General features: G+C 39.7%; 2 protein-coding genes across 2 annotated transcripts; one reads left to right on the top strand and one right to left on the bottom strand.

Annotated features, from left to right (window-relative positions):
- Positions 1 to 16522: 16522 nt before the first annotated feature.
- On the top strand, positions 16523 to 33100 carry nr5a1a (nuclear receptor subfamily 5, group A, member 1a; the record flags this gene model as incomplete). Its single annotated transcript, XM_084550849.1, has 7 exons — positions 16523 to 16544; positions 18404 to 18522; positions 18859 to 19000; positions 19706 to 20361; positions 28750 to 28869; positions 30244 to 30391; positions 31915 to 33100. The coding sequence occupies 7 exons, from the start codon at positions 16523 to 16525 to the stop codon at positions 32166 to 32168; spliced, it is 1461 nt and encodes a 486-aa protein (XP_084406975.1). The 3' UTR covers positions 32169 to 33100.
- A 6351-nt stretch (positions 33101 to 39451) lies between these two features.
- adgrd2 (adhesion G protein-coupled receptor D2) lies at positions 39452 to 69475 on the bottom strand. Its single transcript, XM_084551931.1, has 21 exons — positions 69103 to 69475; positions 68372 to 69001; positions 66318 to 66440; positions 65265 to 65359; positions 64562 to 64852; positions 62073 to 62184; positions 58733 to 58867; positions 58312 to 58420; positions 57540 to 57645; positions 57380 to 57435; positions 57061 to 57187; positions 56845 to 56948; positions 56542 to 56644; positions 54278 to 54431; positions 49787 to 49920; positions 48637 to 48752; positions 45875 to 45995; positions 41619 to 41660; positions 41438 to 41491; positions 41182 to 41329; positions 39452 to 39866 (listed from the first exon to the last, which is right to left on the bottom strand). The coding sequence occupies exons 1-21, from the start codon at positions 69356 to 69358 to the stop codon at positions 39748 to 39750; spliced, it is 3135 nt and encodes a 1044-aa protein (XP_084408057.1). The 5' UTR covers positions 69359 to 69475; the 3' UTR covers positions 39452 to 39747.
- Positions 69476 to 72089: the final 2614 nt, after the last annotated feature.

Below are 72089 nucleotides of genomic sequence, written 5' to 3'. Positions count from 1 at the left end.
TTTAGAATTGAGCATTAAATTATTGAATACATATGGGTTACCCTCCCCTGCACTGATGTTTGTGACTAACTCAGGTGCTCCTACCATATGTCTTCCAACACACACATCATGTGTTCAAATTGATTTCCTTGTCAGTGTCTGTGCATTCAGTTCGTTTCACTCCACTATGAAAATTAGAGCGTGCGTCACATTCGACGGCTAATCCATCACGTCCAACATTTGTTTTCAAAGCCCAATATTGTCTGTAACAGTGCAGGTGGGACAAAAGAATTCTGCTGAAAACTGACTGCATGCTCCTCTGAGAAGCTGGCCTTTTGTCAGCTCTCTCTAAACCGTATGGCTGTAAAGAAACGTGGCAGGTAGTTCGTACGCGACAGCGTAGTCGTTCAAAAAAAGGCTGACTGCGTGGGTGCACTTGGAGTTGTACAGACTAGTCAGCTAGTCAGTTGGTAGACATGACACTTGACACAGCATCATGTCAACTAGTCACTGATCACGTGACAATAACAGCATAAAATTGAATGCACAGCGGTCAATTAACAACATCACCAAATGTCCCGTGGGAACAGAGAGAAGGAGGCTGCAAATCAACAATTTGATGGCGAATTTCATTGGGAAAGTTATTAGACCTTTAGCAGAAATACTGCATCTATCTCATCTAACAACACGCTGTGGAGTACTATTAAATGCTACTGATGGTGCTGAGGTGCTGCCTGTTTTTATACAGGCAATACATATGTGCAGGACACAGTATGTAGCGCAGGAGCTGTCTCTTCTCAGTGTATGTATTCAGGTCAAGAATATACATTTTATTGTTTTTATTATACTGAGTTTTTATTACTGATGTCATCAGCAACTAATTGGTGTCAACTTGACTTTAATGGCATAATCATCGACTTAGCATTCACCGCAATGTTTTTCATGTAATATATTGCGTCACTTGTGTGTCACTAATGGAGCTGCTCTGACCTCGGATCTGAAAACTGTTCGCAAACATAGAGAGCTGATTCAGTCAGTTGATTTGTTTGAAGAATACCACGTACTGCGTGACGAAAACACACTCGCACAAAGATGCACTGCCTCTCTGTTTGATTAAACTGATTTGTGATGTTGAAGGACAGTGCCGGGCTATAAATAATATGCCATTTTAAAATGTTTGTGTTGTAACAGTCATGACAGACAGCTTCACATAGACCACACATAAGCAGTAATGTAAGTACAAGTGTATTATAATTCTCCATGGTCATTACACTGTGTTTAGCTGAAAAGATATGGATACATCCTCTCAGGTCAGCTCATGTCACACAGTTTTTGTTGGTTGGACTCTAGGCTTCAGCTCGCTGAATTTGACATAAAATAACTGATATGTTGGAATAGTAATAAAATATACTGTAGATAAATGTGGTATACTATTGTGGTATTATAGATTTAATATCCTCATGGATAAAGTAAGAACACTTTTGGCCTCTTTAGATTTTCAATGCCAAAGTCCCTCAAGCGCAAAATGTTTAAATGTTGTTTGTACTCAACGCTTTTCCATGTGACTGGTGAAATTATGAAAAGAACAACAAATGTTCATTTCAATTACTTCTAAGGCGTTACTTCTTTGATCATCACCTTTTTCTTTAGGCATTGTTCCAAAGATGATCCTTTTTGAGTTTGCTCATTCAGACATGTTAGGACATACCATTTTTTCCACAGCTTAACTTTAGATGTTTGTAAAGTTTCAGAAGGAACTGTACCCTTGGCTACTAAAGGTTTCTGTGTGTCATTTCAACGTTCCTGCACAAAAAAAGCAACACAATGTAAAAACAGTGGCGTTTACGGATAATTTCACAGCTGACAGAAGCAAGAGGATAAATGCAAGAGCATTCTGTTTGCTCACATTGGCCCACATTTCATCACAGACAAAAGCAGTTCTAAGTATACGGCCAAGGCAGCTAAAGAGCTTTTCAAGGTGAACGGATGGAATATCCTCAGTTGGCCGAATCAGTCTCAAAGGCGGAGATGCAGTCCACATGCTCACGACCGGACTAAAGGGAACGCTTAACCTTTGAGCTCTGTGCGTTCCAAATGCATCATCTTTCAGTTCTCTATAGTCCTTTCTGATGGACATGTGTGAATATGCATGACTGTCTAAATGCCTACACTGCACATTAGCACATAGAGTCCGTAGCCCCAGATTTTTCCAATCGATAATAATATTTTGTAGAAAGCAAAACTGACTGCTTTGCTGTAATAATAGGCAAAAAAGATAATACTGAGAAACTAAGCAAAAGTCAATTTAACAGTTTTGAATGGTGTGAATAACTGAATATCAAAGTCCTTCATATTTTCCACCACTCACCAAAATCAATAGGGCCTCAATAGGGCCAATAAATCAATAAAATTTAGAATATTAAGAAGTTTCAAAGCGTCATCTCACCACGTTCCTCTCTGCAGATCCTCACACATCCGTTTGGTTTTGGCCTACTATATTTACGTCAGTCGGGACACATGTCAAGGCTAGAACTGGCTGTGCAGCTCTGCCTAGACTCTCCCTCTTTTGGCTTTTCCTGCCTCGTGTTTTAGCGGAGCGCACACTCCACCACGCTCCTGAAGTGTGCCTTCACCAGGTGTGGTCCTCCTCCGCCCGTCCCACCTCCCCCTCTCCCTCTCATCTCATTCCCCTTGGCCCTGACATGCTGCGACCTAGACGCCGATAACAGGACAACAGCCCGGCCATTCCTCATCCCTCGCCAACTGACACACTTCCAAAGCGGGGATAACCTTGTTCCCTCATATTTCTCCAGTGCCTCTGCTGCCATTTGCTCTGTGTTCGTGAAAGTGCTCTTTCAGGATTTCACCTCTTTATGTCCTCCTTTTGCTCATTTTTAATGATCAGTTCAGGACATAACCATGCAAACTGATGATACAACGCACATGTGACTTTTGACCAGTGATGTCTTTTGTAGAAATTATTATTTGTTCATGGCAAATGTGGCAGCAATGCACAACTGCGATTCCAGCTAGTCCTTACCGCAGATGTAGTGGATAATTATCCAGAGATGTTGAGCTGAGCATATGTCTTTGAAGGTTCATGGTATAGCCAAAGATAAAGGTAAATGTTTCACCTTGAGCCTGGAGTCTCTGGCCAGTAAAGGGTCATCTTCAAGAAACCTTACAAATCCAGTTGCCCTTGTTACAGCTTGTTTTTTTGTTTGTTTGTTTTTTTTGGATAAGCTGAGCATACAGAAAGAACAAGACTATAGTGCCTCAAAGAATGCCTACCTATGTTGTACTCCGGATTAACTGACATACCACATAATATGTATTTACAGTATCCACAGTATCTGCATGATACATTTATGAATTATATGCTAACTGGGATGTCGTTAACAGTTGTAATTTGTGTATTAGACAAGGTATACAAACTCCTTTTGTCCACTGCAAAATAACCTTTAATTCTGGCATGCTAAAGCCTCACCTCTCGGACTAATTCAAGTTGGTGGTTGATCTGAACCAAACAGGAAACTATTAATTTCTGGTGCCCATGTGATTGTATCACCGTCACACATGCCCCACACGTGCTGATAATGCATCCAGTAGACCTCAGTTCTACACGTGTCTCTTGTATGAAAGGGAGCAGGCATTTACTATTCTATCACTGAGTTATAGGTATACACAGAAACAGTGTGTGCGCCTTTGAATGTACTCACTAATAGCATAATTAGTCAGGGGCATCCGGACCAAGACATGCCCCCTGACTGCACTGGATTTATTTGCATAGACTGAAATCTTGATAGGAATAGACATGAAAAGAGACTCATTTGATTTTAATTGAGTTCACATTTTGTCACTGTGTTTTGTGAGTAAATGCATTCAGTTCTGCCTTTTTCTCTCCAGTGTTTTGCTCGTTCTCCGGTATGATGTCCGTGATTTTCTAAAGGCCTCTTTTATGAGAGCTAATTGCCAACCAGCTTGCTGCAGCCTTGAAAATGAATGTGATTCTGGCATAAATCTACACTTGAACATCTGGTGTCCAGATAATAACATTTCTCAGCACCGCACTCATAATGTGATAAAAATAAATAAATAAATAAATTAAAAAAAATGTTCAACAGAAGATAGTGACAAGACTGGTCATTATCTGGTGGGGAGAAGAGATTTTAAAAACCCAGATGGTCGCCCGTTATATTTCCAATTTTCAGTTGTTATGAAATACATGCAAAAACATGTAAGATCTGCCGCGAAATGAACAAAGGGGAGTGTGGGTCAAGGATTATTTGAGGAGGGTTTGGATAATGTTTGGCATGGTTTACAGCAAAATCTGCACTCGTAGATTTTCTTTTATTTTAGTGTAGCTTTACAGTTTTCTTAAAGGAGAGGTGCTGAAAGATAAGTTGAGGATTTTTCTTATTGTCTACAAATCCCACATACATCGTGTCTTCTCCCTCTGTGCCTTATAGCTCCATTGCTCCACTAAAACGCGCCATTAAGACACTCTATTGCTCTGGGGACATGCTGTTCCATTACCATGAACACACACTGTAGTTTATTTCTCACACGCAACATCCTGATGCCACAAATACTCACCGGAACACCACATGATGAGTAATTCGTAGCTAAAAAATAGTCTCTAATTTCTATGAGTCCAGCTTTATCACAGTTTTTTTATTTAATTCTCTGCATAATCACAGGTTTTTCTTATTAAAAATGTCCTGACACCGCTGATGCAGCTTAAGCTTACGCTTCATCCAAAGAATTGTTTATTGTTTATTGTTTATTTGGATCCCCATTAGCTGCAGCAGAACTGCAGCTATTCTTCCTGGGGTCCGACACAAAGAAGCTTTATTACAAGCACTTCCACCCTGTAAACCTGGAATCCGTGTGTAGAAAAAGTACAGAGCATATACTGTAATGCTGCATTTAATAATCTTTAGCGCCCCTTGTTATTACAGAGCTACTGTGATTCTACATTCGGTCAGTTGATCAAATCGAAAATTATTATTCTGAATTTCTGGAATGCAAAAACTTAAAAAGTGCATGCTGGAACACAGGGATAGGAAATGAGAAATGTTATACCACATTGTTTGCAACTTTATTTGCATTCCTGGGAAGAAAAATAGTACATGTCCATGTGTCTGCATGGTCTAGTTTAGACTGGTCTAGACCGTGTTGGCTAGACTAATGGTAAGTGGTTTAACATATTTACACAGTTGCAGTACAAGGGATTGTTTTACCCATAAAAGAAATGTACAGCCAATCTGATGTATTTTGCCGCATTGTCAAACATGTTAGCTTCATAATCAATCAATACAGTATAGCTCATAATCAATACAGTATACACTCTACTGCCGAAAGTATTCGCTCATCTGCCTTTACACGTATATGAATTTAAGTGACATCCCATTCTTAATCCATAGGCTTCAACATGACGTCGGTCCACCTTTTGCAGCTATAACAGCTTCAACTCTTCTGGGAAGGCTTTCCACAAGGTTTAGTGTGTTTATGGGAATGTTTCACTATTCTTCCAGAAGCACATCTATGAGGTCAGACACTGATTTTGGACGAGAAGCCCTGGCTCACAGTCTTCTCTCTAATTCATCCCAAAGGTGTTCTGTCGGGTTGAGGTCAGGACTCTGTGCATGCCAGTCAAGTTCTTCCACAACAAACTCTCCCATCGATGTCTTTATAGATCTTGCTTTGTGCACTGGTGCGCAGTCATGTTGAAACAGGAAGGGGCCAACCTCAAACTGTTGGCACAAAGTTGGGAGCATGGAATTGTCCAAAATCTCTTGGTATGCTGAATATCTGTAGGTCACATGAAGTTTGGAGGTCTGTAGCAGACTATGAGCCTCAGCATCCACTGACCCCACTCTTTCATTTTACGTGGCCTGCCACTTTGTGGCTGAGTTGCTGTCGTTCCCAATTGCTTCCCCTTTGTATAATACCACTGACAGTTGACTGTGGAATATTTAGTAGCAAGGAAATTTCACGACTGGACTTGTTGCACAGGTGGCATCCTATCACAGTATGTTGGAATTCACTGAGCTCCTGAGAGCGACCCATTCTTTCACAAATGTTTGTAGAAGCAGTCTGCATGACTAGGTGCTTGATTTTATACACCTGTGACCATGGAAGTGATTGGAACACCTGAATTCAATTATTTGGATGGATGAGTGAATACTTTTGGCAATATAGTGCATTAATAAGCACTGAGCTGGCTCTTTCACATGGGAATTCATGCAGACCAAGTGGCTCATTCAGGAGCCGCTGCCCAGTGTGATGGATTACTATGCAGGAGATATATTTAAGTGCGATCAAGGTTGCAATTGAGTTCAGCCTTAACTAACAGTATTTTCCTATTGTTAACTGAACACAAAAGCCAAGTTCTTAAAGTAGAACTGTCAAGAATAGGGACTGTTCAAAATCAGGAACCTTGTCAAGGGCAAGAAGTGGTGGTAATTTATTATTTGCCCCCCCCCCCCCCCCCCCTTTCAAACACACACACTCCTACACCCCCACCCCTTTGCATTCATTGTTGCACAGCTCACGCAAGTACCCCATTACATACACTTCTAACATGATGTTGTTATTCAGTGGCAATGTCCTGATCATGACTTGCCTCACAGCATGTTGAAAAATATTTTGGCTGCCCATTTAGAAAAGAAGGGCTATGTTAGGTTGATTACAAAAACGTCACTGTATAACTCCGCTCATTGAAATCTAAATTGTAACTCGAAACATTTCTTTCATTTTCTTCCCCATGTATTTATAGCCGCAAAGCCACCCACAGCCATGTACACCTATCAGGCGTAACATTATGACCATTGACAGGAAAGGTGAATAATGTTGACCATCTTATAACAATCCAATGTTCTGCTGGGAAACTTCTGGAACTGGCATTCATGTGGATGTTACTTAGACATGTAGCACCCACCTAGACCAGACCAGGCACCCCCACCTCATAGCAATGACACTCCTTGATGGCAGCAGCCATCCCCAGGAGGATGCAGCCTGACACAGGAACACACACAAAAACAGTTTAGGAACAACTCAAAAAAACATGAAGAACAGTACAAGGTGTTGACCTGGCCTCCAAATTCACTAGATCCCAAACTGATCAAGTATCTGTGGGATGATCCACAGAGGCCCTTCCCTTCATTCGATAGGACCCAAAGGCCCCCACTAACAACATTCTGTTGCCAGACACCACAGAACACCCTCAGAAGGACCATGAACATTCTCTGATGAGGCACAATATTAGGCAGGGGGTCATAATGTTATGCCTGACTGGTGTATTTGTGGAAGTAGAAATACGATATCTCTTTCTTTAATCTACCATATGTAACTAACACTCATCAGCAGATGTCATCTTGAGCAATTCTGCCGTAGGACTTTTTAATCAGGCAAAGTGATATTTAGCACACGATGAATGACAGGAGCCTGATCATGCATATGAACATTAGTTTCATTAACTTATTTTGTTATTTTACTGTACTTTTGGAGGAGGAACTGATTGTTCATGAGTTGGTAGAATTTGTAGGAGATGGTGGCGGTAGTGTGTTTGGAGGGAGGTTTTCTAGATTTTGCACACAGACGTTCAGACCGTCAGTGAGTGTCTAAATCGAACCTGACTGAAACTCGGGCTGCTGCAGAGAAGGAACAACAACAGCCAGACACAAGCACAACACATCCTGCCACCACATTGTCTAAAACCACACTGTTGTACAGGACCAGCTGCAACGGTGTGCCACTGGACTGAGTTGTCATGAGGTCTTCTTTATTTATTAGCTATGGCCTCCTCATCCTGCAGGGACACTCATATTGCCTTGATATATTGAAAGAGGTGGACCTGGTCCTGACAGAGTCACCGATGGAATAAGTTTGCTTCGACAGCAAGTCTTGGACAAATTGACAATTGTTTGAGATCTGTACCACTTGTAGGTGATCTCTCACCAATGTGGAAAGCTTTATAAATGCCAGCCTCAGAGGTATACCCACATCTTGCATTTATTATCATTCTGGGATTTAAGGAAAAAAATTCAGTCTGGTTTGTATTTCTTTGGACAAATTCCAACTGTCTTAGATGGCACTAAGCCAAGGATGCCGCATGTGTGTCCTTGCAAAATTATGCAAACTTGTTTGATGAAACATTCGCACATGGGGAGGCTTGCCGAATGTGTGATATAACTTAGTGATAAAATAATAATAATAATAATAAATACATATACAGTATATTATTATACATTATACAATGTAGCTCTTACAGAAATGTATAAAACCAACATAAAAGTGGCTTGGGTGCAGTGGTACAGAACAATACAGTGATCAAGACTGTACAATAAAGGCTGTCTGTTGCTGCATACTGCTACAAGAGTAAAAACGATGTGGCAGATAAAGTCAGACTGACATGTCAGAGAATGGACCATGCAAGAAAGCCCAAGTCAGACAACAAATATTATCAACGTATTTGTAGATCTCCTTCATAGAATGAAGCAGGCATGATTAAAATGTGTCCTTCAGAACTATTTTCAGCTGTAGATTGTTAGCTTGGAGGTTGTTGTTGTTGAAGTTTAATTTACAGAACCAAATGACGTGTAGAAAGTGGTTGCAATCTATTTTATATAAGTCTTTGATACACCTTTACAGGTTTGAAGCTCTTAATAAAAGATTATTTGTGGGACTGTTCTGGTCACATTGCACTATACTGTCTTGAACCGTCTTCTGTTGGACACATTACAGGTGTCTTAGTTCTGTCATTGCTGTGTGTGGTGTTTCGTAGCACCATGGTCCTTGAATAACATTGTTTCTTTGTACGTGGTGTGTGTTTTATGTGGTTGAAATTAGAATAAAAACCTCTTGATTGTGGTCCTCATGTCAGTCACTTTGACTTTATTTGTGAACAGAGCCACTGAGATGGTGGGGAGTCACTGGCATCATATCGATTTGTCTTAAGTGTAGGACATCATCACTGGGTGTTATGTATGTTGATATGATGTGTGATGTGCATGGGATGTTTTTTTTCTTACCCAATGTACTGCAATCAATTACAGCTCCGAGCTTTAACTTAACCAGAATATGATGAGTTGGTGGTCACATCCACATTACTCCAGCCACACGTGGTTTACTGGAAACACCAACTGGTCCAGTGCATGCTACATTACAGACATTTTGCTGATAGGGCAAGTATCAGGTTAATACAAACATCAAGCTTTAATGAAATGTTCCAGATGTGATGGCCTTGCACCACCCCTGAACCATAAACATAGATGTAAACTCCACAAGTCAGAGACAGAACAAGTTCAGTCACATCTGTCACATTCATTTACAAAATGATCCTCACTTATTAGAAGAGCCAAACTGAGGGCACAAAGATGCACTAAAAAGGTCTAATAGTTATTGGCTATTTCTGGATGAAAGAAACATCACTTTGAATGGGAGGTATTTTGAACCATGGATCTAGGGCTCATCTGTTAAACTCCAGTGTCATGTTTTCCCAAATTGACTTCAGTTTGCTTACATCCCCTTTACCATTTATCTGTTTTCATGGTTTGAAGTGTTTCCATTCAGACTTTAAGAAATCACAAAACCCTATAATAGCACTTTCAGTGAAATGAAAGCCAACTTTATCGTCACAGGAGAAATTAAAAGCCATCAGATGGCAAGATACAATACATTGGCCCACACAAGGCCAAAGTATAGGTATTACAAAATAGAAAAGAGAGAAAAAAGGTAGTGAATTGCAAAGTCGACAACCATAGTTGAAAATCACTGGCAAACTTAATTCTGTTCTCAAACTTTAGTCACATTTGTGCAGCAAGGCGAAGCTTTCCATCTGTAAGATCTGTGGAAATAACCGAATAGTGTTTGCATGGATCATCTAATATAAGATTAGAGATATTAAAATGACTAAAACACTAAAATATGATTTGCTTAGAGGAACCAAATAAACAAATGCATGATCACACCATCTATTAGAAATGTCTGGTTTTGTAGTTACACTGTGTACCTGACTCTAGATTGTGTGGCATCTGTGTTCATTGTGTGACATTTGGGTTTCTTTGAGGAAAATTATATTAAAATCTTTCCTTTTGAAAATATTCAGTCGTTAGATGGTGTGCAAACATGTATGTTTACTGATTTTGTTCACACCTCATGTTTCAATTATTAGCAGCACTGTGTTAGGCAATGGTTGACATATACCAGCAGGGGGCAAGAGTTAATCAGACAAGTTAATAGCAATGATTTATTATGCTCCACAATAAATCCACCATTCAGTGCAATGCTAATGAAGGTCAGGCTTCAGTGAGTTTTAAGAAGCAGCGTGATCTAGGGATCAGCAGATAGATTCAAGTTTTTTGTTCTGACCTTGTAGGACGACACTAAGGAAAAACCCTGCCAAGTTTGCTTTCTCTCCATGCTATTGTAATCATTCTATTTAATTTCCCTTTTCTAAGTGGTTTGTTGTGGTTGTGCCCCGGCTTGGTCAAGGACAAACATGAGGACACTGAATGTGGGTTGTTTTAACATAAAATCTTGCCATCCTCCTTTTGTTATTGTGTATTTGAAAGCCCTGAAACACTCACCTGTTCACACAGTCCTCCTCTCTGGTACAGATTAACCAATTAGTACAATGTACAGGTTGTGACTGCGCATCATGAAACACAGGGCCTTTTTTGATGATTTTAAAATCATTAAAACCAATGATCAGATCACTGGTAGTTGGCAATATCCTCAATAATATGATTTATATGAAATTCTTTTTAAATGATTGAGTAATATAAGTGAAATAAAGTAAAAAGTTAACCAGTCTTCAGTCAAGAATTGAAGGACAAGTTTAAAGCGCAGGCCAAATACAGGCAGGACCTAACAGGATGACACAATGAGCAACTTTGAAGCTATTGCTAAGGACATTTTCTATTAATGTAGCCGTCCTGATCCGTTTAGTTCGATAAACTTTCAGGTTTGTAGAGACTTCTGTTTGGTATACTCTATAATCCAGACAATGAGTGTAAGGGTAACGTGGTTAAGGGGTACCTCTTGTGCAATACGTCACATTCATATACAAAGGAGTACAACGCTACTCCGAAGTGAAAAACAAAACATCTTAAATGCCCCTTGGTGGCTGCTTACAGTATAGCTCATAAGCCCTGCCCCCTGTGTATTTGCAAGTGGGCCATTCCCAAATATGGTTTCCTTTATGTGAAATTCTTTTTTATCACACTGACGTTTGCTCAAGTGTTAATTTTTTTCTGGCAAGTTTGTTCTTGATTAGTTAATTTGATGCTATATAAGGTACGTATGTCATACGGAATATGTCAAGGGAGGCATGATCATCATTTGTGGTGCTGCAGGGACAGTAAGGTAATCCAAACACACAAATCCAAAAGAGACTGGTGAAGACTAAAAACCAAGGACAAACCACAAGGAAAAATCCAAAGAGGTAATTGCACAGGGGAAATATAACAGATGGCTTGACAAGGGGTAACAGAACAGGGGTATCATCTCAATCTGACAGTGAACAAAAGCAAAGACAGGGCTATATATGCATGGGCATAGGGGTTGACCAGACAGAGGTGAAACTAATGAGGGCCAAGCACACAAGGAGAAACCGATTCAACAATCAAAGGGGCAAAAACACAGGAAGTAACACAAGACAAGAAAAATAAAACAAGAACCCTAAGGAAAACCAAACGGTCACAGAAGACATTCAACATTTAAAACCATGACACAGGCTGGGTAAGAGAATTCAATACCACATGACATTCATATCAAAGTTTGAATCAAAGACCAAGGTGCATAGCAAACCATGTATTTGGTGAATAACATCTTCTACTCTCAAGTCTTTGTCCTTGCATACTTAGAACTGACAGTTTTAGCATTATTGAACTTAGATTGGGACCTCCAAATGTGCTCACCTTCTTATTTCAACAGATACAAAATGAATGGACTGCCACAGCCACAACATTATGACCACTAACAGGAAAAGTAAATAACATTGACCATCTTGTGACAATTCAATGCTCTGCTGGGAACTTTCGGACCTGGCATTCATGTAGATGTAACTTAGACATGTAGCACCCACCTAGACCAGACCAGGCAGCCCCACCCCAATGACACTCCTTGATGGCAGCATCCATCCCCAGCAGGATTCAGCCCGACACAAGCACACACTGTTGCAAAAGAATCACACAATGCGTTGAAAAACAAGAAACAATAAGACACAGCAGGAGATTAAAATGTTTAATTCATTTGTATTTTACTGTTTGTAATCACTTTAATTATTGACCAGTGGGAAATATTTTACTATAGAAGATACCGGTAGTATGTGTTCAGCTATGTTTTTGTAGTCTCAGGGTGCAGTTGTTTTCATGTGTGCCATATTTGACCACTTATGAAGCTGAACTTTACTACAATAAGTGTCTAAAACTGTGATATAAATGGTTTTACACTGAAAAAAGTCTACAGGCAACGCAGAATAAACTTAAACTCAGTAACAAGATATTCACCAGAGTTTCAGCCCTCACGTTTCTGGTATTCTTCACAACAAAAGCGTACTATCTGTGCATTGTTGTGAACTGTGTTCAGAAGGGAACCATGTTAAAGTCCTCCCCAAAAGGTCTTCGACTACATCTAAACCCTTAGTCAATTTAACCTCATAGTAACACATTTCTTTCATATGCAGTGTGTACAGGCAACACTGCTGACAGTGTTCAAGTACTGTTTATAATGCTAATCTACAAACCTTGAAGGTATATTGACATAGTGATTACAAGCCCTTAATTTACTGCATTAATAACCAGTGATGCAGGCAGACTTGAGCAGGAGAAAATCATTTCATATTTTTTTAGTTTATCCGCACAGTTTTATTGTCGTGGTTTCATTTAAAACTGCATCAACACACATTCCTGTGTGGAAACAACTGGCTACATGTCCAGCCGACACGGCGGCTCCTGGAAAAAATGATGTTTACTGCCAAATATTCTATCTTCTTCATTAGCTAGTTTCTAAGTTGCGCTGCATTCATGCGGCGGTTTTATCCAAGGTGCTTCATAATTAGCCTCTCACTCACCCATTCATATGCACCAGTGGCAGCAAGCTCACATTCAAGGCAGTGGCTCAAGGACACTTTGACAAATGGACCAACAGAGTCTGGGACTGAACCTCCGACAATTACATTGGTTGTGTGGGACAAGCAGTGAGCTAAAAGAGGCCATGAAAGCTTCTTAGAGCTACAGAACACCCATTTATTGATAATGGTTCTTCTACAGAGATCTTAATTGTCATTGATATTACTTTAAACATTTTTTAACCAAGGTCTTTGTATGATTGAGCAAATGCACATACATAAAAATACATATAAATACATACACCATACAGCAAAGTTGCATTAATAAACTCATACTATCGTTCTCAATACATCCAAGCTTTTGAGCAACTTATTTATTTTTTTGAATTGGCCTCATTTCACTTTTTAAACATTTTTTGCTAACATTAGCTACATTTCTGAGTAAGCCATATTCAGGCAGATTTCTTTCTTCATAGCTGTTTTATTTTATGTATTTTTTATTGAACGAGCACCAGTAATGCCACTGTGTTCTTCAGAAGAGAGCATGCTGCTGATCATTCAGGGAGGAACAAGCTCAAATCTGTACGTAAACACAGAACCTCATTCTCCTGCAGCTTTCACCCAGAGTGATTGCAGCACTATCTTCTTTTATCCACAAAGATCCTGCCACTCCAGCAGAAAAGGGCCGTGGGTGTGCAGGGAGGGGTGCATAAAATGAAGAAAAAATAAATTATGAAGTCAAAACACCAGCCAGGCCTTAGCCCTTCCCCTTTATTTATTGTACAAATATATCTGCGAGACAGAGACAGAGCTTGTCTGATGCTGGGGCTCCGCTGACCTGTAGCCACAGCACACTTGCAAAACAAAATAGTGCCAGAGACAAACAGCAGATAGGCCATATTTCCTGGCCCCTGTGACAGAGGGCCCAGGCTCAGTGGGGGGCCCCTCCCTCATTGAGCCTGGCTTGTTTTGAGGCCTGTGCTCCCTATTAGTGGGACGAGCAGATATAGGTTAAGCGAGGACTTTGCTGTGACTCTGGGAGGTCAGGGGTGAAACAGGTTGATGAATAGAACCTGTCCCCCTGCATGGGCCCTCTGCTGAGCAAACAGTCTAATATCAGAGTTGTGCTGTGCTCAGCTTAATGATATTTGCATTCAACTTTTATACTATCAATTACCAAGCATGATGGAAAAGTTACGAAAGTTGGAGCAATGGCACAGAACTGATTGGACGTAATTGTGTTATATTATACAAAATTTCCCAGTATCAATATCAACCACAGTAGTTTAGAGATTCAGATCTGCATCTTATTTTGATGAATGAAAACTAGAAGATTAACTGTAGTCACTGAGGGTATGTATACTGTCAATATACACTATGTGATTAACTGACTAATTAAAGATAAGATGGGGAAAAAATGACTAAACTTCCTAAACTTATACAAAACTGCGCAAAATGTTTGTGTGATTGTATGATATTTTACAGTTTTGATGTCATAACTTTAGTTTAGTTTAAAACCCAGATAACCCATTCATCTCACCAGGAGGTGGTGCCAAATCAGAAACATTCCAGTTCGCAAATGGTGGCTTTAAAATATTATCCAGTTGTGTGTTTTACTGTCGTTTTATCTTAAGCTTCAACATTGAAGTGTGACACGGGCCTGCCTGTTGCCAGGGGCCTGCTTCAAGTTATTTGCATCCTCACAGCTTTAAACATCTTCAACCTAGGAATGTGCATTTTAAAAAAAAGAATAGCTATGTGAGCCAGGATGATGGTTTCAACAGAGTTGAGAATATATGCAGTCCAAACCTTTCAAAGTCTTTCCTTGCAATATACTGAAGAAATGAAAAGGAAACTGAATTGAATTCTTGATAGATCACAGGCAATTTAATTATTTCCTCAATAACACGATAACAGCGAAACATTCAACACGACATAAAGAAGGAAGCATAGTTTAACATTTAATGCATAAGGCATTCCTGCATTATAGGTTTTACAGGGGAGTTTGGGTTAGCTGGATGAGTGCCCATAACTTCTGACTTAAGCATTAAAGTCAACATTGATGTCTTACTTATTTTTATGACAACTTTATGTACAGGCTTTAACTGCTTACACCCTCAAACTGCTTGTATTAACTATTAACCCATGGATGAACTGAAGATGTAACGTGCCAGTCTCAGATTTGCATGTCCAAGATGTGTTTTCCACACTTTAAGAAACAGTTAGGCTATTCATTTGAAAATCATTAGTCCTTTACATGTCACAGGAAATGTTACTGATCCGGGAAAATTTACCAAGAGTGGCTGTCCAGTGAGACAGAGGAGCCAGCAGCAAGCAGAGAAATCGTATACTTCACTGCAGAGGCTGAACCCATGCTGACAGGCCAGGAAGTGACAGCAGTCAAAAAACGGTGAATGGATGGGAGAGCTGTGTGCTTACTGCAGTCATCGCGGTGTTTTTCCTTTCCTAATAGTCGAGTGTCCTCATCTTTGTTCATGTTTCCACACAGTGACCCTCAGCAGCCTGACGGATCCTCAGCAACCGCCCACTTCTTCCTGTCTCGGCTAACAATAGGCAGTTTGAGGTTTCATCGCGCTTACCAAGCAAAATGCCCTGTCAGAGTCAATTATTATTAATGCAGATTCATTCTGCTGAAACATGCTGTATGTGCCGGGACTACTGTGTATACACTGAGCGAGTGCAGATAAATATAGAAAACTACATAATGAAACCGTGTACATTGTTTCAGCAGCCTGTGTAAACATAAGCTGATTCTGTATGGACAGCATATTTTATTAGGACAATATATAATATCCATATAATAATCATAATAACGGCACTAATAACAATAAGATTAACCACATTATTATTATTATTATTATTATTATTATTATTATTATTATTATTATTATTGCTCTACAGGTGACAGGATTTTCTTATCATCCGTAAAAGAGCAAATTTTAGGCCCACTCTCTATAAAATCTCCACCTTGACTGAGTAGCCTACTACTTTTACAAATAACTAAAGCCTATAATTAACATACAACATTAATAAACGCTACATTTTATTTTTCAAACCACTGTTCTTTCTACGGCTCGCTGTGGCTTCTCCATCGGCCCTATCTGCTCAAGCCAGCGTCTGTCACGTGAGTCCGCATGGACCAATAGCAGCGCGGCAACCTAACTTTGGCGATAAGGGAGGCAGCGTAAAGAGCGAGCGGTCTGAAGGATTTTCACTCTGAGCCGCTTTGAGCTATTCAGGTGGTCATCATCACACACGTATACTGGCCCCGAAGCAGCTCCATTGCTGACAGCGTCCATCCGGATTTGTACTGGTCTTTTTTTTTCTTTTTCTTTTTTTTTTTTTCTTTTGTTCTCATCAGCAGCTCATGCAAGTCTGCAGCAATACCCACGTTCAGGTTTTACTTATCAGACAATCATCACTGACTGGCTGCTGTACCCTGTTCAGATGTTGGGAGACAAGGCTCACGGTAAGTGTGTCCAGTTTTCTGTTCTGCCACTTGTACGACCTTGATAGATATTATAGGCTTTGCCTTTAAAACTTCTTGTTCCTTTTAAGAAATCAATTTCAGCTTCAACATTCAAGAAAATATGGAACTTCTTAAGATTCTTAAAGGCCTGGACCTGCAGACAAAAACTCCGGAGTACCCTGCGATCACTAATGTGTCGTTCAAGATTAATAATTAATAGATAATGGAAGAATATTATTACTATTATTTTTATTTAGTAAAACTTACTTTTAACCACAGTGTAATTAACTTTAGAAACAAAGCAAATTATTTTTTTAAGAAAATCTAAATTATAATACCAGAATATGTGACATTTTAGTGATAATAATTAAATAAAAAATAATAACTAATAAAAAGAAAATTATATACTTAATTATATATCATAATGCCTGCATTGTGCCTGGCTACTGCAATGAAATCTGTTGAATCACTGTCGCTAAAAAATGCAACTAAAAATAAAATAGAATAAAAACAAAAAACACTACTACTGCTGCTACTACTACTACTACTAATAATAATAATAATAAAAAATAGAAATAAAATAATAATAAAACACATGTGTTGCTGATGGCGCGCGGCACCACTCTTTCATCCTCAAACCACCCACGAGACTCCTTGTAGCGTGCACGTCGTCCTCCGTTCGAGTAGCTACATCACGTCTTCCTTGTAATTTACCTACATTTATTTGGATACACCTTTTAATTGAACTTTAGTGCCGTGTCAAATTTAGTATTTCGTAATTTCGTGCGGCGACCGTATCCTATTTTACACGGTGGTTTCACCGCTACGGGACAGCGAACCAAGCTGAACGTAGCAAAGAAAAAATGACTTCCCAATGCTCATCTATTTCCTCCACATTTAGCGCTAAATGTGTAGCGTGAGCTACTGGTGAGTTATTCCTTTTTATTACACTCACTCATATTTCATTTGTTGTCATTTATTTGCCACCTGTCAAATTTCCTCATCAGGTGTCAACAGCCAGTAGGATAGCCAACGTTCACACAAAGTGCAAGCTGCTAAAAGTGTCTGGAAAAAAAATAAAGTAAATAAATAAATAAATCTAAACAAGATATGTTCAGATGGATCCAGTAGTACTTTGGCTGCTATAGCAAAATGTAAAAAAGAGAGCAATATATTGATCTCGATACTCATATAACTTCTATAGCCTATAAATATATTTTACATGTGTTTATAAGTCCATACAATTGGCCTGCATACAGACACAATCGCTTTTTTTATCATCATATATTTTTTTCATCATATGTTTTAAAGACGCAAATGTTTGCTATATTCACAATATACAACTCAACACAGAAATAGGTCACATATGTCACATATGTCGCCCATTAAATAGTACATATTAAAATTCTCAGTTTAGATCAATTTAGGCCATCGCATTTAAATAATTTCGAATAATTTCGATCAAATAAATAAATAAATAGCCCAAGCTATTTTCGTCGACGCAAAGATCTGGGGTTAAATTTCAGACTAACTTGTATTGAATGGGAAAGGAAAACATTCTACAAGAATCTCTTAAAACCCCATAAAAATGAATTAAAAAAGGACAGATACTATGAAATATGTTTTGACTGTAATGAATAAATAAAGCAATAAGACGATGCCATATTAGTTAAGGCCTATTCATGTAAGAACGAGCACATACGCATTATTTTTTCTGCAGTTGGTTTGTTTAATTTATTTATTTATTTTTACTATATACATATATATTATAAAACGCGACATAAAATCCTACATGAAATATTAGCATTGTGCGCTCAAAGCGCGCACTTGGTGGGTGCATGTGTCTTGTGTATGTGCAGGTGTGACTTTGAAGGTTATGGAATACACGTATGATGATGACCTGGAAGAGCTGTGTCCTGTGTGCGGAGACAAAGTGTCCGGGTACCACTACGGCCTGCTAACCTGCGAGAGCTGCAAGGTAAACCGTCCGCACTTCATCCTCACGAAAAGTTGCGGTCAACCTTAAACGTATCGAAGTAGCTACTAGGCCCACTTACAATCCTAAAAAGCAACACCCGTTCTGGCATTGTATTGATAATAATTATGTTTTCATACCGTTTAACTGTTAAAAGTGAATGCCTCTTTTCGATTTATTTAGAATTCATTACTATTTCAAATTGTTTTTTTTTTTCTGTCATCCTTAAACAAATAAATAGGCCAATAAGAAAATGCAACGGTACATTTACTGGACGTAACTAAAAAAGTTAAAAGGCACTGGTTTCTCCGCTGATTCTAAAATCTTGTCTGTACTCAGGGCTTCTTCAAGAGGACAGTGCAGAACAACAAGAGATATACATGTGCGGAAAACCAGGAGTGTAAAATAGACAAGACCCAGAGGAAGAGATGTCCTTTCTGTCGCTTCCAAAAATGTCTCAACGTCGGGATGCGGCTAGAAGGTACAGTAAACCACCAGACCGGAATTAGAATGGATTTTATTCATACTTGCTATCATTCCAACTATTACTACCACTGCTCATACTAACCATAATACTTATAATTATAATATTTTCTCATTATGCACTTACATATATACTTTTGAGGGGAGAAAATAATAGGGACTTGAGTTTTGCCATTGCTATCCTATACATTTAATACGATTTGTAATGTTATCTGCACATGTCTCTGCATTTATTTTAAAAATGTCAGAGTTTTATTTTATGATTAAAACAGTTAAAATATTCTCATTAAATATTTCTTGATTTGTGGGCTGGTGGCTTTCATGTTGTTACTTACACGCATGGGGTGGGATTAATTATGAGACTGCAATCCAAAGGAAAGCACCTGCTTCCGTAGCAGAAAAAAGGACACATTCTTGACTTACTGATAAAAACCCGGAGCCTCCCCAGGGAAAAAGGAGTAGAGCTGCACAAACTCTGGGGATTCTTCTCAGCCCTAAAAAGGGAAGCAAAAATGAGCAACATGTCTTTTATTTACTCTGTGGGAATAGTTGAGGATAGTTCTGAAATGAGCTCTGATTTTAGTCTCTGTTACAGTTCAGTGCTCATCCGAAATTTTTGCAAAGTGGATCCTGGCAGCGCAGTAGAAAGCAGTAGAGTTCCATCTGTAAATCTGTTACTCACTTCTCGTCTCTTGTGTGACAGCGGTGCGTGCAGATCGCATGCGTGGGGGGAGGAACAAATTTGGCCCCATGTACAAGAGAGACAGGGCCTTGAAGCAGCAGAAGAAGGCTTTGATACGATCCAACGGCTTCAAGCTGGAGAGCGCGGCCCCTCCACCGGCCTCCCCTCTTCAGGCTGACTATGGCTTCACTGGCTCTCTGCACACACTGCCCACCATCTCTAAAAGTCTGCTTCCCTCCACCCCAAGCTCCATCACACCCACAGACTACGAGGCCAACCTTTATGGACCACCATCCTTGGGTATGTCCATGCAGTCTCATGTACCCCTCACCACCCAGTACCAGTACACAGCCTTTCCAGGCAGGGCAATTAAAGCTGAGTGCCCTGACTACACCAGCTCCCCTGAGTCACTGACAGGATACCCCTACCCAGACATGTACCCCTCAACCTCACCGCAGCCGCCCAGCCTGCCGCCACTAGTGCTGGAGCTGCTGCGCTGCGATCCAGACGAGCTGGTGGTGCAGAATAAGATTGTTGCCCATCTGCAGCAAGAGCAGAATGGCCGGGGCCGGCAGGACAAGCCAACCACGTACAGCCTCATGTGTCGCATGGCAGACCAGACTCTCTTCTCCATAGTGGAGTGGGCTCGGAGCTGCATCTTCTTCAAGGAGTTGAGGGTGAGTACCAAATTCTTTGACCCAACCCTACAATTGCACAAGTCGACATGCACACACTCGATGGGAAATTATGGGAAATTTCAAAGCTGGACACAACACGGCTTCAGTCAGTTAGTTTTTCTGTGGTTTATGGATACTCTACACACGGTCCAGGAATTTTTCAATTATGTCCAAATAAATATGACATTCCTATATAGTAAAAATTTTCAGAATCAGAATTCATGTGTGCATTCAGCTGCACAGATTAAAAAAAAAAAAAGAATCATCAGTATATATATTCATCAGTTCTTTTTATCCATTGAATCTCATGCTTATCCTCTTGTCCATATATCTACTATATTTCTAAGAATTCAAAAATCACAACTGAAATTTAATTTTTTTTTTTTCTAAAAAAAAAAAGCAGATGGATCAACCAGTGTCATAACTAGCACACTTTAACACTGCCTGGGCAAAATAGACAGTTTGTTTTTTTAAAAAAAGTTTATAATGTCAGTAATTTTTTTTGTACTTGTGACTCTTTATCTTGAAATGTTAATAGCACTAAAAAAAATTAAAAAAAAGAATATTGTCACCCAAAACTTGCCTGCTGAACAGAGAAAAGAGAAAACATGTTACTTTTGATGAGGCCATTTGTTTTAGGTCTGCAGCATTGTAGTTCACAGGTCGCTGGCCCTTTCAGTAAACATAATATATGAATGAACGGGCTTATAGCCCACATTATCAGACATTATTGTGAAGAAATTAATACACGCAATCATACAGTATATCATAATAGCACATGATGATTATTACCAAGTTGGTAACAGCAGCTTTTGGAAATACAGAAAACTGAAAAATTTGCTTTGCAGACAGGTATTTGATTTTCAATATCAGGCTTAAATTTGTCTGTCGACATATATTGCATTATCCTGTATCGTGACCATTTTACACACAAAATCTTCAATAGCTGAGACGTTTATTAAAAAAGATGTTTCTTTTTAATGTTTCTACCTTATTTCCATTCATCATTTATGTCATTTTTTGCTTAATGTGCTGTGACAGACAACTCAGCATAACCTTTTATGTTGCTCCTCTAAAAAGACAAAGTTGCACTAACTAATGAGGAATGAGCCTGAAGTCTTTCAGTAATGTGGTGGAATCTGTTCAGCCTTGTGAGAGTAATTACTCCTGGCAGATGTTCTGTGTGTTTTCTCTGTGCTGAACGGTAGCTGATCAAACCACACACACAACACAAACACCTCAGAGGATAATGACTGGACATACATCAGGGTCCCAATCCATCATCCCCAGCATTTGTCTCTGTGAGTTGTGGCACAGACACAGTTCAGATAATTTAGTAGCACAGTAAAATTGAAATCAATACAGTTGTTGTGGTTTACTTTACTGCTGCAGACAATATGGCTGATACACCTAATGCTCCAAGCAAAAATGGATAATTCTAATTCTGTCCTGACAAACCAGACCTGCAACACAACAGCGAAGGAAATATCGCCGTCTTCTGTGAATCATGATATGATCAGTCTGTGCTGACAAACAAACATCTGTCAACAGGCCATGGTCAAACCGATTTAACCAATTAAACAGCTTAAATAGCAACAAAAGGTTGATTCTGGCCTTGGTGAGATTCCTTGGAGTCTTTTCATCAAATGCATCTTATTTACTCAGGCACAGGCGGAGTCGTTCTGCTCCTTTCTTGCTTCACACTCAATCACTTGTTGACATTCAGTCCTGGGACTGCCAAAGGTTTGTAGATGTGGTCACCGGGAGCTACACAGTCTTCTCCTGCAAGACACTAGATTAATATTAATAAGTTTCTAAAAAAAAAAAAAATGTATTCAACAAACTTTATACATATAACAACCTAACTAACAATACAAATACAAATACTATGAACCCAATCACACCACCAATCTCTTTCCAGCAAAGAGACATTGAAAAAGGAAAGTAATTTAATGTATCAATATTTTTTAAAAAAAATACTCCTATGTTTGATACATACACTATGCAAGAGTTAGTTGTGAAAAACAAAACTATGAAAATGAAAATATGGATAAACCAAGTATGAAAATGAATAAAAAACCATGTCTAAATCTTAGTTTCCGAGAATCTCGAGAAGGATGAGTCTTTCTTGTTGTAACTTTTTCTATCTTCCTTGTCTCAGAAACAAAGATCACACTGTGGTGGTGATGACATTTGTTGCATCTTTGCTCGCTAACACAACAAGGTATCTTTACAGTGCCTGTGTTAGAAGAACACTTGGCTGAACTGCTCCTCTGCATAACTGATACCTGAGGAAAGCACAAACGCAATCTCTCTTTTATTATGAAGAAATTAATACACGCAATCATACAGTATATCATAATAGCACATGATGATTATTACATTTAAAGTCGCGTTTGTCAATAACACCTCCTGCCTTAAGTAGTCCCTACATTCATTTGAGTGTGTTAAGACAAACAAACACACTCATTGCTAAGTCACAAAGTATGTGTTGCTGGCTGCAACCGTATCATCATGTTATTTAATTTGTGCATACTTTCTACATTTTGTCATTTGTCATTTTATATTAGTAGTTTAGTAGCACCAGTGGTAGCGAGACAGCAGTGAGTGGCGCATCGACATCACATCATCAAGCTGCCATGTAGATGTGAGAATTTTGTTGCTTAACAATGAATTATACCTTCTTTTTTATAGATGGCAGAGTATAGATATCAGTTATCAGAATTCAGGTTTATTCCTTTAAAGAAAGTGTAAACTGGCATCAATTAAAGTCCCTGCTAGGAAAGTATAGGCAGGCTCTGGCAGTATTCCAAAAATTGAAAAATGTACAACTTCAAGTTTTAGATTTTTTTTGTAAAACAACATTTTCTGGCAGCATAACAGATGTGTGGCCCTGTTTTGCCTTTACAGAGCCTCCATTTATGCACATCTAATGTATTTTTGTTGACAGTCAGACCGCTTTTATGCACAGTGGATAGCCAACATGGGAACAAAACGGTGCATATTTTGCCAAGAAAGCCTCTGGCTGAAAGAGCTGTTTCCCTCGGCTGAATAATTACATTCCATGCAGACGACAACAGGGGAATGTCAGCTCTCCACTGCAGTTCTGCTCTGCGCTTGGCTACATTGTTATTAAATTGTTCACAGAATGGAAGCTATGGATTGCTGCAGTTACCGAGACGTGGTCTTTGTCAAGTCTTGTGTTTTTCCTTCCATTTACCTGTTGAACATGGAAGATATTGCTGAGGTACACACAATGACCATACTTGTTGAGCCAGAGGTAGTGTACTACATACAGTAAATTGAAAAGTATCACAGCTTTCATCATTTAAAAACAGACAATTAAAAGTACTTTCAATGGCCTTGGGGTAATTATTACATGCAACTAGTCTAGCTGACGATGGCAAGGCAAGGCAAGGCATTTTTATTTATATAGCGCATTTCATACCAAGAGGCAACTCAATGTGCTTTACATAAAAACAGAACAAATTAGAACACACAGTTAAAAGCAAGAACAAAGAAAAAGAAAAAAGAAAAAAGAAAAAAGAAAAAAGAAAAAAGAAAAAGAAAAGTGTATTATATTATACATATATTAAAACGATTAAGAGGACTTACAGTGTAAATCCAAGATTACGATTTAAAATGATTTAAAAGGGCTCAGCCATATGCACATGAAAAAAGAAATGTTTTTAACCTGGATTTAAAAGTGCTTACAGTTGGGGCTGATTTCAGCTCTGCTGGTAGTTTGTTCCATTTGTGTGCAGCGTAACAGCTAAATGCTGCTTCACCGTGTTTGGTTTTAACTCTGTGCTCCACTATCTGACCTGAGTCAGTCGATCTCAGAGCTCGACTGGGTTTATACATTGCTAACATGTCATTCATGTATTCTGGACCTAAACCATTCAGTGATTTGTAAACCAGTAGCAGAACTTTAAAATCTATTCTGTAGCTGACTGGGAGCCAATGTAAAGACTTAAGAACTGGGGTGATATGCTCTGATTTCTTTGTTCTGGTTAAAACTCGAGCTGCAGCGTTCTGGATGAGCTGCAGCTGTTTGATACTTTTTTGGGGGAGTCCAGTCAGAAGACCGTTACAGTAGTCAAGTCTATTGGAAATGAAAGCATGAATCAGCTTCTCCTGATCTGTTTGCGACATGAAGCCCTTAATTCTGGATATGTTCTTAAGTTGATAAAAGGCTGTTTTGGTGATTGATTTGATATGACTGTTAAAGGTCAGATCTGAGTCTATCAGCACACCAAGGTTTCGGACCTGGTCTTTAGTTTCTAGAGACAGTGACTCAAGGTGTTTACTGACAGTAACCCTCTTCTCTTTATTGCCAAAAACAATGACCTCAGTTTTTTCTTGATTTAACTGCAGGAAGTTTTGGTTCATCCAATTTTTGACTTTCTCTAAACAGTGACACAATGACTCTATTTGACTGCAGTCATCTGGAGACAATGCAAGATATATCTGTGTGTCATCTGCATAACTATGATAGTTGACATTTGAATTCTGGATAATTTGACCCAAAGGCAACATATATAGGCTGAACAGAAGGGGTCCAAGAACTGACCCCTGAGGAACTCCATATGTCATAGCCACTGGATCGGATTTATAGCTTCCAATGGTCACAAAATAACTCCGCTCCTCCAAGTAGGACCTGAACCAATCTAGTACTGTTCCGCTGAGTCCTGCCCAGGTTTCCAACCTGTTCAGCAGTATACTGTGGTCTACAGTGTCGAAAGCAGCACTGAGATCCAACAGGACCAGAACTGACACCTTGCCTGAGTCAGTGTTCAACCTTATATCATTCAACACTCTAATGAGAGCTGTTTCTGTACTGTGGTGAGGTCGAAAGCCTGATTGAAATTTATCAAAGAGTCCACTGGAGTTTAAAAAGTTGCTAATTTGATTAAAAACCACTTTCTCAATGATCTTGGCTATAAAAGGGAGATTTGAGATAGGTCTGTAGTTGGTTAACATGGAAGCATCCAGCGTTCTCTTTTTTAAGAGTGGTTTGATGGCAGCTACTTTTAGGGCTTTAGGAAACGCGCCTGATTGAAGTGAGCAATTTATTATTTGCTGCAGATCTGTTTGGACAGAGCTTACAATAGTTTTAAAAAAGTCAGATGGCATTGTGTCAAGACAGTATGTCGATGGTTTAAGATGCTGAACTGTGTGCTCTATGGTTTTTTGGCCAATTGTATTAAATTCTGACATCCTAGCTGATTTATTCCTAGGTGGTTTTAAGGATGGTGTCATTTTATTATTTCGACGATTTGTGTCGATATTTTGTCTTATAGATGTGATTTTTTCATTGAAAAAGCAAGCAAATTCATTGCATTTTTCTGTGGAAGAAAGTTCTGAAACTATCTCTTTTGGGGGGGTTGTAAGCTTATCAACCAAAGCAAACAGAGTGCGAGTGTTGTTGATATTCTTATTAATCATTTCAGATAAGTGTTGCTGTCTAGCCTTGAGTAACCCGTGGTTAAAATTAAAAATACTTTGTTTGTAGAGGTCATGGTGAATTTGAAGTTTAGTTTTTCTCCATTTACGCTCAGCTTTCCTGCATTCTGTTTTCAAAGCCTTCACCATCATAGTGTTCCTCCATGGTGTTCTCTGTCTGCTCAAGATCATCTTAGTTTTAATAGGTGCAACAGTATCCATGACATTTGAGATTTTCAAGTTGAAATTATCCAAGAGTTCATCAACTGTCTCTGCACTCACGGCTGGTGACATAGCTATAGCCTCCATAAACTTAGCACTGGTATTCTCATTTATGTACCTTTTTCTAACAGACAAAGAGGTTAACTGAGTGTTTGGAGTTATCTGTAAGTCAAAGAACACACAGAAATGATCTGAAAGAGCCAAGTCCTTAATATCAACAGAAGAAATGTCAACACCTTTGGAGATAACCAGATCCAGAGTGTGGCCTCGAGTGTGTGTGGGCCCTTTCACATGTTGGGAGAGGCCAAAAGTGTCCAGTAGAGAACAAAGTTCTTTGGCATTTGTGTCCATGTTATTGTCTATGTGAATATTAAAATCCCCTGTTATGATAAAAAAGTTGTAGTCCGTGCAGATAACTGACAGCAGTTCAGCAAACTCATCAAAGAATTTTCCTGGGTATTTTGGTGGTCTATAAATGATTAGAAAAATAACTTTTGGATCCCCCCTGGGCTGTTTACTTGCTATGCATCACTCTCGCATGTTCTATCTTGTGTTTCTGGTGTATATGTGTGTACTGGCATTAGTAGTTAACATGTTTTTCAAATTTGCTTCAATTAATTTGACCAAATAGTGAATATTTCTCTGTCTCGACTGGATCGGGAAAATGAGAGCCTCACTGGAACACACTAAGCATCACCATAAACATATACTGAACACAGCTACACAGTTAAAAAGGAAACACTTCTTGAGCACAGTCCACAAAATGGTTGCATCACTTGCTGCATCTCAGTTCAGAATATAAATAATTGCTTGAGGAGTGTAAATGTCTGACACTGTATTTGACCCAGCTGTTCCTGGACTTGTTGCAGATAGGATTGCTACTTGCCAGTTTTTACCAGAACCAGTTTTTAAACATTGGAACTAACATGATGTATTTGTGCAAAGTCATTAATGCCAGATTGTTTGGCTGATAGGAAATGCCTGTCCCCTCTGCAGCAAACAGCTATCTTTAATAATGGAAATGTCATTAACAGGACTTAAATGGCATCACAGTACGCACACTTCATTTTGCCTACCCAATAAAAATGGTCAAATAAGGGCCAACAGTGTATTATAGCTCAGTCTAATTATTGTTCAATACAAATGGTTGAACCTGCTGTATTGTGATGTCCGTCATTTAAAAACACAAAAAATGCTAATAATGCCAGTCCTGGGTTAATAAGTTTTCAAGGTTTATCAAAATCCAGAATAGCAGTATAAAGATAAATTGTTATATAACACGGTCCAAACTCAGTGTTACGTGAGGAAACAATAGTTGTCCATGAAGCCTTTTATAGTGCTGATTGATGAAACAAATATTTCTGGATAGATTATAGAATATAGACCCCAGTTTCTAGATTTTGTGGTTTAATAGGGGCCTTAACTAAGTTCTGTACACATAAGAAGCAAAGAACTAACAGATAAACCTGTGCAAACCTCCACTGTTCACACTTTCATCACATTTTAATTTGCTTTCTCGTTCATACACCTTCCAAAAAATAACTGACAGACATGACTCTGGAAATTCTTCTTCTGCTGGTCAGCAGACAGAGCTTCTGTTGCTTCATGTCATAAAATGGGTCTCTCACAATTAAAACATGACACTTGATAGATACGCAACCTGGTATATCAGTTTGCTTCCACTCTGGAAAGATGTGAACATGAGAATCAATGTGAGGGAAGAAATAAAGTCCCTGCACACAGCACGTTGGAGGTTTTTTTTAGAGTGATATTTTGGCTGCAGCCGAGTGTCCAACTCCTCCTGGAGAGGAAGCGCAGGAGGTCACAGAGACCTCTTGCTTCCTTAACCCATTTCTTTATCACTGAATACCCGGACCCCCACCACTTAACCAGTCCAGATGAGTATGTGGCCAACAAGATTGGACCCTCTCCTCTGCAACTGATGTATAGTTTCATTCAGGTAGACAGTAATTCTGTCAACTCCATGTCAGATGAATGTGTGTCTGGGCCTATTAGCAGCTGTGGCTGCAGAATTACTGACCGTCGTGTCCTTCAATTTACAGACAATATTGTAGCAAGAGGGGGAATTCAATCTGAAAACACACACACCCATCCCCCAGAGAACAGCAGATGTGACTGGGAAAGGTGGGGGTGTTAGGGAGAGGTGAGCAGGTTGAAGAGGTCTCAGGCAACGCTCGTAAATACACAACACAGGGCAAAATGGCCAGAGCAGCTACACCCAAGCACATACACCCGTAAGCACACACACACACATACACAGATACCACCTTCATATCCTCATTCACCATTTTCTTTCACTTCATCTGTTTTTGTCACATGTTTTAGTGAGATTTGGTGCTGGACTGACAGAATGACACTGGTGTAATTTTTGATCAAAAACAACTTTAAGGTCTGAGTGATTTTATACATAGAAGAAATTCAGGACTATAACAACACAATGATATAAAATACAGCTGAGAAATCCTTTCAAATGGAGGATATTGATTCCCTCCATGTAACAAAACCATCAACAGAAGAATAATCAGATGAAGAATAATCAATCAGGATAAGAAAGAAACAAAATACAGTACATAGGCTATGAAAAGAGAGAAATTCTGATTGTAGACTGGCTTCAATCTATGGCCCCTCTTTGTCTTCCTTTTTGTTTGTCTCTCATTTTCTTTATCTGCTTTTTCCCTTGTCTGTCTGTGCTTCCTGAAGGTGGGAGATCAAATGAAGCTGCTACACAACTGCTGGTCAGAACTTCTGGTCCTGGATCATATTTTCAGACAAGTGCAACATGGAAAGGAAGACAGTATCCTGCTGGTGACTGGCCAGGAGGTAACAACTCCCTCGCACAACTTCCCATTAGCACAATACACAGGCTGCTTCATTCACTTAGACGACACTGCACCTCATTCAGGGCTCTTTTCAGATCTCTAGGCTAAAGCTTCAGCGTAGAAGCTAATGTGTAGTGTATTTCCTTGATCTATTTAAAAGGAGCAGATTTTATGTTTTCCCAATTGATAGTCATTTGAAGCCTTAAATTTTGATAGAATTGCAGAAATTTTGACTCGAGTCACTAATGGTCTATATTTTTATGCCCACAGCTACATGAAGAGCACATGTGTATTATACAGAGCTCTGTGTTTTATCAGTCCTTAAAACAGATGAAAGTGAAATTCTTTTAATGGTGAGCTGCTCTGCAAGACGCAGTGACCCACCATGTCTATTTAGTGATGAGAAAACTATGGAATGCACTTAAAATGTAGATTCCATTTGAACTAACATGTACACCATAGCAATGGATGAGGAGTGACTGACAGGTCTATTGATATTGCAATGATAAAACAACTCTATCAGCATCCAATATATATATATATATATATATATATATATATATATATATATATATATATATATATATATATATAGAGAGAGAGAGAGAGAGAGAGAGTGAGAGAGGTATATATAATAATATAATAATTCATTTTTTACTCAATACGAGTTGTTTTGACCACATTTCTACATCCTAGACTTGTTTATGTGTACAGTTCTCATGACTAAATAGAATATGGCTTTAACACAAACAGTAATATTATAAACATTCCCTCAGTTTGCAAATAAAACATTACACAGTATAAAAAGGAAGAAGGAAGAAAGAAGAAAAGAAGGAAACAATTCATATGAAATTATCTGAAAGAAGAGATTTAGTGGGTGGAATACAAATACAATTTACTGTAGCGTAACTGACTTTTAAATTTAGATGGGATTTCCAACTTCATTTATCATCAGCTTACTTTGAGTGTGTGTGTGTGTGTTTTTGTGTGTGCGTGTGTGTGTGTTGTACAATTCACTAAATTTGCTAAAATCTCTTTTTTTAAATTCTCTTTTGAAATATTACTAAAGCTATATTTTTTTTATCATCATGTAACATCATTTGCAAATGAAATAAATGTGAATATTTTAGAAACCTCACATACAGAATAAACAATAATGGGCCTAAGACTTAACCTTGAGGAATCCCACAAATGGCCTTCAATGGTTATGAAGTCAAATTATTTATTTTAAAACTATGAAAAATATGATATAATTTTTCTCCAAAGTCCTCCAAAACTGCTTGAGATTTGACTTTTAGAAGATCCCCATTTGAGAGGGCTTGCAACAAAGTCTGTAAAAGGCGACTGAGAAATAACCAGCCATTTTTGGTTGCAGGTGGAGGTGTCGTCCATACTGTCCCAAGCAGAGGTAACTCTGTCCAGTCTGGTCCAGAGAGGTCAGGAGCTGGCAGCGAGGTTTCGGGTGCTGCAGGTCGACCGCAGAGAGATCGCCTGCCTGAAATTTCTCCTCCTTTTCAACCCTAGTGAGTCAGCTTCATGTTTTTGTTCCATTATTGCAATGAGATGATGGTTTGAATGAAAAAAGCAAATGAAACTTGTGCATAATGATAAACATCAAAAATGATGTTTTATGAAAAGAGCCCTGTTGTCACTGCTTCCATCTGACCTACTATGATGTTTTCCATAAGTTGGTATCTGGTTTGTGAGGCTCAAGCAGCTGAAGTAGAAAAAACATTGCATATATTTCATGTGGGCTACAAGTTCTAATCTTCTGAATATTTACATTTAAAATGCAGCAAGAATTAGTGATCCTCGACTGACCTTTATGCAATTAAATGTGTTTTGAAATGCTTGAAATTTTTATGTGTAGCCAGTGGAAGAGGTGACGCTAATGTCAGTCAGCTTCATGAGGCTGCGTGGCCATACTGATACTGTGTTTACTCAGAACTGAATAGCAACACTGACATCTTAATGAAAATATGACACAACTGCAGATAATCTGCAGAACCTATTTATCCATAAGGTTACAAGTGTTTTCCAAAGTGGTCTTTTCCCCTCCAATAAATTCACTTAATTAAATTTCTAGGCTTGACAAAAGCTAATAAGAATAAAGGCATCCTCCTCCATTGTCCACTAATGGCATTTTAAAAAAGCGTAATGGATGGGTCTATCATTTGATAGGTAGGCCGACATTCATGTAATGGCTTGTGCAGATGGAGAAAGCATAAATGTGGCTTGCCCAGATTCCCAGAAGTGTTTGCTGTTTAGAGACGGCAGAGCAGGGAACAAAGAGCTTTTGAATGGGGAGAGCACTTGTCATAGGCAGAAAATATTTGCTGTATTTGCCAGCAGCTTCTTTCCTCGCGCTCTTGGTCTCCTCATCTTCAGAGTCAGGTTTGTCGGGGGTAATTTAATTGCCCTTAAGCAGTTTGAAAAGATGATTCAGAACCGTGATTCAAAGCATTTAATTACTGTGTGAATGGATTCTACAAGATGGGCTCAGCTGATGCTGAATGCCTGTCCACTGGAGGGCTTAGCCATTGTCTCACATAGACACACACAGACACACAGACACGTACACACACACACAGTCACCTTATTTAATACATGACATATAGATAAAGCATGCTATCATGAAGCTTAAAACATACTATATCAAGCCCAGTATTCAGTTTAATTTAAATGTAATTGCATTTTATTGATTTACTATCAATAACAATTAAAGTTGTCTCAATACGCTTTACAGAACCCAGAGCCTGAAAACTCCAAAGCAAGATGAATCAGTTGCTCATTCAAGCTGATTCATTTCTTCTTTCTGATATTCTGGCATAGAACTTTGTTATTCACCTGTAAAACGCCTTGAAAACTACCAGTTAGTTTCCATCAAGTGTGCAAATCTCCAAATTCTGATGCTAAATTTGTTCCACTTACCATGTTTTTCAGCACAAATCCCAAAAATTCAGTCTGACATTTTACCCACCTGTCAATAGATCCATATTTCCACTGACTGCATCATGAACTATGTGCCCCTTCCGTGTTTGTGCAGATGTAAAGCTGCTGGAGAATCAGGCATTTGTGGAGGGTGTCCAGGAGCAGGTGAACGGCGCTCTGCTGGAGTACACCTTGTCCACCTACCCCCAGTTCCAGGAGAAGTTCAGCCAGCTGGTGGTGCGGCTGCCGGAGGTGCGCTCCCTCAGCACGCAGGCCGAGGACTACCTGTGCTACATGCATCTGAGCGGAGAAGTGCCCTGCAACAACCTGCTGATTGAGATGTTGCACGCCAAGAGAGCATGCGTGTGAGGGACACGCACGCGCAGGATCCTGTGTCGATTATGTGTCGTTTGTCAAGGTGAGACTGTGTGTGTGGACGGGAATGTGTGAGTGAGATGGAAAAATCAAATGAAGACAGATGGGTTCACACTGGGTTGTCTTTGTGAGGGCTTTTTGTTTGAGTTGGAGAGGAGAAAATATTATTTAGAGTTTGGAATCCTAAAACTCCATCGGAACTGACGGTAGTTTTGAGATTCTGAATGTTAGTGTTTTCATATCCTGCAGACCTACATTAATGTGACATTTATAAACTGGATTTTGTACCTTGCTTTCACACATCTAAAATTACATTGTATTGTTTTTGACCAAATAGACGATGGACCCAACATCAAGATTTTCTATACTCCACAGAGCTGCCCAGCAGATATTTATACTCAGAGGAAGAAGCTCTTAACTGCCCCAGTGCTAAACATAGTGTCCAATGAATGTCGTCTACAGCTACCTGCTTCATTTTGTGAAATTAACATCTAAATATCTGTCTGATATCACTACAGGATGCTTAAATGGGACTTGTGTGTCTGGGGGAGGCTGTCCCATTCTGTGTCAGATCACAGAATGAGGCTATTTACCAGTTGAGCTAATGTGCACTTTTTACATCAGTTTGTCGCCTCTTTTCAGAAATCAAATTTTAGTGTTAAAACGAGTTATATTTTATCCCAGTGGCTGACGTACCTTAGATCATAGTTTTGTTAGTTTTTGTTTCTTTTGACGATGCCAGACTTCAGGACACACTGTGGTCTCATCAGACTAGATTAGCATGGCTTGTATCACTGCACTCTTCATCTCCAGTTCTACAGAAAACCTAAGATACTAAAGTTCTAAAAGTTTTGTTTTAATCTATTTACTAGATGTTAATATATTGATATACAGCAACAAAACCAGACTTGTTAAGGGGAACTGATTATAATTCATTTAGCAAGAAAACTGATAATTGAAGGGAGAGAGACAGATAAGAAAGAGAGAGGGACACACAGACAAAGAAAGCATGAGATGAAAAAAAGAAAAAAAAAAGAGCCAAGAAGAAAGAGAAACAGCAGTGCTCTGTGGGTGAAAAAGAAAAATGAAGCCAGAGCAGATAGGAGCTGAAAGTAGAAGGGAAAAAAAGGCACATCAATGTCCATAAGGTGGAGGTGAATAACAAAGACCGTCAACTTCTTTTCATGTGAAAAGCCGACTGAAACATCCGTAACGTTTGAACTTCAAATTTCTGTCTGTCATGACACGCGAAGGGAAAAGGTGTATCTGGCCACTGTTGGTTTCAAATTTCTTTGTAGTATTGCGTTTATTTATTGACGAGGATCAACGGCTCGAGAAAGCAACGGCCCGTCAAAATTGAAGGTGTCAAGTGCACACTCACATTTTGCTGATATTTGGTGACTTTTTTGAATCCATGTATTTGTATGTTTTTTTATACATATATATATATATTAACAAAGACAATTAATTTCCTGCTGCAAATTAAATGTTGAAAATGTAATATGAACACATTTTTTTTATTCATTCATTCAGTCTAAAAGCATGGAAGTGGAAATTAAGTGTTTTTCCAAAAGACAGCCTGCGACATCCTGTACAGCTGGCTCAATCTCTTCCTCACTTGTTGTTTTTGGTTGTTGGTTTTCATCGTGGATAGGCAACCAGCAAGCTTTGAAGATCAACGTCTGAGAACAACCCCATACCTTTGCAAATCACTTTACAAATAAGAGGTGCATGTAGAAATTCAGATGGTGGAGCCAGGCAAGGTGAGACAGTATCTAATGCACAGAATTATTATTAGAACACTTTAACAATTTAACAAAGGCACGTTAGTCCTTAATCCATATTTATTTTGTTAGGGTTTATCACGTGTCACTGAAACTCTCTTAATGTTTAGAACTGAAACAGACTTACCGGTGGACATTTCAGACCTTATCAGCACCACTCACACTATTAGAAACCTGAAGTCAGGGTAAAACACTGTCCTGTGTTTGTAGCAACGTTCTGTGGCATTCGCTGTGTTGAAAAGTAACACTCGTCTATGTTGTCCCTCACTGGTCTCCCACATGTCAGACCGGTTTTTCAAAGCACATGACTCTCAGCGATGATGACAATGGAACTGATCATCAGTCACGATCAGGACAGACTGAAACAAAGACTCAGAGCAGTGTGTTTGTAATATTCTGCAGCTCAACAGGCTCTCTACGGCATTTCATTTCAAATCATTCCCCGTCCATCCAATGCTCGCCAGTGCTCACCGTCTAGGTATCGTAGACAATCACTCCACCTGCCTTAACTTAATGTCTGCCTGAACACACACACGCGCGCACACACACACACACACACCTTGGTTTTTCCAGTTGAGACAGCTGTGTGTTATCACTCTGTACAGTATATTTATGTTGTGAAGTGAATATCTACTGCAAGATGAAGATACATTTCAACACAGAAAAAGTTCTCTGCTTTATGTTGAGGTCAAATCGCTACTGTTGTGGAACTGATTCTCTTGATATTGCTTTCTTTGTTATTTCTTTGGTATTGCTCTTAGTTCACTCTTTTTTTTTTTTTTTCCTGTGAATTGAAAGTCCGTCTTGAACTGAAGCACTGTTCTCCTTAAAAGAGAAGGTGACCAAAACATTGGTTTTCTTTAAATATATTTTATTGTAATAGCGTCAAACCAATAAAATTCAATGAAGTAAAGCTCCAACTGTGTCGACTATTTTTGTTCACCAGCTGTGCACAAGATAGAGAGCTCATATTTACAAGATTTAACACGGCAGCCATAGGGTTGAGCCTTGTCACACTGCAGAAACATTCATATCAACTATGTTCTAAATCTTTAAACATCAGTTAAAATCCTCACAGGGATCTCTCTAAGACAGAAAGCAATCTCACTGGGGCATTTGTAATTTCCCCAACATGTTTTTCATGTTTTAAGCGGTTACATTTCATAGCAGAACAAAATTCTTCAGAGGGAAATGGATGTAGTCCTCAATTGTCCATCTACATCATCTAAGTGTCTAAACATACAGCATGTCGATCAGGTTGTAGAACACACCATGATGTCTAAACAGACACAGTTTAGATTGTAGCAGGCCTTGGGAACACAGCAGCTAACATAGCATAACACCTATTTTAAGATCTACGTCAGCTTGTGCAGCATATCCACAAAGGGAGCATCAAAATGGCTGCAGCTTCTAATAACACACCACGTTTCTGCATTGTCTGAAAAACAACACTCAGGTACAGTACTTTAGGAATCAGGGCATGTTGATAGGTACTAAACAGAAACAGGATACGTCGTCCTTTTTCCTCAAGTCTTCAGAACACGCCAGTCTGTGTTTTACACTAATCATCAACAGTTTTCTGGCCAGTGAGCTGTGAGGATACAGTTTTATTTTATTTTTACAACACTGAACACACTTTCTGGCAAGGCATCATTAAACTTGCTGATCCATGCTGAAACACTACTGAAACTGCAGCACGACATGTCATGTGCTCTTGTTCTAGTATGCTAAGCTGGACTTTCTATTGGAGCTATTTACACTTATCAGGAGGACGGAATTGAAATCAGTCACATACTGCATTTGGTTATGAGATCATTTTTAGAGAATATAAAATATTATGGGGATTAAAGTCAACTTTTGCACCATCAGTGTCCAAATGATCTGGAAAAGACCAGTAGAAAATGCCTGGTAAAGGCAGTCGCTGTGTAAGTGTAGGTAAGCTAGGAATGATTTACAGTAAATAAAGGCAAAAATAAAAAGGTTTTAAATTTAGTGTTAGTTCACCCATAATCACTAAACTTACATAAATTCAGCTGTTGGTCTGCAGTTTCCCTTCATCAGTTGTAAATACGTGGTGCTGAGAGGTCTGCCGTCACCCTGTATAATAATCCATTTGCAACGTTGTCTCATTACAACTTTGAACAGGTTTCTGTAACTTATTGTGAACTAGTATGTGATTTAGGGGGAATGAACCTTGGGTTGATATGACATGGTCAAAACACGCTAACAGAGATATTGATAAGAGAGCATGAGACGTAAAACAATACCTTGTTTGGTCAATTAGAATTTGTGTTTGATGAAAACAAATAAAAGGTTAATTACCCAGTAATACAAAATGACATGTTCACCTCCTCTCACAATAAAACCACCCTGGATCTAGGAATATTTTACATTTCCAAGGGTTATCCACTGGACATAAGATGCCTCCTACATCACTGAAGGAGCATTCTCAGTGTTTGTTCAGCGTGGGCTTTCATTTCCACGCTGATCACTCAGACAGTGTGAACTGCCCATTGCACCAGGATTGGCTGTAAGATAGTTGTGACATCACACATCCTTCATCTTAGATTTTAGGTCAGCTTAGGCCAACTTTCTGCAGAAGGAATCTGAAAATAGTCTTCTTGTGTCTTAATTCTGAACAAACACTATTCTGTGTCTGCACTGGAACTTTGCAATATTGTAAAACTACACAACTCAGAGTGAGATATTAAATTATTGAGTGTTTGGGGGAATATTGATTTGATGTGAGAACAGTGCAGTGACAGTTCTCAGTAGGAGAAGGTGGAGTATCTTTAAAATCTCTTCCAGAGTCTCCACACAGCGTCTGTGCATCTCTAGTGGTCTCTTCCTCCACTGACGATGTGCGTGTCTAGTAGCCGATTACAGGACCAGCTTCATTTGCCATTCAACATCCTGGGGAGAAATAAAATGAAAGGCATTAGCTATGACTCAGTATGATGTTTGTTTGAATTTTTTTTTTTGCATTATGGGAGCGTGATTGTGTTTGTGTACAAAAGAGAACAGATGAAGGATGAGAGGAGTGAAAGGCAGAGTGTGAGAGAGCAGGTGTTGGAGTGGTTAATGGCTGATAGCGTGAATAGCCAGCGCCGTCCCTTCCCGATTAAGGGAATGAACTTCTGCTTTGTCTCGCAAACAATGAGCATCCAACAGCACTCAAACACCGTCCATCAGGCGTTCCTCGCAGACGCCTAAACATTTAATGAATCTATTACAAACTTCCTCCTCCCGACTGCTGGGCAATTTAGAGCTATTGACAGTGACTTAACCCGGTGGAAATACGGGGACCATCTGTTGTGTCCGTCTGCACATTCACGTAAACAAAAGAGATCGAAGCAGTTTTCACACAGGCCTAATGCTGGGCGCTGTGCAGGTAAACAGAGACTATGGGAGGAAAATAAAAGCCTTTTCGCTCCTCTGGTCAACGCTTTGAATCACATGTGAATCTTCCTTATGTGGACTGTGTTTATACGCTTGGCTCTGACCCATGAAACGAAGCTCATCCTACAGAGACATAACAAGCATAAAATGTACCCTGAAAAGAATTCCACATTAAAACAGCATTTATAGACCATACACTTTTAAAGCAGAACATTATCAAAAGCTGAATGAAGTATGTGAGTCACTTCAGTCAACTCAAATGTCGAATGAGGAATTTCAATGAGCATAAATGCAGACGCTTATTTAACTACTCTGTATGTAGTGTGATTTGAATGCAGATAAAGAGAAAGCAAGTGGAGCTCAATGAACTCCTAACACGGGAGGCAGCCACGGCACAGAGGCCACAGGTGGATGCTGGCATTTGAAAGGTACAGGCGACAAACAATACACAGTCAGTTTTTTTTTTTTTTTTTTTTCTCCACAGAACCATATAGGGGATGGCATTGACCAAACTCATCTCGCAACGCGTGAACACTGGGGTTTATTTGGCATTGGAGCGCCTGCTGCAGCACATCAGAGACCCAGGGTTCAAGATTCAGACACAAATACAACCTCACAGCACATGACAAGGCTCTTCTGAGACAGTTGATTCTTTTTATGCCAAAATCACAATTTGGGAGTTAGTCAGTTTGCTTTGGACACCGCAAACAAACCAAAATCAGCATGAACATAGTCAGAGATTTGTAAAATTCTGCCATTGCTGTTATTTTTAAAGCTGGAAGTAATCATATTTGACCTGTGGGAGAGCCGTAGATCAGATGTCAATCAAGTCCCCAAACGTACCTCTCTTTAAAGCCTAATATTTTCATAAAGTCCACCAGCACACTAATCAGAAGAAGTAACTTTAGCTAACGACATCATTGTTATTGATGAGAAAAAGACTTTGTCTGTGGTATAGATTTAATATGGGCAGGCTGTTTTATAGTTCATGCTCCAAAGTCAATTAGTTATCTGCATGTTGCTCTTGCCAAAACCGAACCGAGCTCATGTGAAGAGAAACGGATCAGCACATGTGATGGCGGTGTCAGAAAACAGATCATCCAACAATGTCCTCGACACATATCCTTAGTAGATCCATTCACAGAGAGAACCCTGCAGGCCCAACATATCGTACAATCCCAAGACTTGTCTTTTTCAGGGTGTAGGTTGCTAGCTACGAGGTGGTTCTTGTTACCTGTAGCGAGGGAATTTTGAAAGCATGCAGGCAGCAGAAGAGGAGCCGAATGCCTCATGAAATACTGTTGTGCTGCCAAACACAGGAGTTTGACAAATGGTCCGTATCCAGTGACTCATATTAGCGCAGTCCCAGGATCAAGACAATTACAGGTGAGTATCTGGTCATCAACAGACCCTAGACCTGTGAGTTTCAGGTGGGCACCACCCACAGATTCCTAATAAAAACCTAAACTCAATTGGGTTAAATGGTGAAACGTCCTGTAGCCTTTATTCCAGATATTTGGATAAACCCCCATTTACTAAATCCTCTGCTTTATTTCTAGCAATCTGTAGGTGTAGGTGTAAACCGGACTCAGCCATCTGTAACTTGTAAACTTTATTCAGCAGCACCAGGGCTGACATGATAACCTACATTATGCTGAGTGGACAGTGCTTGTGTTTTACAAAGCTCACTATAATAACCTTCCACTAAAAGGTTTCTGCAGACACATAGTAGCAGTCAGGTCATATTCTAGCATGGACACACAGTTCACAGATGATGAAATGACTGTTTGAGTGTCCATCTGAGCAGCCTTAGAGAGTTTAGAGCTCGTTTCGGCAACTGTTTGACCAAGATTTAGTGACCATTGAGTATCAGTTAAATTGTGAATAAGATTCTTGATTTTCAATGTATGTCCATTCATTTATAGCTATAGACTGAAAGTGAAGTAAAGTGTGGAGCACCGCTGCTGTTCACTGTGTAGTTCAATCCCTGCTGTTCACAGCAGAACAAAACAACTCCTGGCTATAATTCAGTCATACCACTTCACTATTAACCTTCTGCAATGCTGTCTTTGTTATTGTATTTTCATTATTTATCGCTGCTCTCCATCTCTTCGCTCCATGTCAGACTCCATCTCTTCCCTCTCAAAGCATTTCAAAGCTACCATCAGGGCTTAGACCAAATAGTTTATAGTACGTTTTCACATTTATCCTTTGTATGCTCTATGTGTAGTCTTGTTTTTGCAGCTTATGCTGCAGGGGAAACAATACAATCTCCCTGACGATTCAAGAACAAGAACATCAAGTGAGGTTAGCTTTTTACCTGATGGCTTGAACCCTGTCAGCTGCACCACCTGTTTAAATCAAAAACACACACAACACATAGGATCCAATCAATGTCCTAAAACATAATCTATAACACTGTGTAGTGATGAGGAATTCATGTTGCTTACTTGGTTTCCCGATGCTGGCCTCAAAGAGAAACTCACAAAGCTCTCCTTCCTGAAACTTTCTGAAAGGAAAAAGCGCACACAATTGAATTTAAAGTTTTCAGTTGTCTTTCAAACCCACACATTTGTTTATGCAAGGCCAAAACAAATTCATAGAAGCAGGGTGCAATACAAAGGTTTAATGAAATGCACAGACAGAAACTATTACTGTTCTTTTGTGTGTCTGCATGTGCGTGTGTTTATTACAGATGTCCTTTGTTCGTCCTTGTATTTCTGAACAATGAGTCATTTAATCGTGGCCTCGTGTCAGCAGGGCAGATTGCTACTGATGGCATGAACTCCCGGCTGTATGGAAGAGCCAACCAAGACCAGCAAGACCGAGAGGGCAAATGACTATGTTTGGCCAGCAAAGTACTAACTACAGATTAAGGTGGTCATGGGCAAATGCTTATGGCTCTATATGCTGCATACAGCAAACTTTTTGAGGCAGAAAGTTGGTCTGAAGTTGCACCGCTGGGAACTGATTATACTCCAGAAAAGGATCTGAGCAAAGATATCGTTCGGATGGGTCTTTATGTGGTGAGGAATGGAAGAGTAACAGAAACATGATCATACACGTCATCTGAGCGCCATGGGGTTATTTATTATTTGTCGACAATAAAATGGCTCTGATTGGTTGGAAGACTATCCAATTGCGTGCAGATGTATTTTTTTCTCTGTATCGGTTGAAACACGTGGCTGTGGCTCAGCAGGTAGAGCAGCTTTCCATGAAATGAAGGGTTCCCCGGGACATGCCACATGCCAAAGTGTCCTTGAGCAAGACACTGAACTGCCAGTTGCGCCCAGTGGTTAGCACTGGTGTGTGAATGTGTGTGTGCTTGTGCGAGCCAATGGGCAGATGTGTCTGTGACTGTACAGTGCCTTGAGTTCCAACAGGTAGAAAAGCGCTATATAAAAACAAGACCATTAACCATTAAATAATGAAATCCAAATGTTGTGTTACCAGACTCTTGGCTCCACCAGGCTAGTGCATAGGAGAAAATAGGGGGAGATTTATTGAGCCTGTTGCAAATGCATTATGTGCTGCTGATTAAGATATGATGTTGGACAACAACAAAACACCTGGTGCTGCACGTTATTCTCACTGCTCAGAAGACACAGTGTAATGTGAATTTTGATTATTTCTCATACACATGTATTGCGGTTGGTTTGTCAGAGGGTGCTGCAAATCTTTGGGCACGAAAAGTGGACAGTAAACTTTTAATCCCAGCTTGCTCTTGTCTTCTTCTTCAGATACGACAGTAAAATTATCTGCAAATCCTTACAAAATACCCCCTATCCTCATCCTTGAGTACGGAGCACATCACACCAGCCTACCGTTCTTGATGACCAATGAAGTGGAGGTAGAGCTGGAGGGTCCAGAAGTCTCACTGGTCTCAGGGCTGGAGGGAGCCGGTGGACTGCGGCCCCAGGATGTAATTGGGGCCCTCTGAGAAGGTAGGAAGCTGGTTGGCTGGGAGCAGTTCTAAAAATACATCACAATCCAATCAGAGTCCGAGTTCTAGTACCAAGAGAGAATTTATTTTCTGTCCTTAGTGGCCAGATCATTGCTGCAAGCTTTTTGCTCACTCACCGTGAAAGATAAGGCCTTTCTCTTTTCTTTGATCCTCTTTATAGCATTCCTCACCTAAATGAGAAGCAGTCCACTGGTTTGTCCAAAAGGCTGGCAGCCTCACGTATTGTACAAAGATACAGTCTGATATTCTCCCGCAGAGGCGACAGCAGGACTAACAATGGACTGAATGTCTCCTTACCTCACTGTTGTAAACAGCATAGACCAAGAAGATATAAAGACCCTATGGTGAGGAGAGAGACACATTAAGAAGCATGTATGGAGAAGAATTAACTCTATTCATACGTTTATTGATAAGATAGATCATCAAGTCCATTTAGTGCTACACTGTCACCTTAGTCAGACTATACTTTTCTCTTTATCAACATAGGGAGATGCATATAATGGAAAAAGAACTCTTCATGCTCTCTGTCTGTATGTTTTTTTTACTCCTGGCACGTGCTGCAGCAGGGGACAGCACTCAATCTCAGCTAAACTGAATTGTTTTACTACTAACATTTGGCTGTGAAATCACAGATTGTTGGTCTCTTGTACATCCAGAAGTTACAACATAGAAAGAAGACTCCTTCCCCCAACCATCACGCTGAAGAGGTAGCAGCAGAAAAAGACCATGTTTGTATGGATGCCATTCTGTTAATTCAGAAGGCAAACAAACAAAACAAAGCCGAAGGGTTTGTAGGTTTTTACACCTACACACTGTTCTGTCACTTCTGTCGAATTCTATACCGTAAAACTGTGGCATTGCACCAGCTGTCTGTCAGCTATAGCGTGCTAGAAAAATTAGCCCTCAAAGCTGCAGTGGGATTTTTTTATGAATCTTGTGATAATGCAGATATACAATGAACATCCATAACGTTCAAGCTCTCGTCTAAATATGTTTGTGTTTTGCAGCAAGCCAAAGTTTCAAATCTCTGTCTGTCCCACACTGAGGCTCCATTAGCAATACATTTTACGTCAACCCACGGAAGAGGGGAACAATAGTGTTGGACACAAAGTCGACTACACCAATTAGGAGTACGGTGGGGCCTTCGGTGTTTTAAGTAAACATAGTTATAGTCCGTTATATCAGTATGAGATTAAGCTCCAGATAAAAAAAAATTAAAAAAAAGCAGAAAAAGTTGCTCAGGTGCAGAATTACAGTCTGAAAGAGGGAGAATCAACAGCAAGGACAAACACAGATCACTGTTAATGCTTTTCCTCAACAGAGCCCTGAAAGAAAGAAGGGCCATGGACTGTAGACTGTAGAATAACACTATATGCATGCATTAACAGTGTTTGTGTAAATACTTCCACTGCCAGTAGGTGTAGACCTGTAGTTCTGGGGTGTATCTTCAACTTACAGTACATTACATACGGGACCAGTATCATACAGTACAGTACCAGTATCTCATCTTACCCCTAAACATTTTTTATTGTACAGTCTATGGTTAAACTGAACTGATTCACTGTGATGGTTTATTTCATTTCACCATGTATACGTTTTACTTAATCTGTGTTCTTCACTTCATATATATTAGAATATGGTATTTTTTCACTCACATTGTTTCAAAATTGTACATTATTTTGAAAATAAGTGACTTAACGTAACACACAAATGTGTTTTTTATCTGCTGTTCTGTATGTACTGTCATGTGATTAAAAAATCAAGGATCTACTGAGGCCACTTTTAGCTGTAAACTCCAAGATCAAAGCTTGAATCAGTTGAGGAAGCTACTTGGGTAGCACAACACGCAAGCTACAATCTACATTATTTGAGGTTATTTAAGGTCATTAAAGAAACGAAATAGCTCCCTGAACTTTCAACATCTCCACATGTTCCTTTCCCTGTAATGACAAAGCTTGATTTGAACATTTATTTGTCAACAGACAGATCAAGCAGTGATGTTTAAGGCAATAATGTGAGGCAAAGTGTTCTGATTAGGTTCGGCCGATTATGTTCTTAATCGTGGTTAGCATAACACAGTCAGATATGTGGACTGTTATTCATGTTACTGAAGGACGTTTTAAGACACATAAATCTAGAAGTGACTCCATCTGTGTTTTTGTTTTTTGTTATTTATAAAATGTCTCTTGGGTAGAGACAACTTCCTGTGCCACTATAGCCGCCGTTGACCAAGTGTTATGTCTTCACAGTCCTCCACTTTGCTGAAGCTGCAGAAGATTCAGGCGTCAGCTTATGCTGCGAGAAAGACAGTTTTGGTGCAGACTTTTCATGAAGACTTTGCTCTTTAGCATTTAAAATGGAGTATTAATTGAACAGGTGAACATGAGTATATTTTCAGAATTAATGGTCACATCAACAGCCAGACGTTTTGCCAAATTATCCCTCACTAGCTGCTTTGTGTCTTTTTTTAATAGAAGAATATGGTCTGGCCCAACGTCATCCTCCTAGCTACACGAGGAAGCACTCCTACTGTAGTGTTATCTGCCCCCAGCAGTAAATCTAAATTAACTAGCAGCTCTCTGGGGGTCACCCAGGGGCTAGCTCATTTTGATTAACTGAAGAGTCAGTAAGGGGAAAGAGGACTGGAAGGGGTGAGAAAGGACAGGGAGAGAGAGAAAGACAGAGAAAAGGAGAGAGATGTGCAGAAAGCATAAGAAAAAGAGGGACAGTGTGTGGAAAATGGGAAGATAGAAAGAGAGAGGAACTGAGCGCTGTTTTTATCAGGGGAGGAGAGCTGGAGGTAGATGTGGTATGTCCTGTCGTTCAAAGCACTGGCTGCCGCCTCCCACACCAACACACATGCACACAGAGGTGCACGAGAACACACCCACAGTTCCAAATGTAAGATGAGCAGATAAAGATGTGTGCAACAGAGATCCATTTATAAAGTAGTGGAAAATACTAATGGTATTGAGATGAATGAGCACGAAGCTATGGCACACAGATATTCTCAAATGTGAGGACATGGAAGCATGCAAGTGAAGAAATCCCATATCAGCCTCTAATTAAAATGTAGGAACATATCAGAAAAGGTGTTATCTTAATGCTAAAGTGATTTGCTTATTGTGACAACACTATTCTATACTTTCATTGTGTATCGATTTGTTCCTATCAAATGTTTTGCCCATAACATTAACATTAAACTGAGTTACAGTCATGCAGCCTCTTAAAGGTTAGCTTATTGGTCCACTTAACAATAATAATAATAATAATACATTTTATTTATAGGCGGCTTTCACGACACCAAGGTCACCGTACAAAATTGTTTAAAATAAAACACAATTCAAATACACGAAATAAACACAATTAAAGTACACACAAGCATAATATAGAACATATAGTTACATACAAATGACAGATAGAATGGGAGATAGAAGTGAGACTATGGAATGGAGTAGGGCTGTCTGAATAAATAAGTTTTGAGCTGAGATTTGAAGGTAGTGACTGAGTCTGAATTTTTTAAGTGTTCTGGGAGGGCGTTCCAGAGGCAGGGGGCTGAATGGCAGAAGGCTCTGAACCCCATGGTGGTCAAGCGAGCAGGTGGGATGGTGAGTTGTTGTGAAGAGGATGACCTAAGAGTGCGGGCAGGAATGTTTATTTGGAGCAGGTTAGTGAGGTAGTGAGGGGTGAGGTTGTTTAATGCCTTGAAGGTGAGAAGTAGGATTTTGTAGTTGATACGGAATTTGACAGGAAGCCAGTGGAGTTGCTGCAGGACAGGTGTTATGTGACTTATGGAGGGGGTTCTAGTGATGATACGTGCGGCACAGTTTTGAACCAGTTGTAGCTTATGGATGGATTTGTCAGGTAAACCAAATAAAAGCGAGTTGCAATAGTCCAGACGGGACGTGACCAGGCTATGGACAAATGACTTAGCAAGTCATTTGTCATCAGTCCATTGATTCCTGCAGTGGTCCAAGCTCTATGTCTGCCATTTTTACTCTGTACTCTTCTTTTATAAACGTCCACCTACTGAAACTAAATGACCTCTAGTTTTCGATCATTAGAAAAAAATATTATTTTATTACTTCATTTTTGTAATCTTATTCTGTATACATTTTCTTGCTATAAGCTGCTGTAATGACTGAAAAAAAATAGTGTTATTTTACCGGATCTTGGAAAAACTACCGCTGAATGCTGCTAACAAATAAAATGAAATTCAAACTACCTGTCAAATTAAGGAAAAAATAGATTTCAATTTAAGTTGATTCAGACCCTTTTTTGTGGAACAATGTGTGCTTTTCTTGGGACATTTGCAGAACAAACATCATATATCGTCAGTATGCCTGCGTCAAATGTGTGAGGATGATGCATCATGGTGTGTATTATATATCAGACTTTATCATGATACCATTCCATTTTTGAAACAAGTCATTACACACAATTTAAAACTTCATGGCTGAAATGAACCAGTCGGCATGTGATCCAAGCAGCTACTGTGATGTTGTTTTCCCCTAATCTAACACCACTGTGCAGGCAGACATATCTTTGTGTACCTGGAAGGAATTGAGAGCGATGAAGACGTAGGCGACCACGACAGACAGATGGACCAGCACTCCACACAGCCAGGTCAGACCCAGGACGGGCAGCAGAATGAGAACTGGACGGGTCACGGCCCTACAAACACACACAGAATGCACATGGAGTACATGATCCATATGGGCACACACTGAGCATCTGCTTGATGTACTCGTATACACATATATACAGATGCAATAGACCGAGGTCTGATAGACTGCTGAAACAAAGCCTCAAGCTGTGTCGTGGCACAATTTGATTCCAGAGTGCTCTGCTTTCTTTTTCAACTATGTTAGAAAACATGCAGACAGACAGAAGGACCCAGCAAAGTGGTTTTTCAAGTTATTTTGATGACATTTTCTTCTCAGATATTTCCTCCTTGAATCTTCATCAAAGATCTCTGCACAGCTATAGATTTTACCGCCTACCACAGCCATACTCCTGTTCCTTTGCAATCATCCTTTCAATGATCCTGGTGCTTATACGGCCAATAACCATTTCACGGGGCAAGGCAGAAAAGGTTGCCTTTGTTCAATCCACCATTGTTGTCACACTGCCGCACCTGGGTAGAGAGATTGAGTTTTCAGACTGCAATGTGTCTGCAAGGACAAAGCAGGCACTCTCTTCCCTTTTATTTTTGAAAGTCGTTTTCCCTCTAATCTCCTGAATTGGCATAACACTCTAGAGCTGGCATAGACATCTACTTTCAGTCTGTTTGTGAGGGAATGAAGACGGGGGAACAGCGTTGTGGCATTTCGATCATGCTTAGACAAATATGAAAAATAGAAATATGGACAGAAGAGAGCTGCTGAATGCTGGGTTGAAGGACAGTTTACCTGAATATGAAAATATCAGAGATATTAAATCCTAGTCATACCTTTCTCATAAGAGAAATTAGTAGTATTTTATAATTATATTCTATTGACTTGTGTTTATTGAAGTACTTAAAGACGTCTGTCCCTACTAATGTACTTAGTAGGAATCAGCTTAGACAGCAAGATAGTCATTACATTAAGATGAGGAGTCACTTAAATTACCAAAACTTGGTTCCTCACTTACATCCAGTGGTGTCTAGAGACAGATTGTTTGGTTTTATTTTTGAGATGTACTTGTCTGAGGTCTCTGTTTCCACCCAAATACAGCAGAGGTGAGTGGAATTTCATTTGGACTTCTCACACAACTGAAGAAAAATCATTCATTTTCTGTAACCGCTTGTCCTCTGGAGGGTCTGGGGGGGGATGGGGGGAGGGGCTATCCCTGTCATCGGGCGAGAGGCGGGGTACACCCTGGACAGGTCTCCAGTCTATCGCAGGGCTAACACAGAGAGACATACAACCATTCACACTCACATTCACACCTACGGCCAATTTAGAATCACCAGTTAACCTAATGAGCATGTCTTTGGATGGTGGGAGGAAGCTGGAGTACCTGGAGAGAACCCACGCAGACACAGGGAGAACATGCAAACTCCACACAGAAAGGCCCAGTCGGCCCATGGATTCGAACCTGGAACATTCTTTCTGTGAGGCATCAGTGCTAACCACCACAGCACTGTGCCACAACTGAAGAATGTCAAAAATCAATCTCACCTGTATGTGTATGCCTCCATATGCGGTTTATCAGAAATCCTTGCACTAAACCACGGCAAGCATCTGATGCTATGCTGCTAGAAATCTCACAAGCTTGTACACATAGCCATGCTGTGGCAGAATTACTAGAAAGATGTGTACTATCATCTTGCAACCATGGCAACGTAAAAAGGTCTGACACATTGAAAAGGGTATGCTGTTCAGCATCCGACTGGCAATCATACAGCACATATGTAAATTAGGAGCGGAGCAACTGTAGCGATATCCGGACCCGGATAAGCGGAAGACGACGACGACGACGGCAACTGTAGCGAGAAGAGAGATTCTGGTAATGGTAAAGATGTGAGGACAAGACTGGTAATGTCTAAACTATCAGAAACACTTCAGTGAGCCACACTATTCCACTAGACAACATGATCCTTCATTACCATGAACACACACACAAACACAGTTGTTTATCTGTACTTGGTGATACATACACTTCCCTGCTGCCATAAATACTCACCAGCGCACCAAATGGGGATTACTTGGCCAAAAAAAAAATATTGCATTCAAACACAAGGAGAAAACAAAACGTAATAGTATCTCTGTAATATGTAGAGAAAAAAAAACTAAGGCAAAAAATTAACTCCATGGGGTATAAGAACTGCTTTTTAACAAAGATGAAGAACGCACATGTTACAGAATATGCCTTCAGATAGACTCTCAGTGATTAGAAATAGTTTGAAAGTTAAAATTTGTTGTATCTATTTAAACTATCTATTGAACAATGGGAAATGGATGTCACAACATGAACATGCTCATGATAGAATGAAGTTTTAAGTAAAGACAGACCCAAACATGTATTGTAGACACACACACACATGCACACACACCCAGGGCTTCACGCACAGACACACAATTGTGCTGGGACCAGGTGTTAAGCTGATAAGCCCTTGTGGCTCCCACAGAAAACTCCCAATCTCTCACACTGTCGTTATTGGCTATGGGCCGCTCAACCAAAAAGAAAATAGTAAGCCTGTATGTAAGTGTGAGAGACAGACAGAGAGTGTGAGAGAGAGCGTGGGCGTGCGACAGAAAAGAAAGATTCATAAAAGACAGCAGGAGGAGAGAGAGCGACAGGGAGAGCTAGAGAAGCTGTTGTATCTCACCAGGTGAGGTCAAAGGTCTGCATCTTTGATGCCGAGCTTGGACTGAGCATCTTGGAACGGCGGCGAGCGCTAGAAACGGTCACCATGACAACCCGACACAGCACAACTGCGTTGACCTGCAGGCAGAGGACGACAGCGTCAACATGGCCTCCGACAAACACGAGGAGGGCAGAGCCACTTGGCCTCAAGCTCACATAAAGAGGAGGGAAATTTTAGCCTCTTGCCCAGGCTGCAGGAAATCACATCACACAGTATTCAGTGATGAACATTATTTACTATATCGTCACTGCTCCTGGGCTTTCTGAATGTAAAAACAGAATGTAAAGAAAGCACAGGAAGAAAAAGCTTGTTTGGAATAAACCTGGCTTACTGTATGTCACTTATTATGCACCTCTTTAAGGGTGGACTTCTCTCAGAAATAAACTCAGCTATTTAGTTTAAAATTCATAGCGTGTATTTGTAATGAACCTTTGATTAGTGAAGGATGAGTTGCGGGTGGGTTAAATAATACACCCTAATGAGGAAAATATTAATTATACTGCTTATGTGCACATCAAACTTGTCTTTTTGATGGATTATTCTACAGGTACTACTGCATATCTACCGTGTTGGAGAGTGTTCTCATGAAAAGCAATAACTTCATAATTTCCTAATAAATCCTTTGGGAATTACCATGACATTTATCCCTGAACGTCTTCACCTGGAATACTGGTAACTGTTGTGTCACTTATCTATGTGTTATAAATAAACCCAGCTATGTTTAAAATTCACTGCATGAGTTGTGAGTTGGTTAAATCATACACTATTAAAGGGGAAATTATTAATTACATTCAAGTGTCAAGTGCATAACTTTTAACATTTTAGTATCATCAAATATTTAATGATATTCTAGGAATAATATTCATTTCACTAATACATTGCTGCTTTGCACTACTATAAATATAGCTTGTCTCCCTCCTTAACACTTAAAATAAACAAAATATTTTAAAAAGTCATCACAAACGCAATAAAACACACATGGGTTATCTTTCAAGACAAAAGGTTGTTCAAACAGGCCCACAAGTTGACACAGCTGCATCTGCCATTAACACAGTAGTTATAAAAAAAAAAAAAGTGAGGACACACACTGACGCAAAGTAAGATTACATACCGCCAAGACAAATATTACAGGTCCCACAAAGGCCCAGATTGTGTCAGTCTTCACACTGAGCCAGCAGTGATCGTCTGCCTTGTACTTGTCCGCTGATATTGCCAGCGTTACGCCAACTATCAGGACAGGAAGCCCTGAAAAACAGTTCAATAAAAGCAAATGAAATGTGGCGGTGTTGTGACAGCAAAATAAGCAGCATGTTTAGAGATGTATTTGTGCAACCGTGGCTGCGGCAGGGGCGACTATTTTGTCCTCTGTGCCTGTTTAGTCTGAAGGGTAAGATTCAGCACATCTGCGCAGAGAGATGAGAGGAACACCTGAAGACTGAGTGTTTATGCTACATAGTCACGCCATGTTCTCAGCTCATCATGCGACAAAACACCCAACACTCACAGATGGATTTGAGCACAAGAACAGTAGCAGCTGCAGGATGTTTTTAAAAAAAAAAAAAAAAAAAATGGGTTAAGGTTACAGTATAACATAACACATTTTTTTTTTTTTTCAAATGCTGATATAAGTTAACATCAATAAAGCATGATTAGATTAATTTTATTATGCTGGAAATAACTAGCTGCCTAAAAAGAGGGCAAAGGGGCAGAAACACAGGAACAGAGCCACAGTGAGTTCTGTTTTGCGTTGGTGCACAGTTTGATATCTTGGTGACTTTCCATGCCATAATGGAAGCACTACTTTACAGTCCTGGTGCAAGGAATGGACGTAGCTCGTGTGGCCATCCACTTGTCAGATGTGAGCAGGTCAACGGTTCAGCGCGGCCTTGTTCATCAGCATTGTGGTCATCGCATTTGGTGTAGGCACACCCACAGAAAACTCACTAAAATGACAGAAACATATTTTGCATGTACGCATATATGTTTTATCCTGCTTGCTTCTCATTTGTCTGCTTCTCCTCGCCTTCCATCTGTCCCCCAAGTCTGTTCCTCCACCTGCCTGGCCTCAATCAGATGATCATATGAGCTGGGTTCTGCTTAGAATTCCCTTCTGCTAAAAGGAAGTTTTTCCTTGTTTTCTTGGCTTGCTGTGTGGACTTCAGGCTCATGGTTCTTCACAGTAAGTATACTGATGAATGCCATCAATCACTCTGGAGAGTTCTTTATCATCTAAGGCCTTTTTAAAGCGAGTGAGGTTGCACGCATGGCAGATCCACTGTTAACATTTTGTTTAACCTGCACCAACTGTAAACTAACTCTATAAACTGCTTCGCTTATGTGCAAATCAAACTTGGATTCTTCTACAAGTTGTACTGCAAATCTGCCATGTTGGATACTGAAACATCGAAAACACACAGTCTCGGGAAAAATAATAATAACTGCTTAATAAATCTCTCAGGACAATTCTGACCATCATCCCCGAGTGTCTCCTTGCCAGTCTACCTTTAAGGTGGAAATATTACGTTAAAGCAGGCAGCTGCACGATCCCAGACTGTTAGTGCTCTTATTGCCATTCTTGCATGTAAAATAGACAAATCTAAAAACAAGAAATTAAGCATAAAAAACTAGTTGGTGTGATATTTGCATATGGTACTATATAGATAAAATGGTCATAGCATCATAGCCAAAATACAAATTCAACTGAAAATAATCATCATCTACTCTTGAGCTGCTGTATTCATATTCTGCAGACAGACAGGTGTTGGTAGGTGAACTGTACCCTCACCATACCAAAACTCAAGCCTGACACAAGACCGATTCAAAAACATTTGCAGTCTTACTTTACAGACCAGTAAAGAAGTTATACTGACAATCACTGCAGCACCGATTGAATGATTAAATATCTAAATTATTTTTCAAGAGTGCATGCAGTACAAAGTGTAATGGAATTCATTAAATTGTAGATATAATTGTATTCACTGAAGCTGAAGCTCATGGTTTTTTTAGTCTGTCGGTCTTTTAATCACACCGTTCTACGAAAATTCTGTCTTTTGAATCCACATGACTGAGTGGAATGGAATACTTTCTACAATAGGGTCTTTCTTTTAAGTACAACATGTGGTTTCTAAGATGAGCAGACATTTTTTTCAAAAACTGAAATACCATTAATATCTTTATATATTTGATTTCACCCTGATAATCAATGTAGGAATGATTTACTGACTCGGGACTTATCACCATTACAAGTTTGCCAAGAAAATATATAAAAAATTGAAATGTAGTAATTCAGATCCAGTTGTTTTATCTAAACTGATCAGTTATTATCAACTGAATGATGCAGAAGCAGTGTAGAAGGCAAGCTTTTGAAACACTGCAACAGAAAGAGAAATTTGCAGCACCACATGTTGGTTAAAGTGAATTTTCTAAGGGGGCAGTGTATGGCACAGATTGTACAAAATTAGTATTACAAATGAAAATATCAGTTTAACACTGAAAAAAGACAAATCTATGAAAAGTGTCCACACATTTCAGAATCTAGCTACATGTTATCTCAACATGATCTGACAATGTTCCAAAGAGCGTCTCATGGTGTCAGGAATGTTTGGCTTTTTCCAAACTAAATGTTCTGTGGTGCTAAGGCCAGGTGACTGTGGAGGAAGTCCATGATGTTCAGCACTTAGTCTCCTTTCATTGAAGTGTGTTTGGGCTCATTATCTTGCTGCAGTATGAATCCTTTCCCACAAAGAAACCAGAGGGTGTAGCAAGTCCCAGAAGAATGGACTGCTACTTGTCCTTGGTCTCCAAATAGAACTGGTGCAAAAGTAGCAACACATTCCCAGACATGAATATTCCCACTAACATGTTTCATTTTGTGGGTTCATCCTCTGTGAAATGTTGACTTAGCCCACCCCAACTGTTTGGCCTCATCACCCCTCCTGAGAGGTGGTCCAGAGACACTAGTCATTCAAAGAAATCGCTGGACACCCTTGTTGTGACTGGACTGACTGACTGAAGTCTTTCTTTTAGCAAAGTCTGTATCTGTCATAAAGTTGTGTTGTTCTGTATTTGTGACGAAATCTGCTGTACAGGTTTGGTGATAGTGAGGCCTTTTGGTCTGCCTCATCCTGCTCATGACGCAACTGATCTCAATGCATTTAGTGGGTGGCTGTTGCTCAGCAGGTACAGCGGGTTGTCCATGAACCAAAGGGTTAGCAGTTCAATCCATGGCACATTAACCACATGCCAACTTGTCCTTGAGAAAGACACTGAACCCCAACAAGTGTCTGTGTGCTTGTGTGAACAAGTGGGTAAATGTGACATTGTGGCTGTAAAGTGCTTTGAGTACCACCACGTGAAGAAGCGTTATATAAATACAAGCCATTTAAAATAACAGCCACCTTTTACTAAATAGGCCACTTGATATTATTTAAATTAAAATTAATGTATTCTGATTGCATTTGATTTGGCTGCATGCAATTTGGTCCATAATTCGCAGTTTTCACTAGGCAGAAGTAAAGATCACCAGTTTAGCTGAAGTTTTTCAAATCTAATCAGCAGGTTCGTCCCTTATCCATAGAGCCCACTTTTGTAAAACTGTTACTGAATGATTTGGAGAAGAATCTGAAAGTATCTCAGCATTCAGTTCGACTTAATTTTCCAGAATGGGTCAAGGAGCTGAGACACTATAGCCATGTAAAGCTGCCTGTCTCTACCCTCCTCAACCTGTGTCCCCCCATGAACTCTCTCCAACATTTTATCTGGGGGAAAGCTTGGCAGCAGCAGCACGTCTCATTCTTCCAAGAGCTGAACTAGGTAATTTAAAGTAGTTTCTACTCACAATACACAAGTGAGGTCATTTGGGATGTCTGACCTCACATTAACTGTAAATGTGAACGCTTTTGTGCTACGTCCTTCGAGCAAACTAGCAGAGACAGAATAATTTGTCACACTTTCTTGTTCCTCTTGTTTGCTCTGTATTTCTACTAAAAGAGTCATCTGATTGTTGCTCCTAATCCAGATTTGACAAAGATTCAAACAGCTCGCAAAAGACTGCAGAAACACTGCTTGTTTTTATGATTCAATTGAAAAGACACAGATGCAGTGCCAAAGGTGAGCTGCTGAAGGAAAGCACATGCATATATGTGTAATGCCAGTCACGTTTTGTTAAATGCCACAAAGAAACAAGTCCACATAAATGCTGTTTTGTTTTACATTAAATCCAGTTTGATGAATATGTCTTTTTTGCATTAATGCAAGAATGCATCAAGAGATATTAAGATGATGTTTCTTCCTTAATTACAGCATTTCATTAACAAAGGTATTTGTTGAAATTATTGCTTAATATTGTAACCTATTCATCAGGAAGTAGGACACTATCATGATGCAAGGTTGTGGTGTATGGGATCATGACAATGTGAAAACATGATTTCATTTTTATTTCCTTAATTACTATAAACTAGTATTAGTTACAATAATGACGGTTGCCGATATGTCACAGTAGAAGGTTTAGAATCAAATATCTCTCTAACCTCTAATGTACTGTCAGTTCTTGGATCAGTTTCTCTTTAAATCCGACAAAGAGTGACTTGAGCTCAGAGTTTACCCCAGCCAATGATGTAGTAGAGCTTCATCCTGCGATCCTCGCTGATGTTGACAGACACAACTTTGCTCCAAAGCAGCAAACCCTCCACCAGCATCCAGGAGAAGGAGGCCATGAAGAAGAGGTGGAGGAGCGCAGTAACCAAGAAGCACGCAACCTGCAGAATTAAAGATGTGCAGAAATAAGTGAGGGCTCCCCCAAAGACACATCCCATGGTCGTGGAAAAGATGTTCGTCTGTTTGAGAAGGGTCAAATCACTGGCATGAATCAAGCAGAGAAAACATCTAAGGAGATTGGAGAAACTGGGTTAAGAACTGTCCAAAGCATTATTAAAAACTGGGGTTGCTGCAGATGGTCAGGTCTAGGTTCAGCAACATTATGTGTCCAAAGAATGAGGTCAGCTGACTACCTGAATATACTGAATGACCAGGTTATTCTATCAATGGATTATTTCTTCCCTGATGGCACGGGCATATTCCAAGATTACAATGCCAGGATTCATCGGGCTCAAATTGTGAAAGAGTGGTTCAGGGAGCATTAGACATAATTTTCACACACGGAAAGCTAAAGGCGGTCCAACGAAATATTAGAGTGTATGACCTTTTTGTTTTGGTGTTGACTTTTCTTTTGGCCAGGCAGTGTATGTAACACTGACTTTAATAGTTACGTCGATGGCACAATTACAAACCTTTGGAGAGCCTAAGAACATAGTTTAGAATCACTCACAGGATAATTAGCTGCTCCTAGAGGTACCAAGTTCTAAACGGAAGCTCAGAGGGGACAGAGCTTTCTCTGTTGCTGCTCCCAAATTGTGGAATGACCTACCACTCCACATCAGACAAGCCCCCTTACTGTCCATTTTTAAAACTTGTCTTAAAACCCATTTTTATTCCTTGGCCTTCAACCCAGCATGAGACTCTGTTTTTTTCTGCTTTTGTTTAGTGCTTTTATTGTTTTTATTGTTTTCAGTGCTTTTAGTGTTTTACTGTATTCATTATTTTATTTGTTTTATTGTTTTTAATAGTTTGTCTCACCAATGTACAGCACTTTGTTTCAGCCGTGGTTGTTTTTAAAGTGCTTTATAAATAAAGTTGAGTTGAGTTGAGAGTATAGAAGCTGACTAAAGACACTACATACAATTTCAGTTGGTTCCAAGACTGAAAGACACTTCATCTGAAAAGTTCATACAGGCCTTCAGCTACAACAACTCATTCCAAACTTGCTAAACTCCTAAACCAACTAAAACCAGCCCAGCTCCACTGGCTCAAAACAGAGAGTAATTTTGGTCCAGATGCGTCAAACACTGCAGAATGTCTTTCTCTCTTCATCCCCTTGTGCTCATTAAGATTAACATTGTCCTGTTGCTTTATAAGACTGTCCAAAACAAAGTGAAAAGAAAATTGAAGATGCTTTTAACAGCATTCCTTAAACTATCAAGTGTGACCTAAGTGAAGACAAAAACATATCAGCTGCCCTTATCTTTTAACTACTGTGTCATCTGAACAACATTTTAGTGGTTGATCTTTGAGCTTAATATTGTGCACTGCATTTTATTCGACATAAGACCTTGCAGGGTGTCCTTGAACACAACAAACGTAGCTATGTTGAATATATGTAGTATATTTGCATTTTTTACGCATCTCTTTCTGTTTTCTGTTGTTTTAAAGCTCTTGTATGAAAGGTGCTATACAAATAGAGATTATTATTGTCATAATTTTAATATGCATTATGATTATTAATAATAATTATTATAAAAAGGAGCACAGAAGGAAATGGTACCTGTTCTCAGTGTAATGAAACAGGCTCCGGTTAATGTTTTGTAGGTCATAAAATGAAAATAATGAACTGAAAGCTGTTGCTGATGATTGTCACTTTGAACGATCCTTTCCACATTACACATATTCATTTAATCCAATGTCTACATAAAAAATATTGATTAGCGCAGCTTTAAAATGTTAAACTAAGCTTTCCCTGGCTAAAAATCCAGCTAGCGACATCCTTCAGTCAGGAACATGCTGTCAGTTTTAATCAGAACCAAGGATGTTGAAGATTTAAATCAACTAAAATGTGTCTTTTAAATATCTTTTTACAGTAATTATAAATTTGTGAAGTATTGTCCTGCAGCTGTGTTGTGTTGTATTTTATTGACATACAGCACAATACAAACTAAGGTTTGGGTAACTAACTAAGTAGGCCTAGCTGATAGTTGGAATAATAGTAAAACTAATAGAATTAACACTGCAAATGTGTCATATGTTGAGACTCACCTCATTTTCAGATGCCCAGTCACTGCACATCAACAACAGCTCAGCAATGCCCAGAGCCACTATCAGGTTTTTATGGACGGTGGTACGGTCTGATTTAGGGACACTGCACAGAGATGTACACATACAAGCACACAGAGCATGTAATAGGTGAGTGGAGCTCTCACAGTAGTTTTCAGGGCAAATGTTCAGTTTTTCTTTTTCATTTATTGATGTGAATCTGGCAGGGTTTTTTTTTATTTTTTTTTTAAATGCTTTTCACCCTTGATGCTTTACAGAGTGCACTCTGTGACGTTTGTGACTCACCCCACAGCGATGAAGAGGATGAAGGTGAAGAGGAGGCCACACATAGATACTCCACAGCCGATGAACGTCAGCACCTGCAGAGCTTTTTCGTTCTCCGGACTCAGCTAACAGAAACACACACACACAAACACAGTGTATGCTGTATAAATAGCAGCACGTACTCTAGATGAAAGCCTACACAAAATCCACTGTGATAATTGCAGAGAGGAATGTTACCTGGGTTTCATAAACCTGTAGCAGTAGGGCAAAATTGGTGGTGTGGTTGCAGTAGCACACAGTGTATCCATACTGTTTGGACACAACTTCACAGCCCTTGGTATTCCACCATCCTCCTGCTTCTGGCCTAGTTAGACACAAACAGCGCATACTTACAGATCTACATACCCACAGGAATGACAGGAATTAAAATACTGTAATTTCTAAAGGCTTTTTCAGCATGTGTCACATTTTCTTTTGATATGAAAGAAGTTTAGCTGTGCTATTACAGAGGAATCTGAGAAATGCAAACTGCCCACACTCATCATTTGGTACTTACGTGAGATCAAAATCCCAGAAGGCGCACACCGGATCATACATGGTGCCAGCGTGATTCTGTAGGAAATATAGAATATCTGATGCGCATGACATTCAACTGAGAAGTAAATAGATGATTGAGACAATTTCTTAAAGGATAGATGAGATATATTTTGTGAAACCTGTACTCTGTGCTGGAGCTGGAAGCGAACGGCCATGCTAACCGGCTGGTCGTCACCCAGCACTGTGGTGGAAATAACAGAAGAGCCCAGGACAGTTCCCAAATATCTGGGTATGTGCACAAATTTGTAAGTTACAGAAATGAATACAAGGAACAAGCTACAACCAAAAACATCTGTCAGTTACCAACCGTGTTATGTTCACATCTTAACACAGGGATTCTAGATTATGTGTAGTAAGCCTATTATCTTAAAGGTTCCCTTATATTTTTTTTATAAAAATTTATGCAAAGGCATAATTCACCATCTACCTTTTGTCAGATCCTTGTAATTAGACAAAATAGCAGTAGGCTAATTGTCAAGAAAATGACAATGACATTGTACGTAGAATGACATATTCAGTGTAGGTAGTGTAGTAGTTTCCCACTCAATTCATGTCATTCATGTCAACAAATGTGAACACAAAAGTCTTTTTTTTCTAAATGCTTCAACATTTTATATTTGCCTCATAGCGAAAGCTAATATGCTAAAATGTCATAGCATATATAGAGTGATATATTGGACATATTTTTTTAAGATTAACACGTTATGCTTGCGAGGTTGATGTTATTGAAATACTCTTTGTGTCTTTTTATTAGCCGTTAGTGTTTTTTTATTATAACTTAAAGCTAAAATTGTCAAATAAAAACACTATTATAAAATATTTTTAAACTACTAAGTTTAACAGTCCTTAAGCTCACAAGTCATTTGCAGACTCTACTACTTTGTATTTCACCTCTGGCTGCCATCAGTGACAGTGGGCTCCATAGTGATGTTCTCCTCAGGATTGAAAAGAGGCCGCAAGGATCCGTACCATGTGTTGACCAGTGTCAGCTTCTGGAAACCTGTGCATTCAACACAACAACAAGATTAATGTTTCTTCAACTTGCAAGAGACAGACAAACAAAACCATACTAAGAGAAATGCACTTCATTAAGAATCACTTGTTCACAACGAAGACTTGTTGCAAAACCCAACAACCTCAGTGTGCATTTTACTGTACGACCTTGAGAGTGTAAGCAGGTGAATGCCACACATTCACAAGTCTGTCGTTATTGCATTGTCCACTGCATTCACTTGCTAATCCTAGCTCTGAATAAGTGCTTGCTGTAAGAGAAAGTGGAGGAACGTGATTGTTTTTTGCAGCTATCTCCCACCGTTGTTATGGAGATCCTGTATCTTCTGATGTGGAACTGAAATACAGTCTAGGCCGGTGTGTTTCTCTCTCTCGGGCCCACAGAAGACGGATCCTTTGGATCCTTCCTGAAGCTTCTGCTGCTGCACCTCCAGTTCTGAAAAGGAGAGGACAGAATAGATTTACAGAGTTTCAGTTCAGTTTCAGAAAAAAAATTGAAAAATGAACACGTGCTGTTTTAAATCGAGAATAGTTGACATAATAGTGTGTAATATGTGTTGATCTGACAAGTTTTTGAAATGAGGGATGATTTGCAGAAACACTGGCAACCAAATGAGAACCATGCTGCCATAAAGCAAACATAAATAAGTAAATAAAAACATATGGTCCTGGCTTCTGTTTTTGGCACATGCAGAACAGCTGAAAAAAATAAAATGAAAAACGGAAGAGGGTGGTCTTCACAACCTGCATGGTTTACAGTCAAGCAGTTCAATATGTATTACAACAGCTTTATTGGTTAAGCCATGCTTGAGGCCTATAATCAGCCTGATGAGGTCGCGTTGTTTTGATTCAGCCTGATGCTAGCCATCACAATTTGGATGTAACATTAGGTGTTGACATTATGTCACATGGAGTCTAGCCTACATGTAATGTCAGATATGATGTTACTAACATCAAGGCTCTGGGACTGCTCCTTTACAGTTACTTTGTCAACATTTTGCCAACCATAAGTTGAATCTTCAGCAAAGGTGCCAGTACAAATACAATCCTAACCATCAAATGATGGTTGACGTCATGATGTTACTCAGTAAAATCAATTTATAAATGTCATATTTAAACCCCGTCTTTAAATGAATCAAACAGCAGTTGCAATAAGTTCCACAGAAGAAAAAGAAGAAATGTTTTTTTTTTCTTGCTAACAAAATATAACATAAGCTGGATTCAATTAGATTTTTAAATTGTGATTTTGTCTTGTTTGATTAACTTTATTGTTTAATGGATGCAATGAACTTGTAATAAGACTACATCGGTTCAAGGGTGAGTTATCCTTTGGTATGTATTGTTTAATCAGTAATTTAAGGAATACATACAGCAAAGATGTCTTCCCACAATCCTGTCTTTCTTTTTTGTTTTTTAACGCTTTTTTAATTTTGAATAACCAAACTATCAAAACAATGGCAATGGTCTGAATTTCAGTTAAAATGGATTAACCTGAGCTGAAACATTGTTACCATGGCAACTTCAGCATATTTCTGCTGAACTGTAAGAAGCCAGTGCTTTATTCTGTCACAGGAATCTACTAGATGTTCTTCTTGCTATATCCTTAGGAACAATGCAGAGATAAGGACAGTATGGGTAGTTTTGAACTATTTTTTAGTAGTAGTGGTGGATGTAATTATCATATTTATTTCATTATTTTGCTTCATTTATTGTATGTAAATGGCAGTGCAATGGATGAAACATAAGAACTATTTTCATTAACATTCTTTTCAAAACCACACCAGCAAACTGTGGGCTCAGTGATTATCATGGAGATTCATTCTGGTAAAAATCACTAACTTAAGTTGTATGTAATAAACTGTAAGTTTGTGTGTAGATCAAGGTTTGTAATGGTTGTGACGGGACTGAATCAGCATTCACTCACAATTCTAAGGAAGACTGAGAGCTTGAAGGGATTTTGTTAATCAAACAATTAAAACGGTGTCCAGCACATAGTCAGTCAGCAAGTATGTGACCAATGACAGAAAAGGTAAGAACCTATTGTTATATGTTCCTGCTGGAAGATATATGTTGGAAACAGAGGTTGCGCTAGACTTTTTCGTTGTCTGCCATTTTGACTGACAAGGTCATAAAAATCCCGTCATAATCTATTTTTACCCGTCACTTTAATTTTTTAAAATGATAATAATGACATATTCAGTAGCATTTAATTTTCATTAATTTTTAATTAATATTCAGTCGCGGTGGAAAAAAAGATTCGGCTCATATAACCGGCCGTCAAAGACAACTCAAGAATCATGAATCTAGACGTCTATTTAACCGGATCAGTTGAGTCCTACCATGTTTGATTGATAATCAATAAACTGCACCATTCAAGCATCTTACATCTCACTCGGCAGAGAAACAAAACGTACTACCCGACTTGACCACTAGCAAACTAAGGCACTCAGACACTCACCAACTTACGCACAATACGCAGAGAAACGAAACTTAACCGACTCATAACCGCTGCTCGTGGATCCCTGCTTAACCGAAAATCAGCAGCCACTCACTCGGCCGGCAGAGAGACGAAACTTAACCGACTCTTACACTACTAATCAAGAGAGACAAGAGCCAATTAATTTGTTCACTCGTCACCAAGTGGTCTGGGGTGTGACTTGTAATCTGTCAAAATGACGGAAGGCCTTCAGATTTTTCCGTCATCGTTTTAAAAAAACGGTCAATGACAGAAAATATTCGGTTAACACGACCCCTGGTTTTCTTTTTGTAGGTTTGGAAAGTGAACTCACCAGAAATGTACCTATTATTACTCCTCATAGAAAACTGCCCATTCTCAACCCAGTTAAGACTGTGCTGCTCAGCGTTGAAGCAAGAGGCCAGCTGTGAACTGGGATGGATGCTTTCAACAATTACAGCTTGTATGATTCTTTCTTTCAAAATTTGTTCACAACCTGTTGGACAGTTTTACTAGCATTTCCTGTCCCACTGGAGATAATTTCTCAGAGATCTTAGCCATTTTGGTTTATCGTCACCAATAGAACTTACTGTGAGAGCGATAGGAATAAAAAAATAAAATTAGAAAATGAACTCTTCACCAAACTTTGGGAAAAGCATTTTTGTCAAAGTATGCAAATCCCGTGTATCTTGGCAAATCTCTGGTCTATTGACGCTTGCTCTGTATGGCTACAGAGAGCTTTTGACTACAATAATTTGCCCCATTGCAGGTCGTTGGAACATTTTTGGGTAGTTATAGTTTTCAGCTGTATTTGTCTCATCCTCACATTGCTGACACATCTGAGCGGGTGTGATGTGGGTTTGACAATTAGTTAGCAAACATAGTGTGAACAATAAGTACGAACAGAAGACAAAACCCAAAAAAAGTGAATTCCGGTCTTAAAATGAATTCCAGTTAATTATATAGCCTCATTTTGTAAAATGTGGATTTTACTCACTGTTGTCATTGATGAATCTTTTCTGAAGGTCAGCTGTTACATAATAGCATATTTTTTTCAGAGTTTTTCTAAGACTCCTCATTGATGAGCCCAGATCCTGGATAAAACGTGTCCAACCCCTTCATATCAAAATTCCTTCGCTCTACCTTTATGCTTTGACATGTCTGTGTTTGTGTGGACGTGACTCACTGATGTTGGGGCTGTGAATGGTCAGGTGATCGGTCTCTGCCATCAAGCGAGGGCTCAGACTGGTCACCATCCGGTCAATACTCTTGATCACGTCCATGGGGCCATTCACCACCTAAAACACACAGAGCACCGGTGTCTCAGCAGCAGCAAAGCTCACCCGCTCTGCCCTGCTCAGCGCATTCATGAAAACTAAAAAGGTCCACTTCAAAATGATCATTCATTGCCACACAATCAAAAAATGCTTTCAGTGCCAATAACTGTTTGGCAGAGTCTACACAGTTTAGCTGAAGAGGGCACACACAGCTCAATAGATAGGCCTATAATGCAAGGTACAATCATAGATTTTGCCATTGTCTGTTTTGGAACCCTGCATTCTGATTTCAATATACCAATCTAAGAGCTGAACCCTGGAGACAGAGCTAGGGGCAGAGCGAGGGAGGCTCGTGGATGAGTGCAGCTTCAGTTTTTCAGATTGCTTCTCATCCATTGAGTCTGTGTGGAGGTGGCCTTGGAGCACTGAGAGGCCTGGAGGGGGGAGGCAAAGCACTGAAAGAAACACAGCACTTGTCATAAGGCAGCCTCCATACACATCCATACACTCCACACACATCGATAATGCAGAAGTAGAAGTGAAGAAAACAAACAAACTTGGTAATAAGAGTTTGAAATAAATGCATCGTACGAACTGAGATGGATGTTTACGACCAAAATTGAAAGAAAATTGGATGCTTAAGCTACGGCAGAGTTTGCATTTGCCTCCTATGCTCTTTATTATTACTGTGCTGGTGATCAGCGCGTACTGTACTGTACGTAGAGGCATATTGCCCTCTAGGGGTTTAGGAATGAAAAAAAAACTGCAGCCTAACTAACTACATGCAAATCCTTTTCTCCACATTGGTGTAGCTCTGAAACAACAATAACCTCAGTTCTTCCAAACAGGGATACTATTATCATACCTTCGATCAGTACTACTAATCCTATGCCAGTACTCTTTTACAGAACTGGAAAAAAATATCTGTAAACCTCATTAAACTTAATGGAAACATCATGTGACGCCATTAAAAAATGAGTCAGCACGTTACTGTCTGAGGGGATGTAGTAGAATATTATGAGCAGGCATTTCCACAAGACTTGTTCACGGGACAAGATGGACACACTGCTGTGCTAGCTGATGTTAACCGTGAAAGAAAGAACAAACGAAATAATGAGATGCTGGTTGAAACTATTCCATTCAAATGTCTCATAGTTAGACTAACATCCCTTTAGCTATTTAGTATTTAATCATCATTATCAATTTAACTTACCGTTGCCTTGCCTTTTTTTCTCATCATTCTCTTTCTTTTTCTCTCTCTCTTTCTCTCCCAGAGTGATAAACTATTTACAACTCATTTTATATTGGGAATTGACATACTGAGCATACTCAGAGTCGTGCACACGATATGTAAGTTGGTGGGCCCCTTAAGGAGGTTTCCTACTGTGATTGAAAACTTATCACACACCACTGCTGTGGTTTAAAGTTTCTCAGCCGTCCTACTAGACTGGGGCCCCAGGCAGTTGGCTTCCTTGCCTGTTGGACTGCCAGTGATCAAATGTACTTGTAACAGAAGCGCTGACTATTATAATGGTGCTGACTGACAAAACTGAATTTAATGGGATTCAGTCATGTCACAGTTGATATGTCATATTATTGCATCAGATATTGTCTCATGTAGTGTTTGTGATGGGGAGCTGTGTTTAACACAGATTCACCCTGTATGTCACATCCCCATCAAACCGCTGAGTGAGCCCTCACGCTCCATATTGAAGCATCTGCATTCACTACAGTAATAATCAGTAATCCTGATGCAACATTTTAAGGCTCTCAGCTAAAGAGGCACTCTATCAGTTTTACATATCAAGGTCAGTTAACTCGTCACAGAAAGTGCTATTCGGGCCTTGAAAACAGTTGTATAAATCTGTGCTTTTCAAGGTCTGGGCTGGAGAGCTGTATTACAAATTCGGGCGACCGTTTAAAGGACAAAGGACACAGTTAGAACATTTTAACATTCACCAAGCCAGTTTTTATACCAAGACTGTTGGATGATTCATTAGTTTAGCTAAGAGTAACACATAAACTTGTGAGGTTATACTGTAAATGCTAGAATTAAAAAGTATACTCTAACAACCAAGTACCTTTTCAGAAAAAAAAACAAAATATCTGCATAATGACCATTAACAATGAACTAAACAGGCTCATGCTGCCTTAATGGCAGCACATTGTATCAGGATTAAAGAATGAAAAATGTGGATGCACTTCTTCAACATATAAAAAGATGACAAAACTTAGAGCCTCTTCATTTTCAATGACTGGATCAAGGCTGAAAACTGCGTTATCCTATTTGCACTACACTTTGTAAGTCAAGTATAGTTACACAAACTGCACAAATATGGAAATTCTACATGCATCTGCATTGATGAAAAGTACAACTGTGCTACACTGAGTGCACTACCTCTTTGATGGCCTGCCACTTGAGGGCGTTGTCTTCACCGATGACGCTGTCGGCCACACTGATGAAGTTCTGGCTGAGCTCCTGGATGTCGCCCTGGCTGTGGTTGGTGATGTGGCCAAGCGGCTGTGCGGTGACGTCGGCGGCCAGAGACAGCAGCTGGATGAGGGACACCATGTCTGCTGGCTGCAGTCCCTCTTGCTGGGTGTCCTCAAGTGCCTGGGCAGAGACATCCAGCAGGGTGGACGCCTGGTCCAGGCTGCTTAGCACCGATGGCTGCTGGCTCAGCCTTGGCTGAGAGTTGAGACAGAAAAGCTGGGTGTCATATATCAACTCCAAAAATTGGTTTATTATGAATCATCAGACTTCTGCAATATTTTATGTGACAGGTAATTTAGTTTATCTGATTGTATGATTCCTTTTGAGTTATTTATGCCTTTTTAATGATGTGGGTTAGTTCTTCTAATGTGTTTTATTTATATTTAATTATGTGTGAAATTTTAACCAGGTCATCCTTGTGTCCAGAACATTTGTGCTAAAATCTAAAGAAATCTTTCAATGGTTGAACAAATAGACCAATAAACACACAACACAAAAACCTAATACCTCCCAGCAACAGCAACAACAAACTAGTGTCTAGGATAAATGTTGTCAAGAGTGAATTCAGTTTAACCAGTGAGTGACATTAGATGAAGTGTTGGTCTACCTGGCTGTTGTTGGAAAGCTTCATCAGCTGGTTCATAAAGGCAGTGGGCTGAGAGCTCTGAGAATCACTCATTTGCTTCATCTTCAGGTAACGCTCTGTGCCAAAAACAACGTAAGATCAGTGTGGGCGAGGTCCAGTGATTTCAGGATGCTCTGCCGCCCAGACAACACCTAATTCTACCCTGATACTAGTGAAGCATCTTAGAATAAAACATGGAAGCCAAAGGGATTTCCATTGCTTAAAGTAAAGATAGAATAATGTAGTCACAACAGGCAAATTCTTTATACATTTGTAATATTATCAGTCACTCAAGGACTTTAAATCCAGTAGCCCTGCTTTTCAACAACTGAACAATTCTTTTCTGTAACACTTAATAATACAGTCTGAGATTATATTATGAATCAGGTAAAAATACTTCCTACCAGTGTTTAATAACGCTACAGTAAAAGAAAATAAAACCAAGGGAAGCAAGGACCAACAAAAAAACAAACAAACGTGTATTTTTAAGGAACAGCAGTACTTTTTTACTAATTACTTTGTAAATCCTGTCTATGTACTGGGTGCAGTACTGGGAAACCAAATTGAAGTTTGAGACAATTTTGTTGCCAACCTTGCTCTTACCGTTGTTATGAGTAAAACAAGTTTCCTCATTAAATATTAAAGATCAGTTTAACTACCAGTCAGACGGTGAGAAACACCTACATATTATTTTTACAGTAAAGAACAAAATTGAAGATATCAAAACACATCGAAAAAAAAATTACACACTGTAAAATTATTTAGAAAAGATATAGAAGATTTAAATAGTTATAAGACACACTTTCTGTTTGGTATAGGGTTATTTTCCTTTAGGTATCTGGACTCAAGAAAACATAGCTATAGCACTGGGTAAGGCGTTATAAAGTAACCTTGTTTCAGATACAAATCAACACATTCTTCTTTATTCATAGACTTCAATCTGTGAGGATCAGTGTATATATTCTAGTGTTGGTCCAATGAAACAAACCTGAGCATGCCTGCTGCACCATCTCGTAGATGCTGGATGAGACTCACCTTTGCTGCTTCGGCAGATGAACGGCAGTGGATCAGAGCAGTCTGTTAGGCTCAGTTGTGGGAGTTGATCTGACCAGCCCTGAAGCGTCCTGCAGCCCTGTAGCTCCATCTGCTGGTGCACTGCTGCTCTCACATTTGTATTGTCACATTCACACCCACACACACACACACACATGCACACACACACACACACACAGTGGGCGCAAAACAAGACATGAATCAGCTTGAGCATCTCTACAGTTCAGGAAAAATGAAAAGTGATAAACAGCTGATGATATTACCAGCTTGACTTAAAGGAGGTTTTCAGGAGCAGTAAGGTGCAATTGAAGGTCGATAACAAACCATCATGAATTTAATACTAATCACATCACAGCTATTTCAGTTAGAATAAAAATCTAAAGTGAATGAAACAAGTGAAAATCTTTTCTTTGCTATAATGTAGGAGAAGCTTCTGCATGGATCTTGTGAGAGTAAAGGAAACAGTGGGGGAGTGACTGTTCATCACCACATGGTTAGAGCTCTTTTCTTCTCCAAGCAGCCCCCGCACAGCTGAAGCTCTGGGAATCCCCTCCACCCATCCACCCTCCCCGCTTCTGTCTCACTTTCACTATATGTCATTCTCTCCTGCTGTTTCTAGGAGCATCCCTGTCTCACTGTCCTCTCTCCCACATGTCTGGGTATAGCAGACCTCCTCTGGGAGAAGTTCATCCAGAGCGATTTGAAATCCGTTCCACTTGAGTTACCATAGAGAGTTTGACCTGCAGAGCAGTCATTAATACTTCCTATGACGCTTGAGCACGACACTGGCACTAGATTGTTGGATAATTGGTCCTTACTGTTTGTGGTAACCAGATGAAATCACTTCCACCATAGTTTGGATAAACTGGATGGAACTTTCGTATCATTAAATTTCTCTCATGTACATCCTGTCTGTGCATACTTTGCTTATTGTGCCACAGCACAAACATCAGACTGAAATTAACTGACAGATTTTACAATAATAATATATACTTGACTAATAGATGCCAACGTCTGCCCTGTTCCAGATTATTATGTATCGACAATGTACTATAGACAGCTAGACAGCACTCAGATGACAAGTACGCTGTTACTCTTCACCACAAAAAGCCCGTCCTATCCCAGCTGTCATCGGGCAAGAGGCGGGGTACACCCACATCCACTAAGCTATATCAGTTGTTTATGTGTCATTTTTAGTTGTTCATTACGATCTTTACGAAGATTTATCCATTATTATCTGTTCAGCTCAGAGTATATGATGTCTCCAACTCTGTGAGTACCACACCAATTTATTTCTGGCCTTCTGAGTTGTTGTTTTGACTTGAGGATGCGTTCAGGTGAATTTTCCCCAGTTGAGAACAACTTTTTCTGAAGACACACGGACTTAAAGCTCTTGATTACGTAACCAGTACAGTATGCCAGTATAGATTAAACATAGGAAATAACTTCCTTCTTTAGATTATAGATTTGTCAATCTATTAGAGAGACAACAAAAAACAAAGGAAATATATAAATAGCCCAGGCTCTCTAAGAGCGTGCAGAGCATGATGCAGAGACAACGTGCAGCATAGATATGGCCACAACATGTGCAATAAAACAGTGTAAAACGAATGACTGCAAGCTATGTATTTGAATTTGTTCATTTATAAAAAAAAAAATATGTTAATAATACGCACATTCAAATCACCACATTTAGGCAAGAGTTTGTGACTTTTGTGTCATCCTAGGTCACTGACAATATTTAAAAGGTGAAAACGATAAATGGCTTGTATTTATGTAGCGCTCTTCTACCTGTTGGTACTCTGAGAGCTTTACAGTCACAGTGTCACATTTACCCACTCATTCACACAAGTGCACACACCAGCCACTTTTGCCAAGCACTGGGAGAAACTGGGCATGCGGTCCATGTGCTGAGGATCAAACCATTAACCCTACTGAGCCACAGGCTCCCAAAGGCCAAGCCATGCAGTTCTTCTATGAAGGGAACTCTTAGAAGCCCCAGTTGGAGCATTTTGAGTGAGACAAAGTGATCTTACCTGGGCAAAACAGAATAGCCTGCACATCTTTGACCACAGGATGCCTACTTAAGAGTTCAAGGTTCCACTTGAAAAGTGTTTCCTGGGTCATGGGAGAACACGCATTGAGGGCACGGACATGTCTTCTTTCCAACGTGATGTTCCAAACATTTAGGTCAGTAATATTTCCAACAAAAGGCTCTGTGAAATTTCCGCCAAAGGAGTCTTGGTCCTGACCCAGGATTAGAATCCCATCCCCGTAGATAGCCCTGGAAGTGTCTGTGCCAGAGCCTGCGTCTCTCCTGTCTCCATCCACATAGATAGCCCAGTTGTTGCTGCTCTGGCGCCATGTGACACAGATGTGATGCCATGCTCCGTCATTTGGGAAGGAGGCCTTATATGGCAGGTGTTTCCCATGGATGATGAGCGCCAGGAGGATGCGACCCTGCGCGTCCACTTGGCCTCGCAGCTGAAACTCATTGGTAAAGACACGTGCAGCGTAGGAGAAGATGGTGGACACCTCATTCCACACTGGTTCCCACTGAACTCGAACACACACACTGACAGATGATAGTGCAGGGAAGGACATGTTGACTTTAACAAAGCCCTCATGGGACTCCTTTGGGAAGTTCATGGCTGAGAACTTCAAATCTAAACAAGAGAGGAAGGAGAATTTGTGATGTTTTATTTAAAAAAAAAAAAAAAAAAGAAAAGAAAAAAAAGTTGCTTGTAGATTCACCGATTTTACTCACACTGCCTGGAGAGGGCCATAGGCTTGGAGGCTGTTCGGCTGGGATCCCTGACCCAGACTGGTAAGCGGAGTCCAGTCTGCCTAAGCAGCCTCAAGGCTTCTTCCCGATCCTCCGACTGGTCCAGCATGACGAGGGAGCTGAACTGACCTCGGCAGAAGCTGTCAGCCCCAGAGAAGGACAGCGAGTCATTAACCAGCTGGAAGGCCCAGCTTGATGTTAGATGGACCAATTTGTGTTGTCCTGCAAAATCAGGCATATAAATTAGGACATGATACAATAAGTGAAATTGAGGCAAATATTAATCAAATGTGAATATCAGATTGATTTTTTTTTGAAAGCTTGCATGGACAAGCCAGTAGTATGAACTGGACGCTTAAAGTGATTAACAGCCTCACCATGTGAGTCCTCCACGGTTTCTGGCCCAGCATGTGTTGGCTCACTTTCACATACCACCTACAAGAGGAAAAAAAAAAATTTGCTTTATTAAATCTTTTAGCCAAAAATAAAGTAAAATGCCAAAAAAATGACAAACAATGCCAAAAATAAAATGCTTTTTGATGACTTAGATCACGTTTTCAAAGTTAATTCAATGTAAAAGGCATAACATAAGTTAAAAATGAATGCGCACCATTCTTGTTTATTGTGCAGTACAGAATGAGAAAGACATTACCTCCAACAAAAAGAGTATGAGTCCAGTAAGCAGGGCTCCGGTCATCTCTAAGCCAGTGTGGTCTCCAGCTTAATTACGCCACTCAGTTCACCTAAAAAATAATATTTCCACTGAGTCCAGATGTACGTAACTTATTAGGCAGTAACAACTCAAATGAAGCCAAGAGTATCTCATGGCAAGACAAGCCAGAAGCATTTTAGTGCGTCACTCCTCAACAGAACGTTTTCAAAAATTCTGGAGATTGTTTTGTCCCAATTCATTGTTGTCCTCTAGTCAGTTGTAGAATCCCTTCTTTTCTCCACAAGAGAACAAAGTCTCTGTGTAATGTTGGAACAAACGCCACGTGTATGGGACAATCACACCCAAATGCAGTCCAGACTCCTCATCCAGTAACTCTGCTTCAATGTCCACCATATCCAGCAGTCTCTGATCTCCTGACTGGGAGGGAGCCAGCGATCCCAGTGCATGTGTCCAAGAGTCCCAGTCTGTCTCCTGCCTCATTCTCCTTCCAGACCCGACACCCCTCCCTCCCTACCACCCTGAAGCCATCTGCCTTTGTCATGTAAATGGAGTCATTTTTTAAAAGAACCCTACTTACGCAAGCAGTGTCAAGCATTTGGCACAGAGAGTTCATCAACAGCAGCAGGGTGGCAGACAGTTTTACCACACAGCCTTTATTTATGCCTTCTATAGCACTCTCTAAAGTTAATTGGAACACTGGTTTCATTGCTGTACTTCATAGTCAATAAAAGATTAGTACTACTCATGTACATTAGTGTGTAGTAAACCATAAAGTTAGTCTTTTTGGATGGCATTCATTGGGTGGTTTTGTGAGCAGCGCTTGCAAAACTTGGCTACATGTAAATATCTTCTGAATTAACAATATGGCTTCTGTATCAGTGCACATTAACAGATGGATGAGAAGGTATAAATGTAACAGTTTTACACATAGGACCCCAAAATACAGATTTGAGCAAATGAAAAATACGCTGCCAAGGGACTGAGTAAAGAAAATGATTAAAGAATCTGAGGTCCTGCCAGTCAAGCAAAATATTCACACTCATAAGTGCGGTTTACACCTCTGCGGGGCAAAGACCCCGTAACCTATGCACGTAGCCTACTCCGGTGCGAGTCATTCATAATTGTGTGCTTGTCAGTCTGGCTTGCTCTGTAAAAACCCAACCCAAACGCTAGTCAGTGGTGTGTCTTTTTTGCCAGTCTGGTTCATTTTTGTTTCACTTTCAACAATGGTGACTGAAACTTTCGCCAAAATTTTGCCAAATTTTTGCTGAAGACAAGTCATACAACTGTTTGTATCTCCAAACCTCCTTAGTTAACCTTTTCTCGATGTGTTCCATATTTATTGATTCAAAACAATCAATTCGAAAATTGCAGAGATGGAGAAGCAGACAGAAATAACAAAGCAGAAATACGCTACTACCAAGCGGACCAATCACAGCTCTTGTGCTCTGTGCCGCCGTGACACGTAGTTACATTTCTGGGGAGGTGCACATCAGGCTACGGTTCTGCGTAGGGTCTAGCCCAGGGGTGTCAAACTCGTTTTAGTTCAATGTGATCTAAAGCGGGCCGGGCCAGAAGTATTATAGTACAATAACCTATAAATAACAACAGCTCCAAATGTTTCCCTTTGCCTTAGTGCAAAGAAGTACAAGTACATCATGAAAATGATGTTTACATTTACTGAGCAATCCTTTTACAAAACATTTATGAACCTGGAATTTATTTTCTGAGTAATCACTCTTTGCATTGGAGGTGAGCTGATGACGGGTCTCTTAGAGTATTACATTTGGGATGTGTGCATAGCAGCAGTTAGAATGTCTGACTCTTTCTAGGGTGCAGAGAGACCTGGTTAGCTTCATATACAGCTATGCTGCCCATGAGAGCTCAGCATCCCATACATTAACAAAATTGTGGCCCCATAGGTCCCTACTCATTACCAGGAAATACATTATGACAAAGGTACTTCTAGAAGCACACATAACATTTATTTTTGACCAGGTGTTCCCTACCTTTGAATTTAATATCAATTAATTCCATCAATTAAGTAAATTAGTGTATGGTACCAAACCGTTGGCGCGCATGTTGAAGCCCATTTGAATCCAGTCCACAGTGTCTTAACAGTACTCACAGTTCCTGGGATGTAGAGTGCTGTTAGATATAATTTGCCAAACCCCTCCTTCATCAGTGTCCCGTCACTGTGATGTAGAAACACGTCCTCAGGCTCCGTCCGTTCGTAGGCATCCAGTAGGTTCTCAGTCTCTCATACTGCTAGCACGAGGAGCTAGCTAGCAACAAT

Source organism: Chelon labrosus, assembly GCF_963514085.1.
Source record: "Chelon labrosus genome assembly, chromosome: 9".
Lineage (NCBI taxonomy): Eukaryota > Metazoa > Chordata > Actinopteri > Mugiliformes > Mugilidae > Chelon > Chelon labrosus.
Note: the sequence above shows the minus strand (reverse complement) of the source record. Positions and strands in the feature narration are given on the sequence as shown.

Bases quoted from the DNA above. Each gene is read 5' to 3' on its own strand.
- adgrd2 (XM_084551931.1), bottom strand. From the start codon at position 69,358: ATGCCTGATTTTGCAGGACAACACAAATTGGTCCATCTAACATCAAGC. The intron at 58,421-58,732 runs GTGGGAGATAGC...TTGAATGCACAG, and splicing joins ACAGGATCTCCATAACAACG to GTTTCCAGAAGCTGACACTG. The intron at 56,949-57,060 runs GTAACATTCCTC...TGTTTCTGTTAG, and splicing joins TACAGGTTTATGAAACCCAG to CTGAGTCCGGAGAACGAAAA.